The following is a 71,888-nucleotide window of genomic DNA, read 5'->3' on the forward strand; positions in this document are numbered from 1 at the left end:
CAGCATTTCTATTATTCTAGTTTAGACTTTACATGCCCTTTAACAACCTATATCCTAAATCACAGTAAGGCAAATCCTAGATATAGAAGGACTAAAGGGAACTTGTGAATAATAAACTTGTATCAAGCAATGTCAGTCAGAAGAAGAAAGGGCCAGTAAAGCCTTGTCCTATTCAATATATTTAGATAAAATGCTACTTGCTACAAAGTTATTAAACATGATTAGAGCAAAGTATGGTAAATATTTTGATGGTGTTCCAAAAGAGGCACTACAACTAAGAGAAAAGGTTTGTAATATCATTGAGAACTAAGTGGGAGAGGGAAGACGTTTACTGAAAATAGGTTCAAAGAAGATCAATCAGATCTACTTAATGCAATGTATAATTTTAAGTAGATGGAAAAGTTTAACAAATGAGAACTACCGGTAGCTCCTTTAGAAAAGAGACATCAAAAAAGGGGACTCATTCACATACACGTAAGTACTGTACAAGTCTAATACAAAAATTGTCTAACTATCACGTCTTTACTTTTCCCTTGGAAGGAACAAGAGGATATTCATAAAGACAGGAGAAAAGAGTCTTACACCAACTGGAAAGTAAAGGACTTTAATGTTATGCACATTCATTTGTGGTTGAGGTCTAAAAAAATGAAATTCTTAAAGTGAAAAAACCCACAACCCAATTACAGCCTCCAGAGAAGTGTCCAAATATTTTGCTGTACTTCTATATGGTTGTCCAAATATGTTGCTGTACTTCTCTATGGTAGTCCTGCCTCTTCTGCTGAATGGTGCACATACTGATGCCGAAGAAACTCTGGAGCTATCACCAGGTCCACGGCGGTTCCAACAGTGGGTTGTAACAATAGGCAAAACTAGACTTACGTGTAAAGAATCAATTGCGAATGTCATGTGCTCTTTGAGTGATTGTTGATATCTTCGGTACAAATTTCATCCTCAAGCTGTAGATCTGGAGCATGGGCTCCTGGACCCTACATCCCAATTGGTGAACCGTATTTAGTTTTATTCGGCTGCACTGCATGCACACCATATGCGACTTTTCTATATTTATCCCTGGCGCCACTGCCACATTTGAGGTGACAATAGCTGGAGTTCCCTTTCTCGACTGGCACACTAAGCACATTGGTGCCTGCAGTTAAAACACACAAGTACAAGGAGCAGCTTTGGAAGGAAACACCTTTATTGAATGGTGTCAATTTACACAACCACAACGGCCATTTTTACGAGACTGTAACTGCGCTTGTGATTTTTAAAGCACTGTGATAAATGGTATCATCATGGTTTGGATGTAAATAACCCTCCTCAGGTGTCACAACTAAAGATAAATGCCTAGCGTAAATAAAGCTACAAGCTGGATTTATGAAGGGCTTTCACATTCACACATACTGTATTTTTATTGCTGTTCCAGTAGCTGTGAGTGTTCACTTTTGAACTGTAAACATTCTAAAGGCTTTCGTGACAAGCTCTTCTAGTACTGGGAATGTTCTGCTGCTCTGATTAGCTACTGGTTATTTAACCTTGCTTACTTTAACATTTACAAATAGACACACACAACAAAAAAAGGGATTAGATAAAATACATTTAAAAATTAACAAATTGAACTGTCAATGCAGAACCCAATTTGAAGGGGTTGTTCACCTTTGAGTTAACTTTTATTACAATGAATGTTGTGTTATTTTGAAACAATTTGTAATTGGTTTTCATTTTTTATTATTTGTGGTTTTTGGGTTATTTAGCCTTATTCAGCAATTTCTGCGTTTCGCGGCAGCGCCAAATATATTTTGGACGCGCGCCGGTAAAGTCACTCGCCTCAAAACTGTTGTGCGTCAACATTATTGGGGTGCCAATTGACATTACTGCCAGCGTCAAAATTGACGCAGGTGTCAATTTGTGTTTCAGGAATTTTTCACCATTTCCCGGATTTCGCTGGAAATACGTAAATTATTCTTTGCGAAACAGGACAAATTCGCCCATCACTATTCAGCAGCTCTCCAGTTTGTACATTCGGGAGTCTGGTTGCTAGAGTACAAATTACCCTAGCAACCATGCATTGATTTGAATAGTTGAGGCCAGAATAGAAAGATGAGTAATACAAAGTAGCATTTGTTTTGTAGATGGGGGTCAGTGACTCCCATTTGAAAACCGGGAAGAGAAGAAGAAGGCAAATAATTAAAAAAAAACTATAGTAATAATGAAGGCCATTGAAAAGTTGCTTAGAATTGGCCTTTCTATAACATACTAAAAGTCAACTTAAACGTGAACCACCCCTTTAAATTCCTACAACAGGAAACTACTGAATAATAGTCTGTTCTAAAGTTTTTTAGGATTTTCTAAGAAAGCAAAAGTGTAAATACATTGAAACCTTAATTTTACACATTCTGATTTTGTATCCCCTCATTTTACACCATTTTCTTGTGCTCCCATAATAATATAATGCATAATGTGTTTCCCAAGCATCGGCCTGGGGGGCCTGGAGTCCATCAGGGCCACATATCCCTGGGCCATTGTCTCTGTCATCTGTACCTGCCATTGCCACAAACCCATTCCCCTCGTACCTTGTTCTTTTCCTTAGGAGATGCAATTGGGTGGGAGGTAGTAAGGGAGACTGGCAATAGTGTGAGGCGGGGAATGGGTCTGGGTCAGTAGAGTTCATTAGGTTTATTCCTGGTGTCCCGCTGGCCTAGCCCAACCCTGAATATACCTAATTTAAAATTCTACACCATTTTTTCGGTCCACTGAAAAATGTAAAATGGGGTTTCTACTGTATACCACAAATTGTATATGCAGTAATCATACAAGCTGGAAGGGCAAACAAATACATGATGATGTGACAATAACTTGTACTTGGTAACTTGATCTTTGTATGAAGTCACTGTTTCATTCTATTATGTGTAGGGGGCATTTATCAAGGGTCGAATTGAATTGAAATTTTGAATTTTCTAATTTTTTATGGTCAAAACTGTCTAATTAGACTAAAGAGTTATTCGAGTTTGATTCTAGTTATTTAAAAAATTAGAATTCGATTTTCCAGATTTATCCTACTCTGGCCCTTTAAGAATTCGAATTAGACTATTCGACACCTAAAACCTGCCGAATTGCTATGTGAGTCAATGGGAGAGGTCCTGGGATCAATTTGGAGTTGTTTGCAGCCTTCCTGACATTCAAGTATTTTTCGGCGAAAACAATCAAATCAAGTTTTTTGAATTGAATTTGATTCATTGATGAGTTTAGGGGTAATTTCATTCATCATTTGATTCATCTGTGTTTTAACATTTTGATTTTTTTAATAAATTTCGATTGGTTGAATTTCAAATTTATGGGAGTTTAGGGGAGTTTTTAAAAACTCACATGATTTTTTAATTCAACCTTTGATAAATGTGCCTCTCCATGTTGTTCAGATTTTGCTTGTATTTAAAGGAGAATTAAACCCTAAAAATGAATTGGCTTAAAATGCCATATTTTACATAGTGAACTTATTGCACCAGCCTAAAGTTTCAGCTTGTCAATAGCAGCAATGATCCAGGACTTCAAACTTGTCACAGGGGGTCACCATCTTGGAAAGTGTGACACTCACATGCTCTGTGGGCTCTGAGCAGCTGTTGAGAAGCTAAGCTTAGGGGTTGTTGCAAATTATCAAGCAGAAAATGAAGTTAGTCTGTAATATAAGATGATGCTACAGGGCTGATTATTAAATTCTGATGCTAATTGCACTGGTTTCTGTGCTGCCATGTAGTAATTATCTGTATTGTGACATTTCTATTCTATGTGTACTGTATATTGTGAGTGGGTCCCTAAGCTCAGTGAGGGACAGCAGCACAGAGCATGTGCAGTGAATCAGCAGAAAAGAAGATGGGGAGCTACTTTGGAGACACAGATCTTTACAGCTTAAGGGTTGTGATTGCCTTGGGCTCGTACAGAAGCCTTAAACATAATGTACAACATTTTTAGTCTACTTCATTAGTTAAGCTTTAGTTCTCCTTTAAGGCCTACTATTCATAGGAAACTTTGGGCGGAAGGATAAGGTACTATATCTCTAATTACCAGCTTTACCATTTGGACCTTGCGGACTATAAAGACTTTTTACTCTGTTTAAATGTGTAATTGCAGGGCTGCTTTGTTGCCATGAGTATTAAGCTAATGAAAAGCTGTGCTAATTACTATAAAGCCAAGGAACATCTGGTTTTTATCACAGAAAATTCTGAACTCTGGAACATGACGATAAACATTACTACTGCCTTCTTGGGAAGCAATACGACTGGAGTCATCAGAATAGTATATGGACTGTGAGATAATATTTTTATGGTTGATTTTGGATACAAGTTTTTCAAGAAATGTAACTTTCGTTTTTATTTAATGAAGCCAAAAGAGAGAATATCAGACTGAGGCGTTGATGAATTCCATAAAGTCATTGCAAGATGACCTGCGGTACATTCAGTTTTAGTCTGTCAATAAATCTTGAAGATGAGAATTCTTATGAACTGTCAAGGGGTAACCAGAAGGTCGTCTGTGTTGGAAGCGCAGTGAAAACGCCATGTGTATGATATCCTCGCTTTGCAAATAAATATGGAAGTGTCCTGAACATATTGTGCCATAACAGTTTAACCCTTTTTCTCTGCATTGTCCTTTTACTGTCAGGAACAGATGGTGCTCTCCATACACAACAACATATAAGAAGCGTTCTATTCATGGAAGCTGGTATCTATTATAGAAAGCAGTAAAATGTATATTTTAAGTAGGCCAACTTCAAAAGAAAAAAGGGAAGGTATAAATAAATTTTCAACATGAGGGGTGTGTGTGCTATGTAGTGTGCTATGTAGTGTACCCTTTTATTGCTTTTTATTGCTTTCCAGTGGCAGCAAAACAGCCCTGGAATAGAACTTCATAACGAGTCTCTAGTGCAGGGGGTCCCCAACCTTTTTTACCCGTGAGCCACATTCAAATGTAAAAAGAGTTGGAGAGCAACACAAACATGAAAAAGTCCCTTGGGGTGCCAAATAAGGGCTGTGATTGGCTATTTGGTAGCCCCTATTTAGACTGGCAGCCTACAAGAGGCTCTACTTGGCACTATACTTAGTTTTTATGCAATTAAAACTTGCTTCCAAGCCTGGAATTGAAAAATAAACCCCTGCTTTAAGGACACTGAGAGCAACATCCAAGGGGTTAGAGAGCAACATGTTGCTCACGAGCTACTGGATGGGGATCACTGCTCTAATGGGTAAAAAGTTTAATCAGCGGTGACTAATTAATCGAGTTTCTGATTCGGATTTCTATGTTACTGCTCCAAATTTTTTCTAGTACAGGTACGTTTGCTACCTTGTACTTGATCCAAACTAAGATATAATTAATCCTTATTGGAAGCAAAACCAGCCTACTGGGTTTATTGCGGTGGTTATTTACTAAACTCCTGTCGGGCTTTTTGGGCCAAAACTTGAATTTTTTAGTTTTTTTTTTGTAAACTTGTAAATTTTTTCAAGATTTATGAAAGCCTGATGCAGCAAAAAGCCTGAATCCCAAAATCCGTCATCTCAGACCTGCCGAGGTTGTGTATAAGTCAAAGGTCCCTATTATATTAGAAATGTCTGTAGTCTGCGCTGGAAGTAGCCCAAAAATCCAACAATTTCGGGCTTTATTGCCAAAAACCCGAAAAGTCGTACGATTCGGGTTTTCACTAATTTTTATTGAGTTTTCATCCAATTAAATCAAGCTTTTTTAATAATAAATAAGGTAAAACCGTGTGTTAGAGTTTGGTTGTGTTTTTTTTATTTAAATAATGAGATCAATTTGGATTTAAGTAAATAACCCTCCCCATCTTTACATGATTTTCTAGCAGACTTAAGGTATGAAGATCCAAATTATGGAGAGTTCAGTTATCTGGAAAACAGGCCCTATACCTGTACTGCAAAACCAGCAGCTGGTCAACACTACAAAAACTGCAAAACCGGGCTATTTAAATTATTTTCTAGTGGTCTGAAAGGGGTGGCTCACCTTTAAGTAAACTTTTAGTATGTTACAGAACGGCCAATTCTAAGCAACTTTTCCATTGGTTTTCATTATTTATTTATTTTAGTTTTATAATTATTTGCCTTTTCCCTCTGACTCCAGCTTTCAAATGGATGTCACTGACCCCATCTAAAAAGCAAATGATGTGTAATGCTACAAATAAATTGTTATTTCTCATCTTTCTATTAAGGCTCTCTCCTATTGATAATCCTGTCTCTTTTTCAAATCAATGCATGGTTACTAGGGTAATTTGGACCCTAGCGACCAGATTGTTTATAATGCAAATTGAAGAGCTGCTGAATAAAAAGCTAAATAACTCAAAAACCTTAAATAATAAAAAATTAAAACCAATTGCAAATTGTCTCAGAATATCACTCTCTACATCATACTAAAAGTTCACTCAAAGGTGAAAAACCCCTTTAATTTATGAAGAGCCAAATAACGGAAAGATCCATTATCCAGAAAACTCCAAATCCTGAGCATTCCGAATGAGAGGTCCCATACCTGTATATTTATGACTATGAATAAATATTACTCATGTGCATGGATGAGGTTGCTGCCATCATCCTACAAACTCTACCACTGCAAATACACTTGGGCCATTGGAAAAACTAGACTTTGTAGCAACTTTGCAGCATCCCTTTGCAGGTTAGCGTATTTCATTTGTTACCCCAAAAAGCACAAAAATGTATAATATGTATTTTGGGGAGATTGAGTAAAATCTACAATATGTAATTTAGGGAGATTATCAGAGATTTGAGGTTAGAAAGTTTTGGTACATGAAAATGTACAATTCTTTAATGTTTTTTTGAGGATAAATATACTATTTATATTATAGTCAAGAATCTTGTTTACTTCAGGAGGCAGTAAGCATTATGATTAGTCTTGTGATGCTGAATAGTTATAAATTATATATGTACATTAAAGGAGAAGGAAAGATACGGAGGCATTTTATTGCCAATAGATTAGCTGCATCAGTGCAAGCTAGAATGCTATATTTATTCTGTAGAATGTTTTACCATACCTGAGTAAACAGCTCTAGAAACTCTCTGTTTGTTTAGAATAGGAGCTGCAGTATTAATGTGGTGTGACATCACTTCCTGCCTGCGTCTCTCCCTGCTCTGGGCTCAGATTACAGTAGAGAAGGGAGGGGTGGGGGGAGAGGAGCAAACTGAGCATGCTCTTGCCCAGGGCAATGAGGTTTAAGCTGAAGGCAGGAAGTCTGATATCGAAGCCCATGTGTACACAATAGAAGGAAAGAAATGCTGTGTTTCTTTTGACAGGGGACTCAGAGCAACATTACTTTGGGGGTTTACTGGTGTATTTAGATGGACCTTTCAGGTAAGGCTTACTTAGTTTAAACCTTTCCTTCTCCTTTAAGGCACTAGTGATGGCCGGCAACAAAAAACGGACGCCAGCATAAAAAACGGATGCCGGCATCAAAAACGAAAATTTTGTGAATTTTTCGCCGTTTAGTGAATTTCGCAGGCAAATTCGCCCATCACTATAAGGCACAGATTCATGCAGCTTTCACTTTAAACCTTTCCAACTGCCAAGCAGAGTACACGTATAAAATCTTTTATTCAGAAACCTGTTATCCTGAAAGCTCCCTAAATATGCTCCATTTTAATTAAATAATTGACATGTTTTAAAATGAGTTCTCTTTTTTCTGTAATAATGAAACAGCTCCTTATACTTGAAGGTAACTAAGCTGCATGAATCCATATTGTTGGCAAAACAAGTTGTGGGGCCAGTTACGGCTGGGTTAGGATCAGGAATTTGTGGGTTTAGGGTTGATGACCCGTGCACAGGGCCGCCATTAGAAATCACGGGGCCCCGTACAACAAAATTTTTGGGGCCCCCTGGGCCCCGCCCACACTGACGACCAAGCTCAACCCAATATCCAGCCCACTCCACATCGCAGTTAAAAGACCACACAGACATCAGCGCTAAAAAAGTAACCCCCCCCCCACAAGTTGTAAAAAGCTATTGATGGGGCAGCTGGGAAATTGACAATATGTCTAGCCCCATGTCAGATTTCAAAATTGAATATAAAAAAATCAGTTTGCTCTTTTGAGAAATGGATTTCAGTGCAGAATTCTGCTGGAGCAGCACTATTAACTGATTCATTTTGAAAAAATTTTTTTTTCCCAAGACAGTATCCCTTTAAGGTTGCCATAGACGCAAAGATCCTATCGTACGAATCAAGGATTCGTACAATTTTCGGAACGTGTGTGGAGTGTGCCGACATTTTTCGTCTGGCGGTGATTGGTCGTTTGGTCGATCGGACAGGTTTGATTTTGACCCGACCGATCCCGCCGGAGCCCATCGTAATCGAATCGTTTGGCCATACGGCCGAATGTTCAGATTACCCCCACGAAATAGCCATGCTCGTTAATGGCATACCGGAGAAAGATCTTTGCATCTATGGCCACCCTTACTTACAAAGGTCCAAAGCAGTGTAAAATAACGGCAGAAAATCTGGCGTTCACATGGCGTGAAATGTCACAAACCTTGATAAGTTGCCATTTATGTTACAGAGCTTTTTACACCGTTTTTTCCAGCAAATTTCATTTTATACACCATAATAAATAGGCCCTTAGTCCCTTGAACCAGTGGATCAAATCATTTTTAACCTTATCTATGTATGTGAGTTCATTGCTGTGCTTTTAAATTGTTTCTAGAAATGTCTCAAATAGTTTTTCACATTGTGGATAATATATTCATATAAGCTTTAGCATTTAAACTAGATAGAGACATACACCAAGTGCTTGCAGCCCAAAATTATTCAGGTATGAGATCTGTTATCCAAAATGCTAGGGATCTGGGGTTTTCCATATTTGCATGAAAAGGGCACAAAGGGAGGTAATTAGTCTTCATACCCCTTTTATTGTGTGTTTCTGTATATAATATAAAAGAATATAGTTATCGTATGGATATTCTGTTAATATGGCAGTTGAAACTGCACAAACCCCAAAAAACCCAAACAAACTGAAAACATAAACGTTCCAAATAAGTAGTGACACATCACTTGCCCTCATTTCCTAAACTGTCATCTGGAGAGCAGACTTCTGAACATGGTTTCAATTGTGTAACTGGGCTGAGCGACAGGAAAGCTTTTACACTTTTGTTATTATTAGCGAAGGAATCAGCTTCCCAGTCAATCTCAGACAATAGATAACAGGTGACACAAAGATACTCAAGTGGCTGACTCTGCTTATGTGTTTTTCATAAAATGTATCTACCCTGGTATGTCTTGTGGATGAGTTTTGAGCACGCTAATTATTCGGAAACCCATTATCCAGAAAGTTACGATTTACAGAATGGCTGTCTCCCATAGACTCCATTTTATCCAAATAATCCAAATTTTTAAAAATGATTCCCTTTTTCTCTGTAATAATAAAATTGTACTTTGTACTTGATCCAAACTAAGATATAATTAATCCTTATTGGAAGCAAAACTAGCCTATTGGGTTTATTTGAATGTTTACATGATTTTCTAGTAGACTTAAGGCATAAAGATCAAAATGACAGAAAGATCCATCATCCAGAAAACCCCGAGCATTTTGAAAAACAGGTTCCATACCTGTATCATGTGTGGTTACCTCTCTAACTGCCTACACCAGCTCCCAATAAAGTGGGAGGGAAGGTATGAGCACTTTTCACCGAAAAAATGTGCTTGTGAGTGTTTTTGGACATATATGTGTACATCCATGTGGTTCCCATTGAAGTGAAAGGGAGCCACAGGGAAGCAGTCATGGACATTCTCTGCTGGAAGACAAAAGCTACATGTGACATTACACACTACGGTGGTGGCACACGCTTCACTTTGGGGAGTTTAGTCGCCCAGCGAAAAATCTCCTCTTCTTCAGGTGACTAATCTCCCCAAAATGCCTTCAAGCTGGCTATAATGTAAGACACCGGAGGGATGGCACTCGGATCGCTTTGGCTTTTCCGAAAAATCGCCAGAAGTCATCTGAGTGCCATCCTGCTAGTGATTTACATTCTAGCCGGTGGGAAGCAATTTTGGGGCGAATAGTCGCCCGAAGAAGAGGAGCGTGTGCCATCACCCTTAGAGTCCTTAACCTTATTCAGCTGTTGCGATTGGAAGGCTAAACAACGAATAATAAAACTAAAGTACAGTAATTTTAAACCGTCATTTTAAGAGAAATTAAAAATGTAAAGGGTAATAAAGTCAACCCCCAATTAAGAAATTGCCTAATAAAAGAAAACATAATTCTATATAATCTATTCAATATACATTCATTACTAGTGATGAGCAAATCTGTCCCGTTTTGCCTAAAAATTTGCAAAGCTGCAAAAAAAAAAAAAAATCTCGAAATGGCAAACAATTTCGAAAACGCATTGAAGTCAATGGGAGTCTAAAAAAAATTTACACTCCAAATGAAAATCAATAGGAGTTTTTTCTTGTGCCAACTTTTTTTCTCTCTGCGACTTTTTTGTCCAAATGCATTAAAGTCAATGTCTCGGCAACATTTTTGCCGCAGCCAAATTTTCCGTAGTAAATTAATGCTGCAGTTTTGCGAAAAAAATTAAAGATGGTGAAATGCGGAATATTGCCACAAACTCATGGCTGGTGAAAAATTTGCTCATCGCTATTCATTACAAATGTTATATTGTTTTTAAGTTATTTGTATATGTATTTCTACTGCAAACAGTGTTTGTCTTTCCCTTTCTATTCTCTGCCCTGGTGGCTCAGACTGTTGATACAATGTAAGACACGGCAGCTGATTAACAGACCTGTCTTTGCTGGGGAACCAAGACTTTTGCAACATTGTTTGAAATGTAACAACCAGGATTTAAGCGAATGCTGCTTTCAATAGCAACTGTTTTTGCAAAGAACTAGACCAACAAAGAACCAACAATCTGGTGGCTAGGCTCCAAATGACCCTAGCAACCAGGCATTGATTTGAATGGAATATGAATAGGAGAGGCCTGAATAGAAAGATGAGTAATAAAAAGTAGCAATAATATTTGTAGTGTTACAAAGAATTTGTTTTTTTTAGATGGGGTCAGAGACCCCATTTGAAAGCTAGGAAGAGTAAGAAGAAGGCAAATAATTAAAACAAAATATTAAAAATAAACAATGAAGACCAACTGAAAAGTTGCTTAGAATTGGCCATTTTATAACATACTAAAAGTTGAACCACCAGTGAAAATTTCCTCCAAACTGCCCTATTATCTAATGGAGAATACTATAGATGGTAGCCGCACCTTCTAACCAGTTGTTTTTCTTTAGGGTTGCCCCTTAAACCGAGAGTTAGAAGCAACTTGACATGGATGTGCTGACCACTCCTATATAAATATTTGGTTTGGTGCTCAAAGGAGAGACAGAAAGCGGAGTATATAGCGTCGCACAATCCTGAATTACCCTTGTGTTAAACAATGTGTCTGCCTGCCTGAAGCGATCAACTTGTATTGAAATAAATAAATAAATTATTATATTCGTGTTGTGCTCATTGCAATCATGTCTTCTGTGATTAACAAAACAAAATTAATTAAAGTGCATTTATAAAAAGTTCATGGTGACTTAAATATTTAAAGTGCATGGTGCTTGGTTGTGAACATGGGAATGTGCTTGAACCTGCGGCTTGGACTAATTTAAGAGACATCATAAAAAGTAACTTTTATTTCATCTACTAAAAATTCATGGATAGAGAGGAGGTTAATTGTTAAAACCACTAAAAACAAGTAAAAATTCAGGGTGGAAATCGGATCTAGATTTGGTATAGAAAAGGGGTAACAGTAAAATGTTTCCTTTAGACTGTTCCCATATCGATCTTACAACACCCGTTTCCCTATACTGGCTGATTAGTAGTATGGGAGTACGTTAAGGATAAATTAGCACTGTTGCTTTGATCTCCAAAAACGACTGAGCGAAGGTAAGTGAGGATTGGGGGTTGTGGGGAGGTGCCCCTTAAGTAGATAAGCGTAATGTGCCAGCCACTGTACAGTATGATGTGCGCAAAATTTAACTGACACTGTGTCCTCTCAGAGGCACCTAATGAGTTGTGGCCTATTCCCTAGACACTACAAAAGCGACACATCGCACTGACAGAACCGCTGAGCAGGACGTTCTGAGGATAGGTTCCCCCACCCAGAAATTATCATCCGATCCTACCCCCCTGGTCCTCTAACCCACTGCGTGCTTTGGTAAGATTCCTTATAGTTCCCAAAATTTAAACCGCTAAGTTAGCGGCTGAGCTACTGTGCCTATTATCTAGCTGAAATGGGGCAACAATCAATCTAAAACATTTTAAATTAAAATATTTTAGATTATATTTTGTTTTATATATATATATATATATATATATATATATATATATATATATATATATATATTATTGCATTTAATGCAGTCTATTATGTATTTATGGAAATATAATGCATGCTTGATAAAGTATGAGAGTGGCCACATTACCACACAGTATCGGTTTATGTACAAATGATACAGCGCTATTGATTTTAACTCCAATATTTCTTAACTCAAACAGGTTATTCATTTCTCCCATTTTCCAAATAAAAAATGGCTATTTGCACTTTATCTGAGCTGCATTGCCTAAAACAAACTTAGGGAAATCAAAGCAGGCGCTGGTGAGTCTGGATTTTGTTGTGCTCAGAGTATTTCTGTGGATAGAGAGGTGGCTTGGCAGAATTTGCTTGGCATCGCCACTGTACGGCTATTTTAGCCAATGTTTTGTTTGGAGATTTTCCCTTTATTTAGAGACAGTCATTCTGAAAGTATAGAGAATCAAGGTGTTTAAATTCCCAAGCACATTTGATAAAACGTCATCCGTATAAACACTTCATTCATCATTGTTAGGTGGCTAGTAGTGATGGGATCATTATATTTGAGGGAAAGAAGCAATCCTTACGGCACAGACACACGCTCAGATTTGGGGAGATTAGTCGCCCAGCGACAAATCTCCTTTCCTTCTGGGTGATTAATCGTCCTGAACTGCCTCCCGCTGGCTAGAATGTAAATCGGCGGGATGGCAATCGGTGTGCATCGTTTTTCCGAAGTCGCCCGATGCCTCACGAGGAAACTTTGTGCGACTTCAGAAAACATAGCACTCCGAGTGCCATCCCCCCAGACATTCTAGCCAACGGGAGGCAGTTTAGGGAGATTAGTCGCCCCCCGTAGAAAAGGTGATTTACCGATGGGCGACTAAATCTCTCTGAATCTGAGCGTATGTCTCTGCCCTTAAAATCAGCAAGAACACTGAATGATGCACTTAGAGATTTCCTTTCTTGTCTTTAGTTATACTAACCTATATTATAATGCTGTGACAGTTAACTTGATTTAGGATCACTTTGTATACTGTAACATGATGAATATATCAGGAAGGCTAGGTTTGAGTTCCCATCTCTTAAATATATACAGGTATGGGACCTGCTATCCAGAATGCTTGGGACCTGCGGTTTTCCGGATATTTCTGTAATTTGGATCTCCATACCTTGAATCTACTAAAAAATTATTTAAACATTAAATAAACTAAATACAGTATATCTTAGTTGGGATCAAGTAGCAGAAAATGAGGTTGGTCTGTAATATAAGATGATGCTACGAGGCTGATTATTAAATTCTGATGCTAGTTGCACTGGTTTCTGTGCTGCCATGTAGTAATTATCTGTATTAATTACTAATCAGCCTTATATTGTGACATTTATATTCTATATGTACTGTATATTGTGAGTGGGTCCCTAAGCTCAGTAAGTGACAGCAGCACAGAGCATGTGCAGTGAATCAGCAGAAAAGAAGATGGGGAGCTACTGGGGCATCTTTGGAGACACCGATCTTTACTGCTAAAGAGTTGTGGTTGCCTTGGGCTGGTACAAAAGCCTAAAACATAATGTACAGCATTTTTAGTTACTTCTTTCGTTAGGCTTTAGTTCTCCTTTAAAAGAATTAGCAAGTGAAACCCAAGAGGCCCTTGTGAAGATCCGAGAGGCTCAGACCAAATCTCTGTGGCACATTGTCAGACGTTGTTAAATTAGTTGCTATATACTACAACGGCATAAATAGTTTTCTAACGGAACTTGGCTGGAGCCTGGGAGGATGCACACACATCTATTATGTCCCTGAAACCAATTAAAAATATTTATTAATCCAGTACATACCACAGACTTATTTGTTCAAGCTGGGACGTCCTTTAGTCATTATTCCCATTAATCAATTTCAGTCCCAATAATTAGAGGTAGAGTTCTCATTGTATCTTATTAGAGATAATGTAAGTAATTTATTAATCTGGTGGGTTCCATTCTGCAACACCATTTTCTACTTATCTTTTTTATGAGATTTAAAACTGAATGAGCTTTGAAAGCAGAAAAGAAAAATTAATATATGAATATACTGTATTAAAGGGGCAGTATACAATCTTGTCAACATGAGTGCAATGAATAGGGCTTGTGCCACCATACTTTTTGACTATTAATGTAATCGTGAAAAATCTAGGTTTTTAGTTATATCTTGAGCTAAACAGGGTAAACAGGAAAATTGAAGTTACTCCATGTTTGCTCCTTGCGGAGTATATAATTAGGTTAGCAAACAACTGCTTATGTGTGCCCAGTAATCTAAGTAATCAAGGTAATATATAGTACCTTGCAAGGACCAAACATGGAGTAGCTTTAATTTTGCTATTTAACTCAAGAAATCATGAAAACCATAGATTTTTTTTGTGATTTCTGTGGACTTTTCCACTGTTTCCAAAATAAAGCTGAAATTACTTTCTCAGCTCCGTCCAAGTCCTATTATTTCCTGCGGGAGGATAAATCATTTCTATTTGTCATTAACGTTTTACGAACAGGAAAAAATCTGGACTAAGTTGCTGAAATTCCATTGAAATCTGGGGATTTGAATGACATTTTTTACTACTTTTCTTCTCTGCTTCTACAATTACTTCATTTTTTGCAACTTCCCTTGAAAGTTACTCTTCATTTTCCACATTTTATTTGACGTGTTAAAATGTTTTTGTTCTGATTCCCCTTAACCAGAAATAAAAAAATGCTATGCTGTTGTCCTTTGGATGGAGCTCCCTTATGAGCTCTTCCTTAGGTAACTCACAGGGGCGAGTGATTGAAACGGGCTGTGGCAGAGGCTATGGGAGCAGCAGGGCCGGAACTAGGGATAGGCAGAAGAGGCACGTACCTAGGGCGCAAAGGTGGAGGGCTGCAAGCAGTATCTGGTGGGAAGCCAGGGCCCCACCAGAAAATCTTAGGCTGAGGGCCCACTTTCCAAACTATTATACCTCCTCTCCTCACTCAACCTGTTTTTTCTCCTAGTCTCTTTTCTCTATATACTATACTCTATTCTTCCATTATTAAGCATCTTTGTTACCATAAAGAAATAGGGAATGACCATGAAATAGGCCAAATAATTAGAAGCAAGAGGCCCATTGACACCTGGGCCCACTGGGTGTTTTCCTGGTATCTTGGTGGGCCAGTCCAACAGTGGGTACAAGGCACATACCTTTTCTACCACCTTCCCCTTGTTCAGACCCTTGTGTCCCCCACCTCTAGCATCTCTTCTTGTATTCTTGGCTTATGCGTGTGCTCTTCCACACATGATCGCTTTTCACACATGCACAGTGGGCGACATAGTCCTCCGGGTTGCCTAGGGAACCTGGCAGGCTTGGCCTGGCACTGGGGAGTGGGACCTTTCCTGACATGAGGTTTGTTGATTGATGGTGGGCATCATCTTACTGATTGTCTGGGAATGTAAGCCACAGGGGCAGGAGACAGACCTGGAGATGGTGCGGGTTGAGATGAGTGAGAGGTATTGGATCAGGTAGTGTCATGGTTGTGGCAAAGTACATTTGGGAGGCAGCTACAGAAAGGAGAGGGGCAGACAGTAGGAAAAGGGAAAACAACAGAGGGAGATAATAAAGAAAAGATTCATAATACAGGGTGGGTGAGGGAACCAGGGTAATGAGGTTGGGCGAACACAGGGTTGTTTGACTGGCCTGCTAGAGTACCAGAAGATCTCACAGCGAACCTCAGTCGTAGTAGACCCCATCAATTGGCATCAATTCTTTCTAGTTTCCACAATAATTATATAAGACAACACCAATTCTATTAAGCCCTGTCTACATCTAATAATTGTGAGGACCCTTGATGTCAGGTTCTCTGGTGGGTCCTAGGAGATCCTAGGGTGGACACAACATTGTCCCTATACTGTATCTAGTTGAGAGCGCTATGCCCCTGCCCCTTCTGTACTCTTTATATCGACCACCTCTACCTGCTAAAACAACATGTCACATCTTTGCATGATTTGGGGAATATCTGTCCAATATTGAGGTCTATCACATAAACTAAAAATATGATATGAATTTTTTTTCAGTTTTCCTTGTCTTCTCAAATCAAGGGCAAACGGTCTCTATTGTGTAGGAACATCATACTATATTGGCTTTATATAAAGGGGATACTAGTAACATTTAGAAATATAAAAATGTTTAGATTCACAGTCAGACTGTGGGAGTCTGTGCCCACCAGGGCTTCCACATCAGCTCCCCTCACAGTGCCCACCCACCCCACAGCTTCCCGCCCAAGCCTCAAATCCCCCCAGCAAATCCCCCATACCCTCCCCACCGGAGCGGGTCTGGACCAACGATGACTGAGGCCCAACATTGTCTCTATGCACATCACACTTTCTAGGCCTAAATGACTTATTACTGAGGAAATTCATGTCCAGTTGAATTAAGAACCGGTTTATATAACATGACCCAAAGGAGTAGCGCAGCTGTATTTCTAGTGAAAGAGGATATGCTGTAATGCTCTTCTGATGGAAAAGAGAAGTTCTGCCATTTCCGGTGAATGTTTTATTCAAACGTCAGTGCTTTTCAAACGTCAGTATTTGGACTCAAGTCCCAGCTGCTGGTGCTGTTGTACTGGAGATGTGCAAGTGGCGGCTCTATAAAAACAATGAAAGCTTCAGGATCACTGGTCACCTGACAATTTTACCCCTTCTAGATATCTTCTTCTAGATGCACAGTAGGCAACATAAAGTATGGTCTCGCTGGAGGTCTCTGGCCTTGCAGTCCTTTCAAGTTATTTGTAAATGAAATAACTATTAAAAGCAGTATCAGTTTAGCTGTTTACATTCTCTGAACTCCTGGCTCTGACTCAGCAGACGTCAACTAGTTAATAGACCGTGAGAGAAACTTGTAGTCTTGTACTACATTGCTTTAGGGTAAGGCCACACTGGACGCCTTCCCTCACTCTGCGCCGGCTAAAATGAAGAAAAGCCGGCGCTAATCACACACGACGGTTTGTTTTCCGTAGTCGCCCGAAGTTGCTTCAAGAGGAAACTTTGGGTGACTTCGGAAAACGAATCGCAGCGTATCATTAGCGCCGGTGTTTTTTTATTTACCCGGCACAGAGTGAGGGAAGGCATTTGGGGAGATTGGTCGCTGCAAAGACGAGCCGATTAGTCGCCAGGCGACCAAATCTCCCCAAAACGCCCAGTGTGGCCTTAATCATAGAGTGAGGTCTCACGGGGAGATTCAGGGAGATTAGTCGCCTGGCGACTAATAGTCTCTTCTTCTGCCTCACAAGGAAACTTTGGGCGACTGTCGCGAGTGCCATCCAGGTGGCTATTTTTCATCATAACAGGTGGAAAGACAAGGGAAAGCAATTCGAAGAAGAGGCTCCGAAGCGCTCCGAGTGCCATCCAGCTAGCTATTTAGATTCTAGCCAGTGGGGAGGCAGTTCGGGAAGATTAGTCGCCCAAAGGAGAACCAATTTGACACTGGGTGACTAATCTCCCCCAGTAGCTTAGTGTGCTCCTGCCCTAAGAGTCAGACCCAGGCAACAGAATGGAAGTGCTGCATTCAATTGGAAGTACATTTACAAATAACTTTAAAAACAATTTAAAATCTGTAATAGCTGCCTGCATGGGGGGTGGCAGAGGGGGGTTGTCAAAAAAAATTCTAGTGTTCTATTAGCCGACACCTCCAGTAGAGGATACAATTTATATAATAGGTGCCTTTTAACAACAATTAGAGACATGTTACATACAGTTCTCGTTTCATACCATGTTACAGCTTGCAAACATTGACTGGCTATGTGAATAGCTCTCCCATATACACAAAGATTGCTTGAACCCTTTTCCTGCTAGAACAGCAAGTTGCCTAGGAATATGGTTTGCTCTGTGGTTTTTTATTTAACCTGGAAGAGTAGACTTGGTCTATCCTGAAGCTGAAAAGTAATTCATAGAACATGTCACTTTGTTCTCTTCCAGAATAACAGCTGTACCAGTACAGGTATGGGACCTGTTATCCAGAATGCTCAGGAACGGGGTTTTTCCTGATAATGGGTCTTTCCATAATTTGGATCTTCATATCTTAAGTCTGCTAGATAATCATGAAAACATTAAATAACCCAATATGATTGTTTTGCCTCCAATAAGGATTAATTACATTTTAAGTGGGATCAAGTACAAGGTTGCTGTTTTATTATCATAGTGAAAAAGGAAATCATTTTGAGAAATTTTGACTATTTGCATAAAATGGATTCTATGGGAGATGGTCTTTCCATAATTTGAAGCTTTCTGGATAATGGGTTTCCGGATAAGGCATCCCATACCTTTAATAACTTTAAAGTGCGCCGGCTCAATGCGCACTCGACTGTGCATGCGCGAAACTTCGCTCCAGCATGGCATGCGAGCAAGCGCAGAAGCGCATTTACACGAAAGATACCAGCGGCAGTCGGGAGAGACGGGACTGGACACCGGGTAGGTACGTGCCTGAGCCCCCCCCAGCTTTGCGCCACATGCCTACTCTGCCTACCCCTAGTTCCGGCCCTGTATACAATAACTAAAAAGCTTCAATGTTACTGCATATAAAGCAGTCTGTGTCTATCCCCTACTGTTCTCTTGGACCTGTGAAGAATTGCATGATCTAGAACAGGGACTTCATGTTTACCGGCCAATGATCTGCCTGGTTGATTCACAGAGAGCCAGAACCGGCAGTTCAGTGAGTTAAGAACCAGCAGTGCAAAAAATAAAAACTACCAGGTAGATACAGTTTTTAAATACATTTACAAATAACTTTTTTGAACCAATTGGGTAGCGTGTGCATTTGATACTATGAGGCCCATTTATCAAAGTCAGAATTTATCTCATTATTTTCTGAAAAATACACCAACCAAATCCGCACTGGTTTTTTCCCCTTATTTAACAATACATTTTCCAGAATATTTTCTGAGCAGGGAAAAACTCGAAAAATTTAGAAAAAAACCCCAGAATTGTACGAATTTTTCAGATTTTCCACCCGAAAAAATTTGTGTTTTTCTTTCCACTAAAAATTCGTATTTATAGTAAAAAAAAAGCCCACAAATTTTTCGTTTTTTTGCCATTCGGACTTTAATGAATAATCCCCTATGTGACTCTTGCTGGGAGTTGCATTGGCTGCCCTTTGTTACACTGTCTGATAGAACAATTTATGCTAAGAGATAAAACTGACAGTAGATTCTTGTTTCCAATGCTTTCATTAACTGCCTCATTCCCTATAATCCTTAAAGCAGACAAAACAAGCCTGTTATGTTTATGTGGCTCTCTGGAGCAGTTTAGGAGATTAGGGGAAACATGAAGCTGCCCGGATCATTTTCATTTGGCTTTCTGTACATTAAAAATGGCCTGTTATATAAACATTTTAAGTGATATTGCTTTTTATTTTGGTTAGGGAAATGAAAACAGCATTGTGTCTCCTTGCCCTTTGGACATTTACCCTTCAGAATAAATGCTAAATTGGGAATAGCCTGTGAGATGTATCATAATAGCTTATAAAAAAAGTTAAAGGACATTTAATTACAAAGGTTTTAACCATACAGGGCCACTGTAAAGCAGAATTTCTTTCTGTATCAGGCTTAGTATAAAGGGGGTGCTAAGTTGCCATAGTTTTATGCTTTCGTCTCGTGCTCCGACTTTGCCTTTATAATACTGTTACCAGTTGTGTTTAGTTGGGGGTAGTGATGGGCGAATTTGGGGCATTTTGCTTTGCCGAAAAATTTGCAAAATGGTGCCGGCGTCTCGTTTTTGAAGCCGGAGAATTTTCGCCGTGGTTTAGTGGGAATTCGCCACGAATTCGCGCCTGGCGAATAAATTCGCCCATAACTAGTTGGGGGCCTATCAAAAGTGATAAAATGCTATGCCCTTGTTTGGATCACACCTCCTATTACTTTCCTGTGTGGGGAATATAAAATACATTGGGGCTGATTTATTATGCTCTCAGGTTCGTGTTTGGGTGAAACAATTTAACAAAATGTGTATTCTTGCATTTTTTTTTCCATGACTGTGCGGGAACCTGGAAAGCTTTTTATTTTAAAAACAAAAACAAAGAAAGAGAAAACAAAAAAGTAATCAATGTCGTGAAGCGTGTGTATATTAAAATACTTTTTTTGGACAGACATAATATCAAAGGCTATTCTGATACTAAGCTCTATAGTTAGTATAGGTATGGGTGTATATAATTTTAATTAAAAGTAGGGAGGGGTGTGTGTATGGATGCTGGGTTTTCATTTGGAGGGGTTGAGCTTGATGGACTTTGTCCTTTTTCAACCCAATTTAACTATGTAACTATGTAACTATAGTCACTGTCCCTTTCACTGAAAATTTATAAATACATTTTGCTCTTTGATCTCTACCCTAGAACAACACTACCAGCATTTGCTATTGCAGGAACCCTGGGGAGACCTTAGTCTCAAAATGGATGGATGGATTAGTATAAAAGTGGTACAGATGACTGGCCGCAACTTATTTTTAATTGTGACACAGTTTTAGTGGTCTAGGAGAAATAAAAGTAAAAGTTATTGTTACTGATATAAATCTGCTCAGTACTGAGAAATCATGATTTATTATCATCACGAGAAACTGCTTGTGGTTTTTGTATGGGTGGTGGGGTTTTGTATGGCGTATATGGGTGTTAACTATCCAAGACATTCCGCATTCCAATTAGTATACTCTCATTTTATAAATCTAATCTGTGGGTTTACAAATATCTTATCTGATAATCATTCCCAGGTGTTTGGAAATCCGGAGTGGGCTTTCAAGCAGCTATGCAAAATATTCTCAAACAAAACTTTCCAAACAAGCAAAGGCAGCCATCATGTGACAACATATTTTTTTATGCCCACAATTACAGGGTTCATCAGGAAATTATTTTAAGATGCACCAAGTACAGTTTAAGGTTCAGTTCTCTTGTTTGGAGAAATCTGTGCCTTCCCATTTATCAGTATGGAGATGATCTAGGAATTAAGGGAGTGAGATCAATGTGCCGGGCCACACTGAGGCTGAAATGTCCCTGGTTGCAGCTTCCATTAGACACTGTAGGTACAATAAAGCAGTGATAGCAATACAATTATTAGGGATATGGGGGGGGGGGGTTAGCTTTACCATTCATATATACAAGAGTGCAGTCTCTATATGCACAGGAATAAAATTATATAATATTATAGAATATATTATAGAATAATGACTTAATTTTTCTTTTACTTACTAGTAGCAGTGCTAGAACTGTATTAGTATGCAGTTAAGTGGTTAAGTGATTGCCAGGCCAAGGAGGTCCTGTCTCAAAGCTTCTTCCCTTGTTGCTCAATATTTCAGGAATTACACCCCAGAAATCATGTCTCCTGGAGCAATAGCAGAGTATGAGCAGAGCAGTCATGGGTCAATGTCCGGAGCACTGTGAATTGTAGTATTATTATTGTAGTACTTATTACTCTGCTATTTGTATCTGTATATCAACCACCTACTTAGATTGTAAATTCACTGAGACACAGACCACCTCAATCCTGTGTCTCCTAAACAGAGCCACTTCATTTTTGTAACTGAATATAGTTGTTAGTTATTGTAATATTTATTGCATTCATTTACAGGTATGGGATCTGTTATCCAGAATGCTCGAGACCTGTGGTTTTCCAGATGAAGGTTCTTTCCATAATTTGGATCTTCATAGTTACATAGTTACATAGTTAAATTGGGTTGAAAAAAGACAAAGTCCATCAAGTTCAACCCCTCCAAATGAAAACCCAGCATCCATACACACACCCCTCCCTACTTTTAATTAAATTCTATATACCCATACCTATACTAACTATAGAGCTTAGTATCACAATAGCCTTTGATATTATGTCTGTCCAAAAAATCATCCAAGCCATTCTTAAAGGCATTAACTGAATCAGCCATCACAACATCACCCGGCAGTGCATTCCACAACCTCACTGACCTGACTGTGAAGAACCCCCTACGTTGCTTCAAATGAAAGTTCTTTTCTTCTAGTCTAAAGGGGTGGCCTCTGGTACGGTGATCCACTTTATGGGTAAAAAGGTCCCCTGCTATTTGTCTATAATGTCCTCTAATGTACTGTAAAGTGTAATCATGTCCCCTCGCAAGCGCCTTTTTTCCAGAGAAAACAACCCCAACCTTGACAGTCTACCCACATAATTTAAGTCTTCCGTCCCTGTAACCAATTTAGTTGCACTTAGTCTCTGCACTCTCTCCAGCTCATTTATATCCCTCTTAAGGACTGGAGTCCAAAACTGCACTGCATACTCCAGATGAGGCCTCACCAGGGACCTATAAAGAGGCATAATTATATTTCCATCTCTTGAGTTAATGCCCTTTTTTATGCAAGACAGAACTTTATTTGCTTTAGTAGCCACAGAATGACACTGCCCAGAATTAGACAACGTGTTATCTACAAAGACCCCTAGATCCTTCTAATTTAAGGAAACTCCCAACACACTGCCATTTAGTGTATAACTTGCATTTATATTATTTTTGCCAAAGTGCATAACCTGCATTTATCAACATTGAACCTCATTTTCCAGTTTGCTGCCCAGTTTTCCAGTTTAGACAAATCACTTTGCAAAGTGGCAGCATCCTGCATGGAACCTATAGTTCTGCACAATTTAGTATCATCTGCAAAAATAGAAACAGTACTTTCAATGCCCATCTCCAGGTCATTAATAAACAAGTTGAAAAGCATGGGACCTAGTACAGAGCCCTGCGGTACTCCACTAACAACACTGGTCCAATTAGAAGATGTTCCATTTACCACCACTCTTTGTAGTCTATCTTTTAGACAGTTCTCTATCCAGGTACAAATACTATGTTCCAGGCCAACATTCCTTAATTTAACCAGTAACCTTTTGTGTGGCACTGTATCAAATGCTTTAGCAAAGTCTAAGTAAATCACATCCACTGCCATCCCAGAATCGAGGTCTCTACTTACCTTCTCATAAAAAGAAATTGAGTTAGTCTGGCAAGATCGATTACGCATAAAACCATGCTGGCACAAACTCATAGTATTATGATTTGCTATGAAGTCCAGTATCTTATCCTTTATTAACCCTTCGAAAAGCTTTCCTATCACTGACATCAGACTAACTGGCCTATAGTTTTGAGGCTGAGAACGGGATCCTTTTTTGAATAGAGGCACCACATTAGCAATTCGCCAGTCTCTCTGCACTATGCCAGATCTCAATGAATCCTGAAAAATTAAGTAAAGAGGTTTGGCAATCACAGAGCTAAGCTCGCTAATTACCCTAGGATGAATACCATCTGGCCCCGGACCTTTGTTAATCTTAACATGTTCTAGTCTCTTTTGAATTTCATCATGTGTGAACCATGCATCATTAGTTGTATTACTAGAATTGGTACTGTTAAGCAGGAAACCTTCACTTACTGGTTCCTCATTTGTGTAGACAGATGAAAAATATGAGTTCAGAATCTGTGCTTTTATTTTGTTTTCATACCTTTAGACTACTGGAATCATTTAAATATTAATTAAATCCATTAACTTTGTTTTGACTCCAATAAGGACCAATTATATTTTATTTGGGATAAAGTATCCGGCAATTATTTTTTACATTTTAATTATTTGATTCAAATAGAGTTTATGGGAGACTTGTAAAAATGTACATTATATATATATATATATATATATATATATATACATATATATAGGACTGTAAATGAAGATATACACACACGCATACAAGAGTTATTTGAAAAATGTAGAGCCTTTTTTTCTTATACCGAGTGCCCAGTGAAAAAATGTGGATAAATGAATCACTTTTATATGACACTAACCCCTGTTTATACAAGAGTCTTTTTTGTATCCATTTCTCACTAGCTTGTCTGAATAGAAAAATAAACTCAGACTTTGTCTTGACTCCTGACATTTTTCTGCAGCTTGATTTATATCTTCCATCTGACATTGAAGGGGAAAAGAAACCTGTGTAGATTTGGTGTCCTTCTAAAAACATGTCAGTCAAAGTGCTTGGGTTCCTTACACAAAGCCTGACTACCGTTTGACCTGGAGTATTCTGCATCAATGTGTGAATTCTCAATAGAGGATGGAAGGCGGAAGGGCTTTGCTTCAAGAAACCTGTCGTTATGAAATGAATAAAGAAACACTCCAGCCATGAAAAACCCAAAGCCATATTACTACACTTTTACTTTTTTCTAGCTAAACATACCATTAAAGGGAATTTATACACAAAAATACAGTTTTCATAATGTAATTGTGTAACAACTCACCCTGGTGGTCCAGTGGTGCAGCGGGGACGCCCGCTATATGCTTCCTTTTCCTCCGCCATTGCCGTTTCATAGGGCGCCCTCGCCTCGTTTCTCTTATTGACACGTCATCACGCCAACGCGCAAAGGGACGCAATGGCGCGAAATAACTAGGGTATAAGGGCTAGTCCACACAAGGAGATTCGGGGAGATTTTGTCGCCTGGCGACTAATCGCCTCGTCTTTTTAGTGACTATCTTCCGAACTGCCTTAGCGTTTTCCCCCATAGGCTAGAATGAAAAGTCGCCTGCGCTAATGCACATGCGGCGATGCGTTTTCAATAGTCGGCCAAAGTTGCCTCAGTGAGGCAATATAGTCGCTCAAAATCTCCCCGAATCTCCTCGTGTGGCCTTACACTAAAAGGGGAATGCAGTCTTGTGCAAACTGCCCATGATAGGTTTCTCCTGTGGTGCTTTTGAGCCTTGTGCTATCTGTTTGTTCCTATTCCTGATTCTGATTGATTCCTGTTGTGACCCCTGCCTGGCTTTTGACTATTCTGACTTCTGGATCCTGACCCTTGCCTGAATACCGACTACCTCTTCTGCTAATTCCCTCTGATTGACTTCCTGGTTTGACCCTTGCCTGCCTGACTACGTTTGTTCTCTGCCTGCCCCGACCCGGCCTGATCTGATTACGATTTTGTCTCACATCTTGTACTTTGACCTTCAGCCCATAAACTCATGCCTTACAGTTGTGCCCCTCTGCTTGTCTAGAACCCCTCGCCTTGCACCTCTTGTTTTAAGACCTGGCGGCATCTGAGTAGCTGAGGGCTCCTCCCGAGGCCAAAGGCAGCTGCTACAGGCAGAAGCACGAGCCGAGACCAGGGTGCTTGGCATCGGTTCTAGAGTTAGGGTGCCAACCGTTACAAATTGTTGTTAAATTTGTCCACCTTCCCTGCCCAATTTCACCCACAAGTTGCTTGTGATGTTGGTTTTTAGTTTCATCATAGAGTCCCTTAACAACTAATAGCACCAAGTTATAGTATGTCTCTAAACTCCTTCAGTAAACCTGCATTAGAAACAAAATTGGTGCTCTCTATAACTTTAAAGTTTCATGGGGGTCAAAACACCCTTTTCTAAAGGCCACTGTTTTTGACTAGTTTAGATGGTGCTAGGTGTAATCTAGGGATGTGCATATTGACCAGAAACCCATAGTGAGCCATGGGTTGACCACTGGTTGGGCGGTTTGAGTTGAAATTTGGCTAATCATTGTGGGTTAGAGATAGGTGAAGGTCAGACTGGGGGAAGTACACCCCTTCACTGATCCTGAATAATCCCTCTCTGGTTACCGGTTGGGGGCAGGTCCTATATTGCCAACATTTTGCAGGTTAGGGACAGGTGCAGGTTAAGGTTTTGAAGGTTAAGGTTTGGTGCGAGTTAAGTTGTCTTCTGACCGTCACCACTGGTCTAATGCTTTGAGTATACTAATTTTGGCTTTCCTCAGCAATTCTCAAATGAATATGAACCAACTGCCAGCAGCAAAGGACATTGTGACACCTATGGTTTTCTCTGATAAAAGTACAAAAATTGTCCATGTATCTGTTGATTGGGCTGTGATATGGAACCAATGGAAGTGCTAGAGATGCATTAAAAACTATTCACTAGACCAGTCCCTTACATAAATCTATGTTCTGAACAACAGAGCCCCCCCCCAAATTACCATTACACCCACGGCCAGATTTACATACCGGGTGCCCCTAGGCCCACTGCCATTCGTTGCCCCTGCCCCCTCCCCTTTATTCATGCAAATTTTCATCATTGGGACCAAAGCAAAGGGGATTAGTGTAAGGGAAATTTTAAAAAAATATTGTATCTCCTGTGCATCCCCAGTATTTTTGAACCAATGTGGGTGTGGTTGGGCAGAATGCTGCCCCCTAAAATCCTGCCGCCCTAGGCCCAGGCCTTGGTGGCCTTTCCACAAACCCGGTCCTGATTACACTTTCTTTCACCAGCAGTGACTGTTGGACTTCCTCATTTTACATTATAGCTGACGGGAAGGTATTTAGGGGAGATAAGTCGCCCGAAGAAGAGGTGATTTGTCACTGGGCGGCTAATCTCCCCTAATGGCCTTGTTTGCCACTGCCCTAATAAGGCAGCATTGTTATCAGTACAATTTACTAACATATGACAGTACTAGAGACCTGAATCTTGTTGTTGCCAAAGTTTTGAATTCTTTGGAGGAAGGGACATCCTAGCAAGGAGATAACTTTGCATTTGGTAGATATTGGTATGAAGTATGGGGGAAAATAAGAAAATGATTGGCTGGTCACTCTCCAAACAACATCATGTACATCTCAAAACCAGTGTACTACAGGTATGGGACCTGTTATGCAGAATGCACGTGACCTGGGGTATTTTGGATGAGAGGTCCTTTTTTAATTTGGATCTCTATACTTTGTCTACCAAAATATAATTTAAACATTAAGTAAACCCAATAGAATTCTTAAATTAGGATTCATAATATCTTAGTTAGGATCAAGTACAAGTTACTGTTTTATTATTACAGAGAAAAAAGTAATCACTTTTTAAATTTTGAATAATTTGATTAAAATTAAGTCTATGGGAGATGGGCTTTCCGCAATTCTGAACCTTCTGGATAATGGTTTTCCGGATAATGGATTCTATAACTGAAGACTCCTCAGCAGCAAAGATCTGCTCTACTCATGCACAGGGTCACCTAGACAGTTTGTTGGGTCAGCTAGACAAGAGGTGGTACAAAGTGAAAAGAATATAAGTGAGTTACAAGGTAGATCATTTAACATACTAATAAGGCATGGTTAAACATAATTTTAGGCTTTGTTTGGCCTTTGAACAACACAGTAGGAAATATGTAGCCACTAAGAAGCATATCTTGCTCTGCGGATCTTTCAATTTCCTTGATTGTTATTTCTTAATTCACTCAAGCCACTACTTTACTCCTCCCGACTAACTGATAATGATGCACGGCTTCTGGAACATCTGTTTCTAATATATTTTTGCAAGTATGCGGGATTACTGAAAAGAAAAGTGCACAGAAGAATACAGAAGAAGAAAAAGGAATGTGTTCCTACAGTATTGATATTAACGGCGAGGGACAGATACTTATAAAAAGAAATTGCTCTTCCAATGACTTGCATTAAAGATCAAAACATGGACAGTAACACTCGCATGTGCCCAACTTTCTTATCATGTAAATATTCTATATTTACTAATATGATTTTTTTTAATGATTTAAGACTCGTCCCCTTTTAAGAATGAATCTGCAATGCATGAGGAGGCTATGGAAGGAGAGCTGTCCGGTCTGCTACACATTGGCTGGGTAGGGAGGGCTACAGCGCAGGAAAATCAATTAGAATTATAAATAACAGTTTACGTAAGTCGTTTTTCTAGTTAGATCTTTATATTCAACTTGTTCATGTAATCTGGCAAGAGCAGAGGTGCACATAAAGATGCAACCTAGAGTTCTGAGGATTTAGGGTGTTGTAGGAACATTTTATACATTGTACAAGTACTCGCAGGTCTTAAAATTTACGTTAACCAATGAGATGTTTTATTTTATCATTCATAAGGCTTTAGTTTAGGCTTTTCATCACTATTGATATCATTTTTTCTATACAGGTATGGAACCTATTATCCAGAATGCTTGGGACCTGGGGTTTTCCAGATAACAGATCTTTCTATAATTTGGATCTTCATACCTTAAGTTTAGTAGAAAATCATGAAAACATTAAATAAACCCAATAGGCTGGTTCTGCTTTCAATAAGGATTAATTGTTATTGTAATTAATTTATCCAGTTTCAATGCGAAATGCATGGGTGTCAAAATTATTTTGATGCACGTCAATTTTGACGCCCGTGACAATTTTTATATGTGTGCCTATTTTGTCCAAATGCTTTAGTCAGTTTTAAAGGCTGCAGATTTTTCGCCAGCGAATTTTTGCCACAGTTTCCCAAATTTATTCACTGGCGGCGAAATGCGGAAATTCACTGAGCGAATTTATTCGCCCATCAATATTAATTGTATCTTAGTTGGGATCAAGTACAAGGTACTGTTTTATTATTACAGAAAAAATGGAAATCATTTTTAAAAATCTGGATTATTTGGTTAAAATGGAGTCTATGGGTTTCTGCATAACGGATCCCATACCAGTATATGGATCTTAGTCACTTTGAAGTACCCTCAACCTTCTTTGTATTTTGTATTTTAATACAATAAGGAAAAGTCTGCACACTTAGCACAGCCTAGCAATTCAAAGCTAAACCCATAAATAAGAAATGAAAACCAATTGCAAATCTGAATATCACTCTCTACATCATACTAAAAGTTTATCCAAAATTGAATAACCTTGATTCCCCCATTCCCCAAACAGGAGAGACTATACAGTGTGGGAGTGTATGACAGTAAAGCATACATGTGCTAAAACATGCCCCTAGAATATGGGAATGTATTATATGCTCTTGGTCTGATGTCTGCATGTTTTTCAAATGGGGATATTATTTAACTTAATGGATTAAACTTTATAATTTAACTTTTTTCGTTTCATATCTGCCACTGGGGAGATTTGTCTCAGAGTTGTTCTACAGGAAGGGAGGTTGTAGTTGAAGCACCTATACACCTGTCTCTCACATGGTAGCCTTATGCTTGTAAAATAGGTGTTATTTTTTAGAGAAATTTTGAAGAACCTGGGACACAATTGCACAGAAGTTGGATGGAGCTTGTGGGATACATTTGTCACAGTGACCGAGTTGATAGGGGAGCGACTAACCAGAAAAGTCCGTACTAATCTTTATACGTTATAGCTTGCAAGCCTTCCTGTATACTGTCATGTACAAATATTCCCCCTGTACTAGGAACAAATCAATAGATAAGGTTAGTGTAATCTGACCCTTTATAGCAAATACAACTCATTTAAAGGTCATTAAAGTCTTTACTCTTCACCTGTTTTGATAGATAACCTATCCTGATGCTTTCCTGGTTGGAGAATACTAGTGACCTGACTGTCAATCGTTACAGTATAAATTGTAACACTAAGGGGGTTATTTATCAAGGTCCGAATTTATTTCTAAAATCCAACTCCGATCAACTCCGAATTCCCGAATGGACCTTATTTATGAAGAAAAAAGGCCAAAAATAGGGTCGGGCAAAGCTCCGAAAACTTTAGAGCTTTTCCTGAAAACTCCGAATTGTTCGGAGTTTTTAGTTTTTTGCTCCGAATCCCCAAAATCATCAGATATTGGTGCGGACATCAGCGCAGACAATGGGACCTTCCCCATTGGCTTATATAGGACCTCGAGAGCTTATAGATGCCGGGGTTTCGGTTTCGGAGTTTTAAGACCATTGGACTTTGATAAATCTCGAATAATTAGTAGGTTTTTTTTGCTCTGAAAACAACAAATTATTTAAGGTTCGGATATATATATATATATATATATATATATATGGGTTATATGATAATTTAGAACATTGCTACTGATTTAGTCACCCATAGCAACCATTCCTAAGGTAGCATTTACTGTTAATCCACATAGGAAAACCTAATGCCTTTTATTACATGAAGGGGAAAGAGAAGACTTCCACAATGTCCCCCCATGTTGATGCAGTAATATATATATATTTGCACTTAGCTTAATCGGCAAAACACCTACAGATCTGCTCATTTGGTGAGATATCAAAAGATTAGAAAGTTGCCTGATTTGGCTGGTCAAACTGTACCGATCTGAGCTGTTGCCCCCCCCGGCCAATGATTGGATCATAATAGCTGCTTTTAGCAGACCCTTTCGGCAAAGCATCACATTAATGCCATTGTCCATCTGATAGGATTTTCAAACCTGCCTGATAGATATCTAGATGATTTTTGGCCAGATATCAGTTGGGTGGTCCATCACAAGAGGAGCATACAGAGCATGGGTCAATGTTGCAGACTCAGCCACCCCATGGGTGTCTTTCCAGCACCATGACCTCATCCCAGACTTGGATTCAAAGTCACCTATGGAATATAATTGGAAGATAATTGGAGTTTAATAGGCAACGGAATTTATAAGAATTAAACATACAATTCTTCATTGCTCCTTTATATAACCCTTCTGGTAAGCACAGAAAACAGCTCTGAGAAGCCTTTGGCAGTTTCGTAGTCATTGTTCAAAGCAGAAGCAGAGCCTAATTCTTCCTGGAAAACAGTCACACGTGAAAGTAACTATCCCAATATTATTTGCAACTGTCTGAAAGCATGCGGCATGGAGACATATGGTTGTAAGGTTTCGTGTACGTATGACTTTGCATTGGGAAGCCGTAGAGAGAGAAAGGCAAGAAGTGGCATATCTTAGCAGTGGTCTGTGGATAGGGGGATGGGACTGGGAGAGATCACATTTCAGCTTGACATCACAGATTCTCATTCAAACAGGAGACAGTATAAAGGCTATTGGAAAAGCAATCTTACTCTGCAGAGGTTGCAACCCCTCAACACATACAGTAGAGAGCAGGAGAGCTACTGCACTCTGGGACCCACCAGCTGCCAGTTCTGTAGGGAACTGCTTGCCGACTAACTGCCAGCCGCTCACTTCTCAGTACCATGATCTCCAGAGAGGGCTGTTAAAGGAGGTAAGAGCACATAGATGAACTTCTACTTCATAAATAAGATTGCCTGGCATAATGCATAACGAATGTGTTTGACAGCTGCTGTTATGGGACCTAGAGAAGCATAGATATCTTCCATACATTTCTATTATACACATGGAACTTTTGAGACTTTCTGTTGTTACACTGACTTGATATTACCAGTAGTCCCTGATGTTGTCTTATGACAGCTAAGGATGGAGAAGGGACACAAGTCTTCTAGAGAAATGGAGAAATTATCTATAGGTCCTATGCCAGTTTGGATTAGAAATATCAAATTTTGGAACCCCAAGCCTTTGCAAACTACAATTCCCAGTATAAAGAGCAAACCAACAGCTAAATGAGGGGCTGAGAGTTGCCGTCTGTAACAGCTGGCCCCTTGTGATAGTGACTTATGATTGTGGCTGAGAACCTTCATGCTTACGGAATGTAAATGATAGCTGCAAATCCGCTCCATTCAGCAAGTGGGAATGGAAAAATAAACACCCTTTTTTAGATGTGGTCTGTATCCCCTTAATCAATGCAGATATTTCCAGGCAAATATAATGCTGGTTTATATACAGAAGCGAAGCCCTGGAGAGTAACGCTAAGTCTGGGAGTCTTTGTGGAGCAGCTGTTTTAAAGTTACTAGATTCTAGCAGTGTATCATGTTGCAAACCACCGCTGAGTGTGGTTGGACCATAGGGGTTAGGATGAAACTATTACGGGATGTCCGTGAATAAGTTGGCCATGAAACCTTCTATTGAAACCTTCTATGAAACCTTCTCTAGTTGCATGGTGGCACAGTAGTCAGTTTGTTTATACAATGGTTGTCTTTGCAACCTTACAGTGCTGGTCTTTGGGTTTGATTCCTACCAAATCTGAATGTCATAGGTATGTTCTGTTTGGGCTTCCTCCAGGTGTTCTCTTTTTCCTACTACACTTTAAAAACTAAATCAGCTGGCTCCAAGTCCTAATGCATGTGTGCCTGGAATAGGGTCCTTATACTGTAAGATAAATACATTTGTTATTGCCCTGAAACGAATGATACTTTTTTCATAGTAACAAATCAGAACCATGGTCCATGTACAATAATGTCCCATTTAGAACAAAACCACTCTACTGTAATGTCTGTGAAGAAGCAGAGGTATAATTGGTGGAAGTCGCCTGGATCCAGATACACCTGGATAGATAATCTGTCATTTGCACACTCACATTTTTGGATGCAGTTAAAAATAATTTCCCCAGTCTTGTGCTCTTGATGTCTTCACTCGTCACTTAAGCAGTCTCACCTACTGCTGTACATCTAAAGGACTGTCTGATGGAAAGCTTCCCAAGAATGGTAATAATCTGAATTCTCAGGGCAAAACAAGGAATCTGTAAAATGTGAGTTTTCATCCGGAATCCATAGGTGCACAGGAGGAGAGATACAATCTCAAACAAGTGAGTGGAGCCTTTTCTCCAACAGCTGCTTGTGCTGTCCTTCATAGGGCAGAGACACACGGTCAGATTCAGGGAGATTAGTCGCCCGGTGACAAATCTCCTCTTCTTCGGGGCGACTAATCTCCACGAACTACCTTCCCCAGCCTTCTTCCGGCTAGAATATAAAGCATTTGGCAGGATGGCACTCAGAGAGATTCGTTTTCCGAAGTTACCTCACGTGGAAAGTTCAGGCAACTTTGGAAAACGAAGCACTCCGAATGCTATCCCAGCGATTTACATTCTAGCCAGCGGGAAGGCAGTTCGAGGAGATTAGTCATCCCGAAGAAGAGGAGATTTGTCACCGGGGCGACTGATCAACCCGAATCTGACCGTGTGTCTCTGCCCTTAGTCTCTCAATTGACACCACACCATCTTTTCTACCAGAGCACACTGACTGTCATGTCTTGAAATCCAGAGATCTCAAGAAGGTCAGGTCTTTCCAATACTTACTATAAATCCCGCCACCTAAAGGAGCATACCTCTGGCCCATGCAAGCACAGGAGACCCTGCAAATATCTAAGCTATTGAAAGGGCTTCCAAGAAAATGTTCTGCTAGTGAAGCACAAAAATATGCAGATCAGATGTCGAAGTCTTTGAGATTTCTTTGTGGATACTGTGGCAGTTCCTTTAATTTTTATCAATGTGAGGAATTTGCTGTGTTGGGTATTTCTTGAGTCTATAGGCAGAAACTGGAAACCTCAGGAGAAGGGGCCACCTTGGATAGAGGAGCTCCATAGCGCTACTACTTTATAATGGTTTCCTAATGACCGCCAGACACAGCACTGAGGAAATTACCTAGGAAAACAGTCTTTAGGATGTCAACCAGTCTATGCATACAGCTCCCCTCTAAACCAAGATCGAGTTGTGCTCTAAATTGAAAATTCATCAAATCATAAATAATATTTTACATTTGTAAACATTTGCAGAACATTCTGTAGGAAAAAAGCGGCCTTGTTTTCCATACACTTGCTATAACCTTTGCCACCTGGCATTTTCTACTATAATTATGGCTGCCTTTTTTTTGGATTTCAGTGTCGTCTGATAGATTTTTCTGTCAGCATTTCAAGCCGTAGACGGGGATATTGTTTAAATGCAAAAGAATTTTTCCACATCTGGTCTGGTCATAAATAGAAGCCTTTGCGTTAATATAAAGAAGCCTTATACCTGCAGTCTCTGCACAATGTCATCTGGTGTTCATGAATCAAAAGGAGAAATAAAACCTTCAAATGAAAACACCATTATATATCTTTAAGGGGCAGTCCCCATTGGTATCTTACGATATCTATGAAATTAAAAGCTTCATCTGAACGTCATGTATTCACAGAATCACAAAAGAAACTTTTGGTCTAAATCCCTTTTATATGAAACCCTCAGGGAGTGTAATAACTCGCAAAGCTTTATCAAGAAACCCATAGCAACCTATGTTCTTCTGAACATCTGATGAATAAATTGCAACCTGGACTTTCTGATTGACTACTATAAAGTATGTTACGTGATCAGGAACAAGGTCTGCAACTGATATTAATTACGCCCCCCCCATATATCCTCACACTTACGTAACAGAGATTGCAAGTTTTCTTTGTAAAGGCAACACAATGTACAGAATATATTATGGCTAATAATGGGATACCAGCAGATATAATGAAACACTACACTTCAAACAATGCCAAAATTGTATTTTATTGAATATTCTCTTACTGTGAGAACTGTACAGGCAATGTGATTTGACTCGTGAATTTAAATAATTTGATGTGCATGGCAAACCAAATGAAGACCTTATAGTAGATATACAGAACTGGGACTTATTTGAAGGTATCTAAGGGCCTTGAAGTCACATCTCAGAAAGGTTTTTGTTGGATGTCAAGCTTTTCACTTGTTTGTCCTCATTTGCTACTGTATGGATTCATTTAAATGATGTGTTTATGTGAAATATACCTTAATGGTATGGAGGCATGGCCAGGTTCTTTTGTTAGCAGATGCAGGGAATTCTGGGTTCAGGGCCTGAAGATGTACAGTGGTAGGAAATCTTATGCATTAATTCATTCATTTTCGGAGCAACTTGAACACTTTTTACCCTATTTATTTTACTTTTGACTTGGGGTTTGTTTGATTACCCAGTCATGGATTCACTGCAGCCTTTCCAATATCATGGCTAAAACACTGACTGGGGCTGGGAGGGACTTAGACATATTAGAAAGGCAGAAAGTTGCAAAAAAACAATGACTGGTACGATGCATGTGCCTAATGAACTGCCAGCAATCAGGAGGCTTTCAGAGGGGTTGCCATTAATATTTTTCAAATTAAGGTTCCCAATAGTTATAGGTCAATTAAATGCAATACAAGGTTCATCTTAAATGGGCAAATGTGTGTTTTGACATTATAGTTATATAACTGGTCGCATTAAATAAGCATAAATCCTAGTTCTACACAAGCATGGTTTTCTAACGCATTTCTTTTATCTTATTGTCAATATTGTTGCATCATATATATTTAATTCAATTTATTTTTGTTTTTCAGTCTCATGGTGCCAGGTGCATGACTTACTGATACCCAACTCCGTTATCAAAGTAATGCCTGCACAAGTAATGGATTTTGGCTGCACTGCCCAGGCAAACTCATGAAAATGTTTAACCATGCTGTTTGGATCTCCGCTGAACTGCTCTTCCTGTTGTATCTCAGCTACTTGCAAATATTCCCTGCTGGGTCCCGTCCCAGTGGGGCTGACTACCTTCAACGAGGCTGGCAAAGACTGTTGGAGGAAGGGGAGAGCTGCACAGATTGTAATCCAGAAGAATGCCCACTACCAAGGGGCTGTCTGGCTGGAGTTGTAAGGGACCATTGTGACTGCTGTTTAGAATGTGCCAATTTGGAAGGGCAGATTTGTGACTTGGACAACACCAACCACTTCTATGGGAAATGTGGTGATAACTTAGAATGTCAGCTAGATATGGGGGACCTCAGGCATGGAGAGGTCCCAGAACCTCAGTGCGTGTGCGTATTTAACTCAGCTGTCTGTGGATCGGACGGTAAAACTTATTCCCAGCTGTGTAAATTTAAAGAGGTGGCCAATGCACACCCAGGAGCCAACCTTACAGTTGTACATGACGGGCCCTGTGAATCAGGTATAGTAAACATGTGAAATGGCCAGACAGGGAGGCACATTTCTTTTTGTTTCTATTTCACACCTCATCAAAGTAACGAACACGAGAATAGCAAACAGTTTACTGGATCGTTTCGATTTTGCCATCATGTTCTCTCTTTGCTCAGAAAACAAACTCACACTTCCTATCTCTAAAGGACAAACATTCAATAGCAAAGAGTTTAAAATGAGTATTGAAATACCAGGCCTGAGGCCAGGGGCAGCAATTATAGCCTTCAGAATTAATTTTGCTTAGGTCTGAAAGCATTTATGAGGAGAACAAATCAGTAAGAAATCAACAGATTGCTGCTTGCATGGAAATAAACACTCAAATGCAAGTAAAACCCTACAAGGGATTCTAGGGTGATTTATCCAGGGTGGAAAAAGCCTCCAAACTTAAGTTCAAGACCTTGCCAAGGGACAAGTGGCTGCAAATATTGCCAGTCTGAACTTTGGAATGTTACCGGCATAAGCTGTCCATACACTGGCAGATCCGCTTGTTTGGCTGGATCCACAAGCGGGGCCAAATCAGGCTCATTTATTCACTGGCCAGTTATCTCACTTAGCTTGACCTTTAGGGTGAACACCGCATTAACATACCAATCCATTCCTTATCAGATGGGAAAATCAAGCCTGCCTAATTGATACCTGGCCAGATATTTATTGGGCAGGCCCATGGGTGGTCCTTTTAGACTTGGCAGCTTTTATCCGCCTGTGTATGGCCACTTTAGTCACATGTACATGCTGGTCTGTCACTCCTAAAATATCCGTAGACATTATTTGAAGATAAAGTTGGCAGTACAGTATGCAATGCAAGGATGCCTTATTCAATGGTTTTCCCAATGACAATGGACCTTGCTTATCAGGAACACAATTTTAGGCCTAATTTATAATGCACCACACAGCGCAATTAGTGCTGCAAACATCCTTTTTGGAGCTGATAGTCACTGTGATAGTCAGTGATGTATTAATGAGGGCCAGGTGGGGGGGGAGCACATAGGCATCCAACATCCTACCTCGCGTGTCATTCAGAAGCTTCAGAAGTTTGGGAGTGGCAGGAGATACAGACCCTAATTACAGGTCGTAAGGGCAGGGGGAAGCCGCACTTCTTGATGTTGCTCTCTGCCTGATTGCCACATTTTCTAGTGCTCAGTGCAGGGAGAATCAACCCCGGGGTCAAAAGTGCTCTGTGAATGAGCATTAAGGGGCAGACTCTTGCACTTGTGCCCTCTGGGTTTGAATCGACCCCCCTTTTGTGCCATACACACACACAGATATAACTGACAGTGACACACATGCATTTTGTGGGCAATATTGGTGTATTGGTGCATAGTTTGAGAATCTAGCAGTGGGTGCATAATTTAGCATCTCTTGAAAAGCCCCTGGAATTCCAGGGGGGAAAAAGGGAAATGCAGTTTTTTTTTAAAAAAAAAACATTGCAAGTTGTACATATGCATTTAGCCTTCAAAGCTCATTTCCAGAAGCAATTGCCGTATGTGACACTGGCCTAAAAGAGTATCAATGAGCAGCCTCAGTGTGTGCAACAAATGTGCATGGTGTTAGAATAAAAAGCCGGTGCTTAACCCCCTGCTGTGCCATTGTGTGACACTTGTTTTGCACTGTTGAGCGGCACACTGTCCCACCAGGAGACCAGAGAAAGGTTACTCGAACTGTTAATAACCCCTCACTGGTGCGGAGAGGCATTTGTCAAAAGTGGAAATAACATACGTTCTGAGATTAAGTTACACGCTATGTTTTCTTTTAGCCAAATATAATTAGAATGAGCTACTGGTTCTGGGGCAGAGTACCTTATTATATAAGTTCCCCTTTGTGTAAAAAAATGTATCTGGCTGTGTGTGTTTGAATTAAAGGCAGATGGCATTGGATTGGGATAATTGCTAAAGAATGTGATCAGATTACTGGGAAGAGTATAGCAATATAGTACATGTCCTTATTTAGTGCATGCAAGTATGCATTCTCACTTAATATTTTATTGTTTATATCAGAGGTCCCCAACCTTTTTCACCCATGAGCAACATGCAGATTGTATAAAAAGTTAAGGAGCAACACAAGCATGAAAAATGTTCCTGGGGGTGCCAAATAAGGTCTGTGATTGGCTATTTGGTAGCCCCTATGTGGACTGGCATCTTACAGAAGGCTCTTTTATATAAATGACTGTCTGAAAACAAAATCCAGTAAACTGTGTAAGAACAAGGACATTTATGAACACAGTGCAGGGTGCAAAGTGCAATTTCTCAACACAAAACAGCCATGTACAGTTGTGTGAAAATGACGACTAATTGAAAGGCTAGAAAATGAATGCCATTTTCCTCCCCTGCTCAAAGTGTATGGATAGTAAAGCACCATAATCAGATTAAAACACTCAAAGATGTCTAGTGCTCACCTGGTATTTGCTAATAGAGGGGCTATCATTCTTGTTATGTAACAATGTGTTTTATTGTAGTGCGAGAAGAGGTCTAACATTTGTATTTGCCAGAAACTGTAGAATATATGGAGCCAATGATTATAGGTTTCAGAGTTTCTCTGTTTGATCTTTATTGCTTGCTAATGCGGTGTTTGTAAGCAATAAGGCTTATTTACAAACGCTAGTGTAGTGGGCAAAGGGAAATTTTGCCATTTTTTCCCACGGTTCCATGGAATTGCAACCCAGCGCAGATTTGCGCACGCCAATTTTTTAAAAATGTAGACGTGTTCTTGTGAACAAGTTGCAGCCAACATTGTTAGAGAGGGAGTTGTGTAATTTCGGCCATTTGGCAATAAAATAAAGTTTGCACGTGATTCTCTGAGCCCATTGATGTAGTCCAGTGTTGTCCCTTGGAATAGTGCTTGACAAAGGGGTTTTATTCCCCGAAACATTGCATTTGCACTCCGCTTTGTAATTGGAAGGCTTCCTGCAGCCCTGTGTGCCATCAGATTTTTTCGTATTGTACCCTTGGAATCAGGGCAGCCATCAGGGGACGACAGGGGGGAGAGTTGTAGGGGGCCCTGCCACGCTGCACTTTCTTGGCTAGCCGGGCCCCCCATCTTGCTGAGAGCTGCTGAATTCGGGAAGGCATGGATATTTAAGGGGCCCTGGCCACCAATTTTCTTATAATGTGGAGGGGGGGCCTGGCCACCAATTTTGGCCACCAATTTTTTTTCTCATGTGGGTCCTAGCCACCAATATTTTTTAATGGGGGGGCCCTGGCCACAATTGTTTTTTTATGGGGGGCCCTGACCACCAATATCTTTTTATTTTTTATTAACATGTGGGAACCCTAGCCACCAATATTTGTTTTGTTTTACTGTGTGGTGGGGGGCGGACCTGTTGGCGGGGCTTGCGGTGGGCGCAGCCCAGGGGGCCCAGGAAATTTTGACGTAAAGGGCCCTGTGATTTCTGATGGCGGTCCTGCTTGGAATAGTGCCATGTACAGGGTGGTGGTACCTCCAAGGTTCTCGAGCATCAATAGAAGCACTTTTGCGTTTGATTCAACTGAGACAGGATGAACACAATGGCGCTTGGCACAACTATACAAGTACAAAGGAGTGGGTTTGGATGCAAGTAAATTTATTGAATAACTTCAATTTGCCCAAGAATTCCATCCACTTGTGGCTGTGATCATAAATGAGCCCTAATGTGTAGAACTTATTTATTTGTGTAGATGGGTTTCTTGAGTCCTTTTATTGTGATGTTTGTTGAACCTGTCTAACGATTTATTATATTGGGTATAGTAGACTGAATGGTAACATATAAGTTATATTTTCATCTAGCAAATTTATTAGGCATATGACAGCCCAGATTGCAAAATGTATAGGGAACAATGTACCCCATAGTCTATGATGCCCACCATGTGAACAGAAGTCAGAGCAAGTGTATGTGTGCATAAAACCTTTTCTGTGAACGACACAATTCATTGTATGTGCTGATATACAATAATTTTCACAGCTTAAAGGGGTGGTTAACTTTTAGTATGTGATTGAATGGCTAATTGTAAGCAACTTTTCAACTGGCCTTCATTATTTATTTATTTTTATAGTTTTTGCATACTTCTTCTGACCCTTTCCAACTTTCAAATGGGGGGTCATTGACCCCATCTATAAACAAATGCTCCTAAAACAAATGTATTGTTATTGTTACTCTTTATTACTCATCTTTCTATTCAGGCCTCTCCTATTCATATGTCAGTGTCTTATTCAAATCAATGCATGGTTGCTAGGGTCAACTGAAATTGGAACATTTAGAGCTGCTGAATAAAAACTGAATAACTGAAAAACCACAAATAATTCAGTACAATGAAACACTGGTCTCTTAAAGTCCACATTGTTACATAGCAAGAAGTGATAGCCCCTCTATTAGCAAATACCAGGTGAGCTCAAGACATCTTTGAGTGTTTTAATTAATTGCAAATTGTCTCAGAATATCGCTCTCTATACTAAAAGTTAATTTAAAAGTGAACAACCCTTTTAAATGGAACATTTACCATAGTTCAAGACCAAAGTATATTAGAAATCACTTTGGAGTTACAAGACCTTCATATGGCAGATACCAGGTACTTTTATTTATAGTTCATGGAACTTCAAGGGATCTACTTATATATACTCATATATTTAAATGTAGGAGATACTGTATCTTATTTCTTGCGTGATACTACATCACCAGGCACTGATTAACAGCACATTCATTGAAGGAGTGGTTCACCTTTAAGCTAACTTTAGTATGTTATAGAATGGCCAACTCTAAGCAACTTTTCAATTGGTCTTCATTTTTTATTCTATGTAGTTTTATAATACGTTGCTTTCTTCTTCTGATTCCTTCTTGCTTTCAAATGCTCTGACTATGAATTTATTGTTATTGCTACTTTTTATTACTCATCTTTCTATTCAGGTCTCTCCTATTCATATTCCAGTCTTTTATTCAAATCAATAGATGGTTACTAGGGTAATTGGAACCCTAGCAACCAGACTGCCAAAATTGCAAACTGGAGAGCTGCTGAATAAAAAGCTCAATAACTCAAAAACCACAAATAATAACAAATACAAACCAATTGCAATTGTCTCAGAATATCACTCTCTACGCCATACTGAACATTTATTGAAAGGTAAATGACCCTTTTAACATTATGTATATTTCATTGGAGTTGTACATAGTGATGGGCAAATTTATTCGCCAGGTGGGAATTTGCGGCGAATTCCCGCGATTCGCCGCCGGCAAATAAATTTGCCAAAAAAAAAATGTACGCTAGCACATTTTCGCCAACAAATTTGCTCCAGCGTCCAAAAAACGGACACCGGCGTCAAAAACGAATGCCGGCATCAAAAACGAGACGCTGGCGCCGTTTCGCCCCAGATTCGCCCATCACTAGTTGTACATGCACTGAAGCATGTAACTCTTTAGAGAACAAGGATATTTGTTCAAGCAACTATAATCAGTAGAAGTAGTAGCATGAGAAAGCTGTTTTTCTATAGGCACATGCATTGCTCTTTTGCCGAGTGATTAATATCCTGTCAACAGTTATTCTCTGTGCAAAGACATTAAAAGATTCTTTCTTCTATCCAGGAGATTAATGAAATCCCTTCCCATCATACTGAACCAATTTGTATTTTACATATTCCAATGGTAACATCTATGTTTGTATGCATGCAGGGTCGGACTGGGCCGGCGGGACACTGGGAAAAAACCCGGTGGGCCCGCCAGCCCAGATCCGCCCCCTGCACTTCTAAAGTTCTTCTTGCCACGACCGGCACACGTTTAGTGGAGGGGGGGCCCGTGGCCCTCCCCAGTCCGACCCTATATGCATGCATTTTCTTTTGGAAAGATTCTGAAGACCAGAACCCTACATAACTACCCCTTTCCCATTTCTTTCCCACCTACCCTAATTCCACATGTCTATGCCAAGCCCCATGCAGCAACAAACCCCAAAATAAAACCCTATAGAGATTTCAAAGAATCCAGATGGTACTTATTAGATAAGCTCAGCGTTGGACTGTGGTGCCAAGGGCCCATTATAAAACCTTAGAACATGGACTGACTATTTTTCCTCCTGTCCTCACTCAATCATTTTATTGTTCTAGTCTCTTCTCTTGAATGCTATACTATTCTTCTATCTATGTATTCTCTTTATGCCATATGCAAATAATCACCATGAAATAGGACAAATGGTTAGAAGCAGGAGAGCCCACCAACCGGGCCCACCGGGAATTTTGCTGGTATCCTGGTGGGCCAGGCCAACACTAGATAATATACTGAAAGAGACAGCGAATTCCTTATTATGTGGTGCCAATATTCTTCCACGTCAATATGATAGTAAACTAGAATTTACTAGCTATATATAGAAACAAGGGAAAGATATTTGGGGTCAGTATATTGTACTGTAGCAGCATAAGCTTTTTTCAGGCAGGGCTGTCCATGTGGCATCTGGCATTGGAGCTGAACCAATGTGTCCCTTGGCTCTAGCAGATAAGTTTCTGTTTTACTCTACTTTGCTTTTCTGTTTAGTCTCAAAACAAATCAGAACCAAACATTGACTGTCATTTATTCTAACTTATTTTGGAAGCAGGAAACTTGAACTACAACAGTGTTTCAGTTTGTCCCAAGAAAGATCATATGTGTCTTGTCCGAGCGCCAACATTTTACACTGAATGCAAACAAAAAAATAAATAAAATAAACAAACCGAAAAAGGATACACTATAACTAAACCCAATAATACTTGTATGTTTTGTGGGGACAACTTCAATCACTGTTATAACTTTAAGTCTTGCTAGAGTTTAAGCTGGAAGCTGTTTGTTCTGCTAAAAATGTGCTCACAGGCGGCTTTGGTTGCATTTGCTTTATGTTATGCTGCTTTCCTTGCACAGATAGTTGGTGCAGAGCTAGGGGCCCCTATATTTAAAAGGGGGCTGATTCATCAAGTAGGTGGAAACTGCTTACTTGAGCGTCAATACATTGGAAAATGGCTATATACACATAACTATATAAAGCAAATCGAATCTTTTTTTAGAAGAGTGGTCCCCGATGAACAGATTCTACTTTTAATTCTAATTTTGGATTTTCTTGCAAATGATCCTGGTTGGCAGTGACCTCCATAGACCTTGGACACTGGATGTGATGTGACCAGAGAGGCCGCTAACCCCCTTGTGTAAACCCCTTGTGCTGCTCTGTTTTTACAAGTCATGTACTGGGAAGTGGGCAGAATCTGGGGGAGCACTTGGGGATGGGCTAGGGGGGCATGTGAAAGGAGTCACCCTTTTAAAATGATTGGGGGGTCCTTGCGCTTTAACTTGAGCAGAATCACTTTAATAGCACAGAGTGATGTAACAATAGAGGAAGCAGACCCCGCAGTTGTGGGGGGCTTGGGGGATGGGGGACCAGGGCCGCGAGGTCTGCTTGCTCTGTAACTGTCATTTTTTGACAGGAAGCAGGCAGGGAACAAGACTCTTGCTTGCTAGTAAGTGAGGCAGGGGTGCAGGTAGGGGTTGTGGTGAGTGCCAGTCTCCTTGCTGGGGGGCCCTGGTGCTTAGTAGTTAAGCCACTGTTAGCACTGTAATGATCCAACGCCATGCGAATAAAAGTGCATGGAGGTGGATGTTTTCTAACCATTTAATTACTAGTATGTAGTGGCGTAACTGCTAAGCGATGCAACCCCAGCAAAAAATATTTTCAGTGGGACCCAGCACTCACCACAACCCCTACCCACTGCCTTCCCTTCTCTGCTCGCTAACAAGTTAGTGTGCCCTGTTCTCTGCCCACTTAAAGAGAAGTTGGGGAGAGGAAGCAGACCCCAAGATCTGGGTCCCCTGGGCCCCCCATGACTGCAGGGTCAACTTCCTTTATTGTTATGTCACTGGTACTAGGGCTTTAAGCCTTTACCATGTGTGTATATATATGTATATATATATATATATATATATATATATATATATATATATATATATATATATATATAGTGATTCGCAAAACAGTGCCGGCGTCTCATTTTTTAACGCCAGCGTCCGTTTTAGACACCGGCATCCATTTCCGATGCGCAAGCGCTTAGCGAATTTTTCCAATAGCGGCAAATCACGCAAATTCGCAGCGAATTCGCGCCTGGCGAATAAATTCGCCCATCACTATATATATATATATATATATAAATATATATATATATATGTTCGGCACAGACATAGCTGATTTTCCTCTGGACCCCGCAGGCTCCACCATAGAAAGTTATGTAAAATCTAGTTGTTTCTCCTGCATCTTCCAAAAACAACACCCAAAAGCTCAGAATGGATGAGAAAGGATGGGGGATATGATATATAGTATACCAGTTACCCAGAATCCTCATCCTTTAGAAGATATGCAAACAGTGAAGTATTGCTATTTGCTGCACTACACCCTTGACTAAAATTGGAGTTATATTGCATCTACATTTTGCAGGCCATTACTTTGTAGGCTTTTCAAGAGGATTTTAGAAGAAAGAAAGCATATTAGGGCTAACCTATAATTGCAAGATTTTCCAAGATTGTAGAAAACGAAGCGATCCGAGTGCCACCCCGCTGGTGATTTAGATTATAGCCAACGAGATTAGAGTGTGTCTCTGCCCTTAATAGGAAATTCTTTAAATATATCTAAAACGATTACAATGTTCTCCTTCTCATTAGCAGATGGAGATCCAAACCGTAAAAAACTCTTGGAAAAAGTCATAAAAACGTCATTGTGGTCTGTGAGAGGAGTCTGAAACTGAATGAGTGGATGCTTTTCTCACTGAGTAGAGTCTGGCCCAGTGTCCCTTTAAAAAATAATGCCGACTGCACTGAGGAGCCTCACACGTCTAGGAACTGGATTAGGAAACAGAAATCAGTAACACTATTTGTTCCAATCATTTCTATCCTGGCACATGCAGTCATGACTTTAGACTACAGGTATTAATTACAGCTGCCAAAAGACACCTACAATATGGCTCCTTGCAAAATGTAAAATATTTGCAGATCCAAGAGGAACATATTTAATTTCACAAGTGAATGGTTTTCTTCTTCAAGTATCTGAAATATAGTAACTGGTGCAACGTTAGGCTTCAAAATACAGTGTTAGTATTCTTGGCCTCCTTTTTTTTAATCATTTGCAGATGCATAGTTGTGAATTTCAGTCTTTCTACTTGCCGGGGCTTTTCAGTTACACTAATGTCAAAAGGGTTTGAGTTTGACTTTTTTTTGCATTTTGCAAGTACAATTAACACTGGTCTGTAATTCTGAGCAAATACAGGTATGGAACCTGTTATCCAGAATGCTTGGGACCTGGGGTTTTCTGGATGAGGGATCTTCCAACCTTCCAACTTTAGTTTAGTAGAAAATCATGTAAACATTAAATAAACCCAATAGGCTGATATTGCTTCCAATAAGGATTAATTATATCTTAGTTGGGATCAAGTACAAGGAACTGTTTTATTATTACAGAGAAAAAGGAAATAATTAAAAAAAAATTGAATTATTTGGATAAAATCAAGTCTATGGGAGATGGCCTTTCCGTAAATGAGAGCTTTCTGGATAACAGGTTTCCAGATTACGGGTCACATACCTGTACTGTGGTTCAGCAAGGGAGAGACAATACAATATCCCTCTTTATATACTGGTCTCTGCTGACCTTGTAGTATGTGTGTTTGGCCTAATAAAGCAATGCCTCTGGGTATGGGATCCATTATTCGGAAACCCGTTATCTAGAAAGCTCAGAATTACGGGAAGACCATCTCCTGTAGACTCCATTTTATTCATATAATTCACATTTTTAAATATGATTTCCTTTTTTTCTCGGGTACAAAGGTTCCCTGAACTCAACCCCTGCCCTACTGGACTGAAATAAGTGACCTTAGGTTTAGTTGTAGTGATGTCATTTATGGTTGCGCCAGTTCTTGTTCCTGTTCCAGGTACAGGCATGAAGCAATTTTCAACTCCACTTTCATTATTAGGCCCTAAAAAAATGAAGATGGGGAACCCAAATATAATGTCTGTACATGGGGTCCCATATTGTTTAAAAAATAGGTTTTTAATCGCAGTCCCAATGGTTCAAGAAGGTAACATGAGAGTTTTTTTGAAAAAATTCTATTGAGAGATGAGATTATTTCGTATGGAGATATTATTCACATAAAAGAAAAATGCTAATAGCTACACCGGACCTAATCAATGTAATTGCTTACATTTACCCAAACACAGCGCCTCAGATCCTATCTCCTCCATATGATATATGGAACATTACCGGAAAGGATGCAATTTTTGGCTGTGAAGTCTTTGCTTATCCAATGGCATCCATAGAATGGAGGAAGGACGGAGCAGAAATGCTACTTCCAGGAGATGATCCCCACATTTCTGTCCAGGTATGTGTGTGTAGTTCATCATTATCGTTTTTTTTGTATTCTATATTTATTTTTCATACAAAAAAAAATTGAATCAGGAGATTCAATTATGGGATTGTTTTATACAAAGTACTCAGGACATTAAAATAGCCTATGACAAAGCAGTAGCTAGTGATTGATCTGATTTGCTAATAACAAGAGATATAATAAAGTAAATAAACACGAGGGCAGGTCCAGATTTAGTTTTTGTACCACGTATAATAGAGGGGCTCATCTCATTGAACAAAGTATACGTAAAGATTGGGATATTTTATTGCAAGATTCTATTTTGGTAAAGCATTTGGAGAAGGCACCTGCCTTTGTATATAAAAAAAATCCAGGGACTTGGCCTTTTGCCTATCTAGAAGCGTTTTCAATTCAAGGGAAACTACAACTATCAAATCTTGGCTGAGATACTGTATAATTGTAATTATCCCTGTGGAAGAACAAGATTTGCCAATTTTTGAAGGTTTCCAAGGAAGTTTGTAGTACAGTGACAGGTGAGATAAAGCAATATTTCAACTGTATGTCGAAAGGGGTTGTCTATCTTGCAACATGTTCTTGTGGGTCCCAATATGTTGGTGAAACCACACGGAATGTGGAATATACATCAGCAATTGATAGAAAAGATGATAAATCTGCAATTGCTAAACACACAATTGATGAACACGGTGAAAAACAATGAATCACCTTTCAGATTATAGATAAAGAATTAGGCATTTTGGATATATCGTCTTAAAACTATGGAGTCTCCAGGAGGTATGAATAGGGAATGGGAGTTGACAAAGTTATTTAATTGGATGTATTGTAATTTTTTATATTGTTTCTTCCCTATGAATTTGAATGCATTTTTAATGGGACGTATTATGAATTTAGTATCCCTTGGGTTATAAATATATATTTCTGTTATTTCGTGGCTCAAATTTACCTTGTGTGTGAAAAGGTTAATGTTTTTAGGGGTGGGGTTATTTAACTCTTTTTGGTGTAGGCGGATCATGTAATCACTTCTCAGAAAGTGGCGAGATGCCACGAAACGCGTTAAGCATATGATCCATGTTTAATGATGTGATGAACGGCATTCGTTTAAAGATGAATTATTAAAGGTGAACATTTTATTGACTCCCTCTTGGTTGCTCCGTGGTTTTTGACATTCCCAATTTTTTGGTATTTTATGCATGGTAATTGTATTATGCCAACATTTTGGAATAGTCTGTACTGTACAGCCACTTCAGTAAAGCAGTAGGGGAACCCTAGGACCCTTGATTTATAGATGCCTTTGGCCTTTATTAGGTCTGTTTGTCTGATACTAAAGCCAGTATTCTTGATCCAACTTTCTGCACAAAAATGTGTCCTTCCTATGATTTATGGTTTTCTTATTCATTCTGTGCTCAAAACGAATGAGTACACAAAGTATTATACATAGGATGTGGTTGTACAGTTAATTATCGCTGACTTTATCATATTCTCTTATTATTTATGATGGTACATTCCATTCAAGCACAGAACAGGCCTGGCGTGTTTCATTTCTAATGTCACAATGGCTATGCTTGTGTTGCGGTGGAACACACGAACTACATTTATATTTAGGTTATGTTTATACCATGTCTTTTTCTGAAAAAGAAAATCTAAATACCGTTCTATACACACAGATATGCTTAACATGGTATAGAGAGAACAAACCTGACACTCACAGAAATTGAGAGCTTTCATTTGATGAATATTTAGCTCTCTATATAAAATCTTTGTGATGAGAAGATCTTAAATAGAGGCAGATTATATATATAATAAAAAGAAATCATGAGCACTAACCCATGCTGTAACGTTGAACAACTGCTATTTTTGCAGTACTGGTATAGGACTGTTATCCAGAATGCTCGGGACCTGGATGACAGATCTTTCCAGAATTTGGATCTTCATACCTTAAGTCTGCTAGAAAATCATGGTAGCTGTGTGATCCTATCTCCAATATAGGGAATATACATTTGGCATGGTTATAAAGATTATACAGTGAAAGAGAAAAACTGGTCCAAACTGATGTCCTTTAATGTGTTTCTTGTGTCACACCAATGTATAATTAGGGAAGAGAAAGCAGCATGAAGTGTAAGTAAAGGACAGATCAATCAGAAAACGAATTAAACTGAGAGTGTCAGTCTCTAGTATGTTTATGATTGCTGTTATCTTCTCCTTTCTTGTTGGATGCAGGATAGAGGTGTAGCATCAGAGTCCACTGGAGGACTTGGGTTAAATTCTTGCATTTCCATATCGACTTCCTCTGTTTTGTAATGCTTAAACCGTTCCTTAATCAATTCCCATATCAAGCACCACAAGAGAACTCCAAATGGGACAGCAGTAATCAAAGGAAGGACAAGCATTATTATTAATAGACAAATGTAACTTTGAAGGCTTCCCGCGTGAGAGCCAGGTTCTTCGGTGTTGAACTCATCATTCTCAGGATATGGAGGAAACATAGATACTGTAGTGTAAGACTCGGTGATCGACAATGTGCTCAATGCCAATTCCTTCTGTTGTTTTAGGAGCCCTTGAAATTGGCTTAATTCTCTGTTCTCAATTCTTTCAATGAAGAATGCAAAGAGCAACAGAAAAGCAAAAGCAAAATTGCTCACCCTGGCCATTGCTTTTTCACTGCGTATCATCAGTAATGCACTCCCAGGTGCCTCTGACTAGAGGAGATATTTTAGGGACAACTGTCATGTTTATGCATTGGGACATGATCTGCCATCAGTCAGTGGGGAAAGGCACCTTGGCCAGTGCTCACTTGGCAGTGGGCACTGGCCCAGCTATTCCATTTTTACTTCTGAGTTGAGTACTTTCCAAAGAATTCCGAAATAACCTCTGTTTTATTTAGAGCTCCCAATATGGGGAGTTTATCTCTTTCTGCTACTTAAGGTAAAACTAGCCACTCTTTTCTCTTTGGGAATATTTTTGAACATTTTGCACTTTGTACAGGACCTTGCGTTAGTAAATGAGCCAAAAATGCATTAGAGGTAATTTAAGTGCAGTTGTGGTCCCAGTGCTTTCCCCGCAGTCAGTTGCTTGTAACACCAGTTTTATTAAAGGTACTTGTGTCAAAATGCTCTCCTTGCACTTCCGTCAAGTTGCACTTGATACAGGGGAACCCTGGAGCTTCCACCACCTCTGGATCAGGTGGTGACTCCAGGGTTCCCTCAGCGCTGAAAGAATAGGGTACACATGTCTCTCATATTCCGAACACCAGAAATGATGCCAGGCAGACTTTAAAAGTATTTGGTGCAGCCGTTCCCGGTTTGCGATGAACTGCATGTTTCATCAATTGCATTAATTTTGCTGAATTGCCCGCAATGTGATAGTCAAAGCCCAACTGCACCAAGATCATTGACGGTACCGGAGTTCTGGGAAAAATGCTTCTTTGGAAAAAAATTTGATGATTGTGCTTAAAAGACAAGGAAAGTCTGAAATAGAATAAGGCCAGAAATGCTGTATTTTGTATACTAAACATAAGCATGAACTTACTGCACCACAAGCCTAATCAAACAAATGATTTATGCTTTCAAAGTTGGCCACAGGGGGCTGTCATCTTGTAACTTTGTTAAACATCTTTGCCTGACCCTGCACATGCTCAGTGTGGTCTGGGCTGCTTAGGGATCGTTATAAACAAAGCCGCTTGAATTCTGCATGGCTGGGAAGTAAGGCGGGGGCTCCCCCTGCTGTTCATAAGTATGATTGTTTCCCTGCTCAGCAGTTAGGGACCGTCTGACAATTCCTATCCACAGCAGTAAATGAAGGCAGAATTTCACTACATACAGTCAGGTTTCTTATAAAAACGGTAAACATTTTTTAATTAAAGTATATTGGAGATAGGTTTCTTTTTCATTAAAGAATGTAAAAATGGGATTTTATTTTTTTGCCTTTACATGCCCTTTAACATAGTTTTACAACCTAAATGCATGAGCTTACATTTATCAATGCTGATTCTCATCTGCCACTTAACCTCCCAAATTGCCAGTTAGTGTAGATCCCCCTGCAAGGATGCTAAATCCTGTATATACTTTATTGCCTGCATAGTTTCAGGTCACTGGTAACCACACATACTATCCATTGCTTACATTGCATTCCTCCAAGGTATCAATGGACAAATTGAATAAAGTGGTCCCAATGCAGAACCCCAAAAAATAACTCCAAAAAGGAAATATACCATTGACATCAGCCCTCCATACATGATCACAGAGGGTAAGCATGTCAATTTTATATCGATTTCCTTTAAAATTTTTCTTTGCTCACTGCACTTGCGGATATACAGGGACCCTAATAAGATAGATAGATAGATGATAGATAGATAGATAGATAGATAGTTGATAGATAGATGATAGATAGATAGATAGATAGATAGATAGATAGATAGATGATAGATAGATAGATAGATAGATAGATAGATAGATAGATGATAGATAGATGATAGATAGATGATAGATAGATAGATAGATAGATAGATAGATAGATAGATAGATAGATAGATAGATAGATAGATAGATGATAGATAGATAGATAGATAGATAGATAGATAGATGATAGATAGATAGATAGATAGATAGATAGATAGATAGATAGATAGATAGATACTGTAGATAGACAGACATATAGATAGATGGGCAGATATACAGTATAGATAGACAGATAAATAGATGGACAGACAGACAGATAGATAGAGGACAGATGGACAGATAGATAGAGGACAGATGGACAGATTGATGGATAGATAGATGGTCCTAAAATTTTGTATTGAGATATAATGGATAGTCTACCTTTAAAGTGGACCTGTCACCGAGACACAAAAATATGTATAACAAAAGTCCTTTTCAAATTAAACATGAAATCCAATTTCTATTATTTATTAAAGCATTCATAGCTGATGTAAGCTCATTTAAAAATCTCAGCTGTCAATCAAATATTGTCTGCCCCTCCTCTATGCCATGGGCATAGAGGCGGGGCAGACAATTACTTTACTTTCCATTCAGCACTTCCTAGATGTAACTGATCTCAACACCTTCCCCCATTCTCTTTACCACTTAATTGTGTAGCCAGTACATGGGGATAGACATCAGGTCCCCCATTCTGGTGCACAAACAAGATTCTGAGATGATACAAGACTTGTCTTAATAACAGTGTCCACAAAATTGGCTCCTGCCTGCTTGTTATAATTATGAATTCCCAGACTGAAGGAAACAAGATTCAAATAATTTATATAGTGTAATTAAAGTTCATTTTGCTTGACTAATGTGATAAAATAGGATTTTGAATAATTTTTTTGGGTGACGGGTCCCCTTTAAGTAGTTTTCTGCAGTGCTGATCATCCTAGTTCTTCATTAATTTTCCAAAACCTTTTTTTTCTGAGACTTTAAGGATCACATATACTGCAGCTGTTCAAGCCCTAATGATCCACTTTTGATGGATGAGCTTGGCGTTTTAGTTCTTCTCCCTGCTTTTACAAGCCTAATGATGTTTAAGGCTCATATATATAACTACAACTTTTGCTTCACACTGGGATGAATAAACTTAAGGACAAACAAAGGTGTACTATGAATATTATTATCTGTGGTTGGATTTTGTGCTTGCATAGAAGCGCAGGAAACTCATGCCTTATTAATAACCAGGAATTCCAGACACCACATGTGCAGCCATGTGCAGATAGGATGCAATGTTCTCCTAATCTATCGCAACACCCATCATCCACATAAATCATGATAAATGTTGAGTTCTTATGTTCCACTGAGTCTGAAAGACCACCATGAAGCCATTTTCTTGCCATGACCCGACATTATTTCTCTTCTACAGGCATAAGTCTCCATCTTATTTATATACAGTATATACAGTAGCCTGTGTATTTCTTAACCTACCTCGCGTGTCTAGTTTTAAGAATTTTTATCCGTGAGCAACATTCAAATATAAAAAAAGTTGGGGATCAAGACAAGCATGATTAAAGTCCCAGGTGATGCCAAATAAGAGCTGTGATTGGCTATTTGGTGGATCCTATGTGAACTGGCAGCCTATATGAGATTTTACTTGACAGTACACCTGGTTTTTATGCAATCAAAACTTGCCTCCAAGCCTGCAATTCAAAAATAAGCACCTGCTTTGAGGACACTGGGAAAAACATCCAAGATGTGGGTGAGCAACATGTCGCTCACGAGCCACTGGTTGGGGGCCACTGATATTCAATGCAATGTGCCTGCAATGCAAGAAACCACCTTACATTCATATTTATTAATATTGCAAAATGCTCTATGAACCTGGAGCAACATGCACATTAGTAATAGCTGTACTTTATGCTAAATGTAGGCAGAGACATAGCCAGTAAAGCCTTCGACTGTGGTTGGCAGGGAAAAGGGATATTTTGATGGCAAATGAGCAGCTCTTGGCTGAAGACTGAATTCTTGGGTTCATGTGATTACGGGGGCTTTACCAAAGGCATGCGGGTAGAGTAGGGTTCAGTGGCAGACATAAAACCTAATGACCTTAATGTGGTTCAGCAGTGTTTCTTAATATGAATGAGACCCAGAAAATATCTGGAATTTAGAAGGCTTCGTCTGGACCTCTACATTCCTGGGTGAACCAGCAACTAACCCCACTGAGAACTTATAATAAAAGCGTCTTACTCCTGTCCTCTGAATGCCATTGCTGTTTATTGTGTAAATTCACCCTAAATATGTATTCAGTATCTTGAGTATTGACATCATCTGTTATTCTCAGAATTTTGCCGTGTTTGTGGCTCACCATGGTTTGCTCTAGTACAGCTGGAAACATGAACGTGGAGTCTCTGTGTTTCCACTGAAGTCAGTTAGTGCGGTGGAATGTAGAAGGAAAGAAAATAGAGAGTATTCCCACAGTACCCATTCTTTGAACAGGATCATGCTCTTAGCACTGTTTCCGAAAGTCACCGTATATTTAATATGAGGAACTTGGGGAGGGGGACTTTTTCTTTGGATGTATTACTCCCTGCTTCATTTTAAAGGGACACTGTTACTTCTATATTTTTTCACTGGTCATTCGTTATTTTTCTTTATAATATTTACTGTTACAAGTTAGGATCTTTTTTATAGTGATCAGTTCCCTTTTTGGTGTGTTTAAAACAATTTTGGCCAGGTCAGCCACACTTCCACTTTGGTATTTTATATAGAGTTATTATGCTGGTAAGAAGGTCAGTTTCCTTGCCTTTGCCCCCTTGTTCAACTTGATTAAAACTAGGGCTTCTGCCTAACATACTTTTTACTTATTGTTGTAATCATGAAAAATCTATGATTTTTGTTATTTCTTGAGCAAAGCATAGCAGACAGGGAAATTGAAGCCACGCCATGTTTGGTCCTTGAGAGGTAGATAATAAGACTGCAATGTACACCCCCCTGCCTACATCCTTTAGTTGTGACTGTTTTGGTTTACAGATAAACAGGAGTTCATTATACAGGTGGATTATATTTGTCTCGGTAATTTTATTACTGTATCTGCCTTGCGAGGACCAATCATGGAGTAGCTTCAGTTTCCATGTTTGCCCTGTTTTGTGCCAGAAGTAACAAAATCCATAAAATAAAACGAAAAAAGTGTGTTCAGTACAAATTTTAATTATTGAATTCATTGAAAAAGGGAGTATACTGTTATGTCTCTATAAATGGTTTGGCTTTTGGAGATCCCTCATTTATAAGTCCTATATTGAGGGATGACCAGCCTGCAAGACCAATAAGATGCTTTTTTAAATACTTTACCCAAAAAATGCAACCAAGCCTACCTACAGTACCTTACCTTGATGCAGTATTGTGGCTTGGTAATTTTATGAACAAAAGCCTATTTTTCCTTGTATGGATAAGGTAGTACAAACCTGCCCAATGCACCAAAACTTCTATAAAGTAACCATGAATGAAGCAATAATGTGTTATAACAATACGCTACACGTGGTTGACATACCGTTTATGTTTTAGTTTAGGGGAGGCCCGCAGAAGTTTGAAGTGACTGGATGGCTGCAGATTCAATCAGTTCGTACTAGTGATGAAGGGACGTACAGATGCCTCGCCAGGAATAAAATCGGGGAAGTAATGGCCGGAGCAACTCTCACGGTTCTTACTCCAGGTAATAAACAGGCATCCCGGCTTTATTCATTCCATGCAGATGTATGGTATATAAATATGGAGAGGAAGATCAAATCATGGGATATCTGGTTAGAAAGTGTAGACTTCCATATTGCTCCCTGCTACTTTGCGTTGTGTTTTACATTCACAAGACAAGGGCAATTGTTTGGACACCATCTGATACCCAAACTTTATTTGACTGGAACATCAATCTTGCAGAGGAACAAAGAACCCCTCCTCCAGAACCCGAGAGCTGTCGCCCCAAAAACCTCCACTCTAGGCACCGACCTTTGGTTGCCTATATACTTCACCAATAGGAATGTAATGTACTAACAACTATGTAATTCTTCAAGGCAGGGGGGTATTAAAATACAGGCACCAGAGGGAAGCCTATGAGAGGGCTGGACTGGACCAGCAGGACACCAGGAAAAAACCTGGTGTACACCCAGCGCTCGTGGACCCTGCTGGCCCAAATGCGCTCCTAAGCACCTCCCCCGACTGATCGCAGCCAAATTAATGCACAAGAGGGCTGCCCCCTAAAGTTGCTGCTCTTGGCACAGGCCCTTGGTTGCCTGTATAGTAAATAGCACCCTTCTTGGACGAATAACATAATAGTTAGTACATTACAGTTCTATTGATGAAGAATGGTTCTTGTCAGAAGTCAACCTAACAAACCCTCAATGAACACTTTTCATTCATTCATTGGCTACTCATTTGAGCTGCAATATTTACAATGTCCATTCCAGGGCAGTAGCACTATGTTTGTTTATTGAGATTAGGCAATCCAGTTTCCAGGATAAACGGAATATGAGAGCCTTTCCTACCGGTTACTTCGTTTTTTTAGGAAAGGCTGGAAAAAATGTAAGTGCTCACAGAAGCATTTTTGTAGTACACAGTCATTTCTTTTTTTCTCTAAAAAAATGTTTTTTGGTTTAGTTTGCCCTTTTCCCTGGGGGTGAAGGATACCTGAATTTAATATGCAGCCATTTAGCCCCAATCTGGTCCCCATATAGTTCATTCTCCCACATAGTTCATTCCCCCACAGCAAGCTGCCTGGAGCCATGTTCTCTTTGCTGGATATAATATCCTCCCTTTTCACTTCTTATTCTGCAAATAGTTATGCGGGTTTTGCAATCTTCTTAGGTTTCATACACAGAGCATTTCTTTCTCTCTCTGTTTCCCAAAATTAAATTATATCTCCTTCAAGATTCCTCTTGTTCAGCTACTCACAGCTGGGCCTCGACTTTGCATGCATACCATGCGTTTGCTCATGAAAGAAGCACATGTTCTGACGACAGGGTAAAGATTTTGCCATTGACTTTTAAAATGACCTAAAAGTGTAGTATCTTTTGTTTTTAGTATATGTACATATTTTACCAACACCCAAGAGTATGGAATATGTTGACCCTTCATGAATTAAAAATAAAATAATTATATTATTAATAATAATAATAATTATTATATAAAAAATATTACTGTATAGTCTCGGCCGCTCTAGCTTGCTCTAAATTATGAATTGGATGAGTGGTCCATAGTGGGGTGGAGGGGTTGGTATACTGGCATTGCAGTGCAGGGGGCTAGTGGAACCCAGAACAAGGGGTATTTGCCCAGCCCTTTTCTGTCTCTCTCAAGGACATGGTCCCGGTTGTGGCCTGCATCATCTGATGCCCCTAACTCACATGTCTGAATGATGCTCAAATTAGGGCAGGGGTCTTCAACCTTTTTTTTACCCGTGATCCACATTCAGGTTGGAGAGCAACATAAGTTTGCAAAAAGTTCCTTGGGGTGCAAAATATGAGCTGTGATTGACTATTGCTAGTCCCTATATGGACTGGCAGCCTACAGGAGACTCTGACAGTAGAACTGTTTTTTATGGAACAAAAAGTTGCCTCCAAACCTGGAATTCAAAAATAAGCACCTGCTTTAAGGCCACTGGGAGCAACATCCAAGGGGTTGGTGAGCAACATGTTGTTCGTGAGTCACTGGTTGGGGATCAGGGAGTAAGGTGGAAAGGTAGATGGTGGTACAGCTATGAACCCTCAATCTTGTCTCTCACTAATACAGTGCTGACTAATGAAGGCAGTGTTTTATTTGTGGGTCTGGCCACAGGTCTTTGAAAGGGATCACAGTGACCTACAGCAACTCAAAACACCAGATGACCCTAATTGCTGCCATTTTGCACTTTGCACCCTGAATTCTCTTACATAAATGACCCCTTATGGATAACCTGTAAATAATATGCTTAGTGATGTCATTCATGCCGCATAAATCACGGAATGAGTATAATACAAGTTTGGGATCTGCTATCCAGAAAGCTCCAAATTAAGGAAAGGTAATTTCCCATAGACCCCACTTTATCCAAATAAATTAATCCTTATTGGAAGCAACCCGGCCTATTGGGTCCTATTTGGGCCTATTTATTTAATGTTTACATGACTTTCTAGTAGACTTAAGGTATGAAGATTCAAATTACAGAAAGATCAGTTATCCAGAAAACCCCAGATCCAAAGCATTCTGGATAACAGGTTCCAGACGTATATAATAAATATTGTACCCCCTGTTGGGTAATGTGAGTCACCTTGGAGATCCAAGACCTGTATAAAAGCACCAGGTCTATGGTGTCTTATGGAATTTCTGATATCCTTATATTTTAGAGATGGGGGTTATTGCCAATATAATGTACCTCTTTACTTTTGTCTTTCAGATCAGCTGAACATGACTGGCCTGTCTCTGCCCAAGCCGCGCACTCATTTATTTGAGGAAGACGCCGACAGTGAGGATTCAGATTATTACTGAAGCTTACTAACACTATTGACATTATTATGTTACTTCTAATGTATATTTCCATTCAAAGTAGAACGAATATTTAAATGCAACAGGATCGAGGCACGAAAAAAATAATAGCACTTTACAATTTTGGACCAGCTTTTTCTATAAGCATTCGCAAGCTTTATAAATTTGCCTTTTTTATGAAGGGTTTTTGGATGTATAAGTGCAGTGGCGTGAAATCTCAGTTTCCATTGCACACGGATCAAAGGGCTCTTCGTTCTAACGAGGAGCTGGGATGGGGAAATGTGTTTTACGTATGTATATATCAAATAAAAGATTTTAGTAAAAATGTCTGATATTGGTTTGTTTAAACAGGCGCAGGAATTGCTGGTGAGAACCCATCGTCCTTTGTAAGCCGAGACTGCTTCTTGGCAATGTTGTTGGAAGCAAGTCAGTCATTAGTGTAACCAACAATGGTTGGCTCAAGCAATGGGATTTTAATGAAAGGTGACTCCTAGTTATTTACCTTTTCATTTATTTCACTGCATATGTATAGATCCAATTGCATTTGTCTCTGACAGCCTTTGGTACTTTCTCAGTAACAGGCTTAATTCCAGCAGGGGGGGCAATGCCAGGACTCAGAGCTCTGCCTTGTTTTTGTACTTGTCTTAAAGGCCAACTAAAACCCCACAAAGGATTAGTCTAGAACTTTAATAAACTTTGAAGAAATGTAGTTAAAGAACAGAACTCTGTTTCCGGTACATCTTTGAAATAAAGCTTATTTTCTACCAATGAAGCAACATAGTAGGTGCAAGGAACCATCAAAAGTTCAAGCAGTAGTGAGAGTAAAGTTGGCCATAGATGCAAAGATCGAGGATTTGTACAATTTTCGGACCGTGTGTGGAGAGTCCCGACATTTTTTGTCCCATGGAGATCGGTCGTTTGGTCGATCGGACAGGTTAGAACATTTCTGTCGGCTGCCGATAATATCTCTGCATGTATTGCCGATCGTACGATTTTCAGTGGGAGACTGTCACCAGCTTTATCAGACATAACTATCGTACGATTGCTGTCAGAGGTAGAACATTGGCTGATCTGTTCTTTTACTACTTTATTTGATCGGAATGGTTCGTGGCACGTCGGGAGATGGGGAAGTCCGATCTTTCAAGGATTCGAACGATCGGATCTTTGCATCTATGGCCAGCTTAATTGTAAGGTTAAAAAATCATTTATTAGGACAAAAAGATCAGCCTAGGCTGCTTGGTATAAGGAGCAAGCCCAAATATTGAAACACAGTATGATACTAATACCCGCTACAGATATGGGACCCGTTATACAGAAACCTGTTATCCAGAAAGCTTCCATTTATAGAAAGGCTATCTCCAATAAATTCCATTGTATCCAAATAATCCAAACTTTTAAAAATAATTTCCTTTTTTCTCTGTAATAATAAAACAGTACCTTGTACTTGATCCCAACTAAGATGTAATTAATCCTTATTTAATGTTTAAATGATTTTCTAGTAAATTAAGGTATGAAGATCGAAATTACAGAAAGATCCATTTTCAGGAAAACCCCAGGTCCTGAGCATCCTTAGCAAGTCTCATACCTGTATAATAAATGGTTAGACAGGTTGAACAAACACAATAAAAGGACTCAAAAAAAAAACAGTCTACACATACAGGGAAATAAGTCACATTAGGACTCATTTATGATCACAGCCACAAGTGGATGGAATCAGCACCGGGCCAGGCCGGCCAGGTGCCCTAGACAACCTGACCAGTCGCATTGTCCAATAGTCACACGCATGCGCATTGATAAGAACACACTTGGCGACCACAGAGGTGAGAGGGGACCGGACTAGGGGTAGGAGGCAGAGAAGGTACGTGCCTGGCGCCCCCCCAGCTTTGGGTTCTTAGGCATGTGCCTATTCTGCCTACCCCTAGTTCCAGCCATGGATGGAATTCTTTAAGATCCAACTTACGGAAAGATCCTTTATCTGGAAAACCCCAGGTCCAGAGTGTTCTGGATAACAGGTCCCGTTTCTGTACTTATGGCATATTGATTATCACTATAGTTCTTGACAGGGCCGCCATCAGGGGGAGTGTTGTCCCGGGCCTGGAGGATTTTAGATCTTAAGGGGAGCCCGGCTGTGCTGCACTTAGTTGATTAACCAGGCTTTCAGTGAGCTGCCGACTTCAGAAGGGTGGGCGGTAGCACAGGTGACTGCATCATAAGTCCTGTAACAGCATTCTCTTCCCTTACTGGTCACAGACGATTAAGTCCCATTTGAGCTGCTCAGGGATTGGATAGCTGAGATTTGACCTTCCCCTCTAGCTCAAACAATCACATGCAACATTACTGAGACTTAAACTTCTATGACCAATAAAAAAAGAGAATGCAGCCACCTGTGCTCCTGCCCTCCCTTCTGAAGTTGTCAGCTCACTGATAGCAGAGGGGCCCTGCTACTGAAGTAAGTGCACATGGCAGAGCCCCCCTAAAGTTAACCTTTTGTGGTCCCTGTTATTGTGTGGAGGGGACCCCGGCTACGATTTTTTAAAAAACTTCTGGGGGCTGCTGGCCACAATTTCTTTTACATGAACATGCAAGGGGGGCCCTGTCCACCAATATTTTTTAACATGTGGGGGGGGGGACCCTGGCCACCACCAATTTTAAAAAATCTTCTGAGGGGGGCTTGCCACAATTTTTTACAACATGCGAGGGGGGGGGGCCTGGACACCAATGTTCCTAGTAGGGATGCACCCAATCCACTATTTTGGATCACACTATCCCCCCCGTCCCTAATTTGCATAAGCAAATTCGGATTCAGTTCGTCAAGCAGAAGTATTCTGGGGGCAATTTTATGGGGGCAATTTTTTTTTAATAATATGGGGGCTCTGGCCATCAATGTCTTTTTTCTCACTCTGGTGTCGGCAGACCTATGGATGGGGTGGATGGACCTCTAGGTGGGGTAGGAGGGGTCCAAAAATGTTGTAGTTATTTCTGATGGCAGCCCTGGTTCTCGGAAGAAAATATGGTGCCGACTTTGGCCATGACTTCTCTCCCTAGCTTCTGTGGTTATGGCCACATCTTACAGTGAAATGATGTTGTAATACACTGCATTGTTTGTACTCCCTCCAAGCAGGCACTGCAAAAAGAATTTTGGAAACAGGAAAAATGATTTGAGAATGGTAAGCTGCAGTCTATAGGGTTCTTCTAACTGTCAGCTTTAGTTTATATAAATACATAACATATTTTACATGAGTCACTGTAACAAAGAAGTGCACATGCAAAGCACAGAAATATATAACAGAACTTTAGGGATTTGTGTAATTGAACACAGAAATATCTGTAGAACAAGAGTTCAGAGCAGAATACATTTGAGTAAATGAAATATGTTCTGCATATGGTTCCTGTAAGGAAAGGAAAGGGAAAGGCTGTATCATTATGGGAAGGCCGTCTCCCATAGACTCCATTTTAATTAATTAAATAATTAAAAATTTTAAAAATATTTTTTTTTCTCTGTAATAATAAAACAATACCTTGTACTAACTAAGCTATAATTAATCTTTATTGGAGGCAAAACCAGCCTCTTGGGTTTATTTAATGTTTACATCATTTTTAGTACCGGTAGATTTAAGGTATGAAGATCCAAATTATTGAAAGATCAGATTAATCATGTAATCATTACATTAATCATGTAATCATGTCAATCATTGTTATACTAGGATATAAAGGAAAATGCAAAGCAGGTATGGGATTGGTTATCTGGAAACCTGTTATCCAGAAAGCTCCGAGTTACGGGAAGGCTGCCTCCCATAGACTTATATGTTATCCAAATTTTGAAAAATTATTTCCTTCTTCTCTGTAATAATAAAACAGTACCTTGTACTTGATCTCAGCTAAGATATAATTAATCCTTATTGGAGGCCTATTTGGTTTATTTAATGCTTAAAGGATTTTTATTAGATTTAGGGGGTTATTTATTAAAGTCTGAATTTATCTCAATATTTTCTGAAAAAAACCAAAATCCGTTACGGGTTTTTTTGGGTTTATTTATTAATACACTTTCCCGAAAATTTTGTTTGCGGGAAAAAATCCGGAAAAATCTGATTTTCGCAATCTTTCCGGATTTTTCATCCGATTTTCACGATTTTTTCAGATCCGAAAACTCTGAATTTTGCTTGAAAACTCTGAAAACTTTGCGGTATTGCGAAAACCCAGCGCACATCAAAAACTGATTAAGACTTCTCTCGTTGACTTATATGCGACCTCGACAGGTCTGAGGCGCTGGATTTTCAGATTCTGACTTTTCCATCCACTGGGTTTAATAAATTCCGAAAAATGTGTGATTTTTAAAAAAAAAAAAAAAAATCTTATAAAAAATTATTATTAATTATTATTAAAAAAATTCACGATTTTTTCGTGATTTTTGCATTCGGAGTTTAGTAAATAACCCTCATAAGGTATGGAGATCCAAATTATTAAAAGATCCCTTATTCAGAAAACCCCAGGTCCCAAGTATTCTGGATAACAGGTCCCATACCTAGAAGACATTGAAAAGTTGATAAATAGACGGTGCATCTAAGATCAGGAGAAGGTGAGTATGGATGTTGCATAAAAGCCGCGTGATATAGTGCAGCTGGTGGAACAGAAGAAGGTGCCTGGAGGTGATGTATGTTTAGGCATACATCACCTTTTTAGGCAGAAAACATGCTTTTTGTTTCAAACGTATTTCCTCTATGGAACATCTTGCTCAGACTTTGGCTTTCCTCGTCCCTTATGGATTTGCTACAAGTGACAAGGCGACTTTTCAGATTTAGTATAGAATGCCAGCCCCAGTCGGAATATATTAAATTACATAATCAAAGTGTGACTCAACACACAGCGAGAATGGCTCGTTTAGAAACAGGAGAGTAAAACTGACAAACAGGGCCGGACAAAGCTGTGTCTGCATCCGACAGTCGTGTCGCGTCGCATCAACAATGCGTCACGATCCGACACTGCCATTACTTACCTTGTTTCCGTTGCATCCAACGTGACGCCTGCGATTTTGCGCAGTGCATCGGATCGTGGCTGAATCAGCCATGTAGTCCTGCCCTAAGTCTACTAATGTATTGTTATTGCTACTTTTTATTTCACTTTTTCTATTCAGACCCTCTCCTATTCATATTCCAGTCTCTTATTCAAATCAACGTATGGTTGCTAGGGGAATTTGCACCCTAGCAACCAGATTGCCGAAATCAGAGAGCTGATGAATAAAAAGCCAATTAACTCAAAAACCACATATAATAAAAGGTGAAAACTAATTGCAAATTGTCTCAGAATATCACTCTCTATATTATACTGCTCCAAAATCAATGAAATACAGTGAAAAGTGGGGGATTTTTTTTACACTGTTGGAACTTTGATAAAATGATCTTCACCAATTGTCCTACAGTTTGTTACAGGGAAAAAAATTCAGAAAGAAAGTGTGAAAAAACTTCAGAAAGAGAAATTCAAATATGCAAACATTTTCCTAAAAACGTAAATTGTTTTCCTTTGTGAAGTAAAGGAAAATCATTTTCACTAGTAATTGTACGAAAAAACTTGAATTTTTAGAGGTTTTTAGCGCATCATTATTCTTGTTTTTTGTTTGTACTTTTTGGATTGGAATCTTTTAATAAATTACATTTGTGGCTTTAGAGAAAATGTGTTTATTTGTGGTTTCAAAGCCCTCTAAAACCAGTAAAATGAGAATGTTCATAAATGGGCCTCCAGGCTAAATTAAAAATGTTGTGGTTTTAGACTTTTTTTTAAAACTTCAAACTAGTAAACTCTATTTCTCTAAAATCACAAATGCCTTGTAATTTATCAAAAGATCTGAATATAAAAGTATGATTGAAAAAAAAAAAATACAGAATGTTGCCTAAAAAATACGAAAAACAATTACTACAGAATTTTGTGGTTTTTACATTTTTGGAGAAATAAAACAAAACATGAATTTTCAGAGGAAAAAATTAAACTAGTGAAAAAAACCCAGAAATTTAAATGTTAGTAGTGATCGGAGAATCTATTCGCCAGGCGCGAATTTGCGGCGAATACCTGCGATCTGCAGCCGGCAAAAAAGTCGCGAAAACCGCCGTAATAATTTGCCTGTGAAAATTCGCCGGCGTAAAAAAAAATGGACACCCGCGTCCTTTTCTTTGGACGCTGGTGCATCTTCGTTGGCCAATGTGCGAAGCGAAACGCCCCAGATTCACCCATAATTAAATGTTAGTAAATAGACCAGTCTAGATGCCATTAGAGAAACATTAAGAAAGCCAGTTACATAATAACATGTCACGCAACCCCCGAAGTGAAATCTTTTGAGCTACTAATTCAGGTGGGGAATGTTACATGTGCATGTGCGGTGGTTAAACTAACCTTTAATGCTCTCGTGTAATTATTGCTTCCCAATGGATGAATAGTCCATTCATGTTAGCTCAAAGCGTTTCATCATTGGCTCATGCAAACTAAATTCATCTCACCAAATCATTCTAAAATTAAACATAAACAACAGAAAGCTACTTCAAGTGATTGCTTGTGGGCAGCAGTGTTTGTTTTTTATTAAACTTGTCCTCAAAAGAATGTACAATGTGATTGAAATTACCCAAACTATTCCATGAATAAAGAAGGCAAAGGTCTGCTTCCCATATTCTGATTCTGCTGTCTAAGGGAATTAAGAAAGGAGCATGAAATACCTAGGGGACTAATAAAAACGAACATTTAGGGACATATTTATCAAGGGTCGAATTTCGAAGTTGGTAGAACTTCGAGATACGGATTCAAAAAGACCAACCAAAATTAAGTCAAAGGTTTTTTTTGGGCGAATAGGTCCGTTTTAGATTGAATAGGTCTGTATTTGGCTGAATTCGAATCATAGATTCGATCGAATTCGAATCAAAGTTTTCCCAAAAAAAGCTTCGATTTTTCAAAGTCCACCAATTGACTCCAAGTAGGTTCTAGGAGGCCCCTCATAGGCTAAAACAGCAATTTGGCAGGTTTTAGATGGTGAATGGTCGAAGTCGAATTTTTAAAGCGACAGTACATGATAAATTTTGAATCGAATTATAGACTATTCCCTAGTCGAAGTACACAAAAAATAGCTCAAAATTTGAATTTTTCGAATTCGGAAATTCATCTCGACCTTTGATAAATCTGCCCCTATGTAAAGGGCAAAATGTTGAAGCCCCGAAATTGTGCAAGAGGTGACTGGTGTTGTTTTCTGATAAAAGTTACTGTGGACACACAGAAGCAACAAAATTACATTTAACAAGTCATGGATGCCCGTCGTTTGCATGTTTAGGGCATTATTGATTAAAGTCCCAATGGCAAAAACTTGAAAAAAATTGAGTTGTTTTGACTATAAAATCCGAATTTTTAGTGGAAAAAAAACTTGAATTTTTCAGCATTTATTATACCCCGAGGATGGAAAAAGCGAAAATACGAAAACCCGGCATCTCGGACCTGCTGAGGTTGCATATAAGTCAATGGGAGAAGTCCGGAAGATATCCTGATCTGCGTTGGGTTTTGTGCAATAATCTGAAGATTTGTGGTGTTCTGGCAAAAATCTAAGAAAATCATACGATTATATTTTTTTCACGATTTTTTAAAGTTTTTTCCCGGAAAATGTATTGAGAAATAAGGTGAAATAACCGTGCGGATTTGGCTGGAGTATCTTTCAGAAAATAATGAGATGATTTTTAAAATAACCCCCTTAGTGTGTGTATTTCCCATTTATTATTAATTGTTTTGGAATAAGCAATAGTAGCTTCATGTTAGACTGGATGGAAACTGTTACTGGACCATCAAAGAGATGAGGTTTTCCTTCAGTATCCAGCATACTGCCAACTTTGTAGAAACATTGTCCTCAAAAGTACGGTACATTGTAGAAAAGCAAGTCTGGAGAGAATTACAAACTCTTTAGAGGACATTTGTACAGAATTCTGGCAGCCAAACATCTTCTGTTCTTGGGGAAACATGCTGTTAATTCTAGAACAAAGTGACTCGCAAGACTGGCCAATGTTTCCAGTCAAAAAGCTTCCGGGCATTGTTAGGGATGTTAGATGAGCTGCAAGGTCTAATCAGATCTGCTTTTTCTGCTTTTATGGAATATTATATATGTATTGTAATAAAACATTGCAGTTGCATAACTAGACACATAGGGGCCCCGGTGCATAAATTTGCAAACCGTTTATAAATGTTTATGGTTTGTCACTTACTCAGGTGTGATGCCCAAACATTAAGTGCCACACAATGTGAATATATGGTCAGTGATAGAGACCCATCTAATGGAATGACAACAGCACTGTCAATTTCTTTGATGTAATTTGGTCCCAAATTATACACCCAAGGAGGGTAATGTATTCAGGCATATTTAGGCAAGACTGAAGGCGGTATGGTGCCAGTTGGAAAAGCAAAGTTGGAGCAAAAAAGCGTTCCATCAATCCCTAAAAAAATCTAATTCCAGAATCTTCAGGGCCACAGTCATTCTAAATCAATTTATATTTTCTTTATCCTCTCAGTCTCACACAACATAGCAGAATGTCCCATAAAGATAAATTGCATAACAAAACTGCACTGTCACCAAATTCCCATAGTATCCACAATCTGACAGGAGTTACACTTGTGTATTTTATCAAAAGAAATACCAGCTTGGAACAATGAGAACATATTTGGTCAAAATGGTGAAGAAAGCAGATACCTTCTACAGGAGAAAGAAGCAAAGCTTCATTTAGTTAAGACAAAAAAGTAAAGTGTAAAGCCATTATTACTTTATACACCTGCATGTTTAAGTTGCATACTAAAGTCTCCAGTAATAAAGATCACGGTCTTTTTAGCAACACTGTCCATGACTGCCTGTAGCATTATGCAGTCAGTCCAGCCAAAATAAGGCTCTACTAGCTCAAGATTGAATGAAAGCTATACCTACAATAGTCTGGTGTTAGAAGTATTAAGAATCCGTCTTTACTCTGCTATGATGTACCTTAAATTGTGGAGATTGGAGTCCTGGAGTTGGAGTGACCTCAAAATCAGCTCCAGGAGCTGAGTCTGAGTCATTTCAGACAGAGACTTGAAATTGGAGACTGAGACTCGGTGCCTGGAGCTGTTCTGCAAGACTGCAAACTTCTGTTGCTAGCTACAGGCAGGCTGCAGCACTCCGTGCGCCAAGTCGACCGTGGTGCTGTGGTGCATGTGGGCCTGGGGTGCAGCAGCTCGGAGAAGGCTGGTGGTAAATGGTGAGGCCCGGACGGTCCCACCAGACAGTCACCAACGTCAGCAATGTTGAGTCGCGTTGGCATATGTGCGCACTGCTCAACGCAGCCTGGGCTCTTGGGCCGGACCATTCTTAAAAATAAATGAGGGTGTACTGGGTTCCAAGCCAGCCAGCCACTGCAGCCAGCGGTGCAGCGGGCCCCCATTGGTGAGGGCCCAATCGGCCAAAGGCCGCCCCTGACTACTACTTTCAGGGAGGTGAGCCCTATTGGGATCCAGGGGCCACGGTACCCTGGTGCAATTGCACCCTTTTCACCCCTGGTAGATATGCCACATTGTGTCCTATGATTTCAATTAAGGGTTTAACTTCAGCCTCTCACGCCCCCATCTGCAGAAATATTTCTGGGCTGCCCTGCCCTGGTTACTTGTAAATCCCTATCATAGGCATGCAGGGGTTTTAAAGGAGAAGGAAACCCTTAAAATGAATATGGCTAAACATGGCATATTTTATATACTGAACTTATTGCACCAACCTAAAGTTTCAGCTTCTCAATAGCAGCAATGATCCAGAACTTCAAACTTGTCGCAGGAGGTCACCATCTTGGAAAGTGTCTGTGCTCAGTGGGCTCTGAGCAGCTGTTGAGAAGCTAAGCTTAGGGGTCGTCACAAAAAATCAAGCAGAAAATGAGGTTGTCCTGTTGCTACAAGGCTGTTTATTAGATTCTGATTGTAGTTGCACTGGTTTCTTTTCTGCCATGTAGTAATTATCTGTATTAATTACTAATCAGCCTTATATTGTGACATTTCTATTTTATGTGTACTGTATATTGTGAGTGGGTCACTAAGCTCAGTAAGTGACAGCAGCACAGAGCATGTGCAGTGAATCAGCAGAAAAGAAGATGGGGAGCTACTGGGGCATCTTTGGAGACACAGATCTTTACTGCTAAAGGGCTGTGGTTGCTTTGAGCTGGTACAGAAACTCAAAACATAATGTACAACATTTCTAGCCTACCTCTTTAGTTAGGCTTCAGTTCTCCTTTAAGGCCTTGGTGGGCTTGGGCAAGGATCCAAATGGTGGGTAAAATTTTGAAGCCACACCCCTAAATACAACACTCATTTTACTAAAACACAACAGATTTGCCAGTATAATTACAATACAATATGGATAATGAGCCTATTAACCACAGATGTGCCAATATAATCCCTTAGAAAGAGAGACAATGGGCATATTAACTCTAGATCTGCCAGTACAATACTATAGAAAATGACAAACGATTGGAATTCACAAGGAACGACTCAAACAACATGTTTCGAGTCTTGTATGACTCTTTGACAAAGAGTCATACAAGACTCGAAACATGTTGTGTTAAACAATAAAACACTAAAGGTGGAGCAGTAAAGCTGCGTTTGAGTCGTTCCTTGTGAATTCCAATCGTTTGTATACTTCATTAGCACACACGGCGGAGGTGCATCACCTGGAACTCGACCTTAATTGAACCTGCATACGGTTAGAGGTAACAGCATCTATTTATATTTGACTATAGAAAATTAATAATTAGCATATTAACCCCATGCGTGGCAGTAAAAATACTACATAAAATAAGTAATCATCATATTAACCCCAGATATGATAGTATAATTATTAGAGAAATGTTTAATCAGCATATTAACCCCAGCTGTGCCAGTTTAATCACTGTAGAAATGGCGACTAAGCACTCAATCATCAATCCCAGATATGCCAGCAAGATCACCTAAAAATGGCCAGTGAAAACTCCATTTACTCTGGACATGCCAGTAGGATCACTGAAAAATGTCCAGTAAGCACTCCATTAACTCTATGACATAACTCCCATTGTGCAATTGACACTCTGAAAACTCGACTTTATCGAATTGTTGCAGTGAAAACTTGTATGTATCAGGAACTAGGGGTAGGCAGAGTAGGCACGTGCCTAGGGCTCAAAGCTGGGGGGCGCCTCTCTGCCTCATAGCCCTAGTCTGGTCCAGTCAAACATGATTCGAATCAAGTTTCTCTCCGAAAAAAAACTTGAATGTCAGGAACGCTATTAACTTCTTCAAATAGGTCAGCAGACCTCTGCCATTGACTGCAATATGAACTCGGCAGATTTTAGGTGGGGACCTATCAAATTTGAGTTACTTTCAGGGTAGGGGGATGATAAATCTCGGATTTGAATTTGAATTCGAGTTGGTGGTATTAAACTCGAAATTGTGAGTTTTGACCAAAAAAAACCTACTCGAAAATGAATGAATGGGGCCAATTTACTAAGCAATGTCAAAGGCAGGTGGCCCAAGATGCAAGACTGGTGTCACTTGGTCTGGTATGTGAATGGTATAATTATTCAAGGCAAATAACCAGGGCAAAGCAATAACCTACCATATGCTCAACAAGCACAGTTCTGGAAGTTTTTATTCAACAACTGAAGGGTCACAGGTCAGACCCACCCCAATTTAGATTTTTTTCCCCTCAGGTTAGGGCTTGCTTTTTTTATTGCCTGTGGTCCTTTTCCACTGGTGCTGGATGGCTATATGCAAGTTGTGTCCCCGCCTTCTGGCCATCGTGTGATGTGGCTCCACCCCTTAGACAGCACAATGCGCCCCTTTTATGTCACCGTGAAAATTCGTCAAAAAAAAATGGACACCAGCGTCAAAAAAACGAGACGCCGCGCAGTTGAGTGAATTTTTTGCTGTTTCGCGAATTTTGCGGCAGCAGCTAGGCTGACCCGATAGGGAACTGAAGTCTGCCTTTGCTTGTGTGACTGCAGGGCTGTGATTGGCTAACCCCCTCCTGTGCCTCTGGCAAAGACCGTTAGAACAGGCCCTCATTTGAAACATGAAGCATAGATTTAGAGGGAGCTTCAATAAAGGGGCCATTTTTGAAGATAATTTTAATTTCTAGCCCATAGTAAAACCAACTCTGTATATTATTCATTATTGCCTACACGATTAGGGGTCATGGCAATCTCCTACCTCTCAACATTTGTAAAAAGGAAGAGAGCCAAAAAGATCTGCTGCACTACGTGAGTCCAACATTTTTTGACCACAACCCCCATCAGCTGTGCCGCTGCAGACTTTCCTGCATGTGTAAATGGTGATTTCCGTGGTGCACGTGGTGACTCTGGCGGGGGCCTACTTGGAGAATGGGCCTGGTGCTCCCCAGAGAATTACACCACTGTACAGATGCAAATAGAAAATAGACAGATATTGCAAAGTATGCCATCAGTTTTAGTGTGTTTGTGTTGGGTTTGCATCAAGTGTGATTTTGTGGCATTTGCATGAGGTGCAACATCCCTTTAAGGTTGCAATTGCTTTGAAAATGTGAGGCAAATGCTGTATTCTGGATAAAGAAACCAAGCTTTAAAAATGCACTTTGTACACCTCACTTGCATTTGTAGTTTTGAGCTAAATTTAAGGGCTGCCCTAGGCAAGCTCCTGCCACAGAATGCTGATACCCCAATCAAAGTGAGGTGATGAATGAGGGGAGTGCACCCTCACTCAGGAAATAAAATGATAGAAAATCCAACTAGGGGTAGTCAGGTAGATGGGGTAACTGCCCAGTGTCTCCACTCTGTTGTGCCCTAGGCATGTGCCTCTTTTGTTTACCCCTAGTTACAGCCCAGTGCACTCATAATGAGCCCTAATGAATCGTGCTACATCAGTAATACCTAATCCATGTGATTTAGTCAGCATGTAACGATATTTAAAATACTTGTCTCTAACAACATCCACAGAACCAGCATCTGTAACGGAAGCTTAATGGTTTTGCTGGTCCACTGTTTTCAGGAAGAGGTTTTGCTATAACATCCAAACTGAATCCTGCAGTAACAAGAGTAATCATAATCATTTCTGTCCTGTTGTCTTACGTTACTTACACATCTGCTCAACACATCTGCATGAGATTTGCTCTTAGATCTGGGTGGTATAATATACTGTTGGCTTAAAGTCCGCTTCTGCATTTCAAGTTGTGACATTAACTAGCACCATCTACTGGTAGAAAAGAAGCTCACATCAGAGAAAAGAAAATTAATAAGAATTTGCCTATCAGTCCTATTCTACATACAATTCCTGTAGCGCAAAAAAAATATGTCTATATGTATTTTTTACATATAAGTGTCCTGGTCAACATATTCTAACAGTCAAGGCATAAAGTTAGTTATATTGACAGGACAATTTGACTTGAAGCAGCAAATGACTTCACAAGTGCCTGTCTGGTTGTATCAGAGGATACAGTTCCACTATAGACTTGCACCTAGATTTAATAGTCAGAAATGATTGTTGAGAGTTAAGTCACTGTTAGTGTTGCAGTTCAAGAGAAGAGCTCCTGTGCTTATAAAGAGCTCCGGGAGTGTTCTATTTATCCATGATAACACAAAGAGAAATGATACCCACACTTTCAGTAAAGTAAATTTCTATAGTTACATATTATAAAAAAAATATGGTGTTAGTAGTTCACATGCTCAATGATACCGGGATCCTAAGCTCCACTGCTTTGGATGATATCGGAGGGCATTGGGTGCAACTACTATGCATTTCAATGAAGCAGGTACGTTAGGTTTTGGTGGAAATTACTGACAGCAGGTGAAAGACCTGTTCTGGGACAGACTGGGCCACTGGGACACCAGGAAAAAACCTGCTGGCCCCTGCTGGCCCAGACCTGCTCTCCACAGCCGCCTGAGATGCTGCTTGCCTGTGCTACTTTCTGACTAACCCCCAGGGGGAGGAAGGGGGGCAGAGGGGGTTGCAGCTGAGATGGGGCACCCTTGGGGTGGCAGAGAGGGGGGCCCAGTGGGATGTGGGGGCCCCTGATGAGGCAGCCCTGTAGGTACAGACCCCACCCAATACAATGCTGGACCTGTTATTGTGAGAGACTGGGGTAGAGTCCACTGACGTGGGGAATACCAGGATGTTGACTGGTCTGCATCAAGGCCCCTTATCATATGTTGCCAGTTCATGAAGTCCAACATGTAGATTTAGGTTCCCCAGAATGTTGCCAGCTAGGGAAGTCCAACCTGTAGATGTAGGTTCCTCAGAATGTTGCCAGCTAGGGAAGTCCAACCTGTAGATGTAGGTTCCTCAGAATGTTGCCAGCTAGGGAAGTCCAACCTGTATATGTAGGTTCCTCAGAATGTTGCCAGCTAGGGAAGTCCAACCTGTAGATGTAGGTTCCTAAGAATGTTGCCAGCTAGGGAAGTCCAACCTGTAGATGTAGGTTTCTCAGAATGTTGCCAGCTAGGGAAGTTCAACATGTAGATGTAGGTTCTTCAGAATGCTGCCAGTTAGGGAATTCCAACATATATACTGTATATATGTAGGTTCTCCAGAACATTGGCAGTTAGAGAAATCTGACGTGTAGATAAAGTGCCAGATTTGCTGGGTGGCCGCCCCTAGGTCACACGGTCCTAGCGCCCGCCCACACTACCTCATGCAGGCGCACGAGCGCTGGTGTGCAAGCGCTGGATCACTGGGGAGCATCCCCAGTACTCCCCACAGAGCAGCTTGGCGGCATGCAGCCCCAAAATATGTGCCGCCCTATAGTATGCCAGACAGCTTGCAGGCAATAATTGTAGGCGAGTTCACCAAGATCACTACCTCAC

At 39.8% G+C, this 71,888-nt stretch overlaps 1 protein-coding gene across 1 annotated transcript; it reads left to right on the forward strand.

Moving 5' to 3' along the window:
- The first annotated feature begins 30,956 nt into the window (after window positions 1-30,956).
- On the forward strand, window positions 30,957-57,390 carry kazald1.L (Kazal type serine peptidase inhibitor domain 1 L homeolog). The gene is made up of 5 exons (XM_018225236.2): window positions 30,957-31,185; window positions 35,179-35,783; window positions 45,984-46,144; window positions 54,127-54,274; window positions 56,978-57,390. Exons 2-5 carry the CDS (start codon window positions 35,279-35,281, stop codon window positions 57,067-57,069), a joined length of 906 nt encoding a protein of 301 aa, XP_018080725.1. The 5' UTR covers window positions 30,957-31,185; window positions 35,179-35,278; the 3' UTR covers window positions 57,070-57,390.
- Window positions 57,391-71,888: the final 14,498 nt, after the last annotated feature.

The sequence above is a fragment of the Xenopus laevis genome, chromosome 7L (genome assembly GCF_017654675.1).
Source record: "Xenopus laevis strain J_2021 chromosome 7L, Xenopus_laevis_v10.1, whole genome shotgun sequence".
NCBI lineage: Eukaryota > Metazoa > Chordata > Amphibia > Anura > Pipidae > Xenopus > Xenopus laevis.

What these genes read in the sequence shown, in the direction of transcription:
- kazald1.L (XM_018225236.2), top strand. Translation starts at nt 35,279, where the DNA reads ATGAAAATGTTTAACCATGCTGTTTGGATCTCCGCTGAACTGCTCTTC. An exon ending in TGACGGGCCCTGTGAATCAG is followed by an intron (nt 35,784 to 45,983) that starts GTATAGTAAACA and finishes ACCCAAACACAG; the next exon opens with CGCCTCAGATCCTATCTCCT. An exon ending in TCTCACGGTTCTTACTCCAG is followed by an intron (nt 54,275 to 56,977) that starts GTAATAAACAGG and finishes TTTGTCTTTCAG; the next exon opens with ATCAGCTGAACATGACTGGC.